Source organism: Nelumbo nucifera, chromosome 2 (assembly GCF_055504915.1).
Source record: "Nelumbo nucifera cultivar China Antique chromosome 2, China Antique-T2T, whole genome shotgun sequence".
Taxonomy (NCBI): Eukaryota; Viridiplantae; Streptophyta; class Magnoliopsida; order Proteales; family Nelumbonaceae; genus Nelumbo; species Nelumbo nucifera.
The window spans coordinates 74839627-74911715 of NC_142650.1; the positions used below are offsets into that span (position 1 = coordinate 74839627).

General features: G+C 38.7%; 1 protein-coding gene across 2 annotated transcripts; it reads left to right on the top strand.

The window, feature by feature from the left end:
- Positions 1-11790: 11790 nt before the first annotated feature.
- On the top strand, positions 11791-59450 carry LOC104604181 (uncharacterized). Of its 2 annotated transcripts, XM_019198891.2 has the most exons (10): positions 11791-11997; positions 12076-12186; positions 17411-17462; positions 17621-17672; positions 20576-20671; positions 39059-39112; positions 39187-39252; positions 58595-58673; positions 58786-58889; positions 59019-59450. In XM_019198891.2, exons 1-9 carry the CDS (start codon positions 11869-11871, stop codon positions 58861-58863), a joined length of 717 nt encoding a protein of 238 aa, XP_019054436.1. In that variant the 5' UTR covers positions 11791-11868; the 3' UTR covers positions 58864-58889; positions 59019-59450. The 2 variants fall into 2 exon arrangements, with proteins under 2 accessions (XP_019054436.1, XP_010266750.1); XM_010268448.3 differs by lacking the exon at positions 59019-59450 and having other exon boundaries at positions 11792-11997; positions 58786-59017.
- Positions 59451-72089: the final 12639 nt, after the last annotated feature.

Here is a 72089-nt window from a genome sequence, read left to right on the forward strand (position 1 = left end):
CTAAACTCGTCTCCTCCACCTCCAAGCGGAGGTTGCTGTAACTAGAAACACTCCCTAGCTCAAGAACCCATCTAAACTTTGTTCTGTCACATCCTTAGCTACTGGAAAACTCTCGTCAAGGAACATACGAAAGGTAAGTCTTCTTTAGTTTTTCTGGGTTGCTTGAGGTTTCAAAATGTTGGAGAACCATCATTTTCAATTTCTTCTTGACTAAGAGTAGAGGCCGAGAGGCGAGGGTCTTAGGGAAATCAGTACCTAAGATTCGATAACATCACCTCAAAATCAGTCTTAGGAGGAGTTGAAAGCATGTACCTCTAGATTTAAGAAATTCTTGCAACCATTTCTGTTTTTGTCCGAAAGAAACTGAGTCTGAATAACTCCCGTATTAGGCTGCTAAAGCAGCTTGGAGAGAGGGGTGCCTAATACCTTCCCTCACCTAATCCTTAGAACCCGAAATCTCTTGGTTGTGTGCCTTTCCCATAGAAAACAGAGTCATTATCAAAGACTTAAATCGAGCTTTTCAAACCTAAAAATGATGGCCCATTTCCTCTAAAAATGAGTGGCGACTCCAACTTTTTTTAGCCAGCCATGAGCTTCCTGGAGCTCACAGGCATCCTTTAACACGAAAGGAGATATCTTGAAATCTTAATTTCTCTCAGTTGGATAACACATTAACATTCAAAATGGTAAAAATCTTGTTAATGCACATAATAAGTGATAAACTATTATAGTCCCATTGGTTGTTGATCAAGAACAATATTAAAGAAAACATGTTTAAGGGACTAATTAAGTTAAATATTAACAAAGAAATCATAAATAGACTTAGCAAGTATATATCCAAGATTGATATAAATTTTGAAGATTGGATTGTGATTATAGACCAGTCAGCTGTATATCTAGATATAACTGGAATTTTTATGGTGAATATCTACATGTAAGCTTCTAAAAAAAGGGATATCAGTAATGTTTGTTTCTCCTTTTCTCTTGTCAGTAACCTTATTGATATATTTTGAATAAAACCATAAAAGTTGAAATGTATTTGCATTAAGCATATAAAACAAGAGATCTTGTGCTTTATCCATTTCAAGAACTTTGTAAAAAGAAAAACCTTGGAAGTGAAGTGATTGAAATCACAATCATAGTTTTTTTTTTCTCAAATACCATAAGTGTAAGCACTACTATGAGTGTTTGGAAACGGCTCACTTGGGTTGAAATGGAGTCACCACCCATCAGTTGAGAAAATGGAGGTGATGGGACCTTCGAGAATGGCATAAAAGAAAGCAATTTTATCAAACAGTGACTTCGATGGCCTAAGGCACTAGCTAAACCAATCTAAGTAAGACTCAAATGAGAGAGGAAAGGGGTTATTCTCCCAGGTCCAATAGGCAGGCCCCACATGGTATCTCAAACAAAACATAATCACATAATACACAATTAAGCAAGGAAGATAATAATAAAGATAGCAATCCCAAGAATAAACCAACATAGAAGAAAAACCATTTTTACTTACCAATTTTTTATTTTTTATTTTTTATATTTTGTCTATTTATTTATTTCATATTTTTAATAAATTAGATATTTTTTAGTTTTTTATTCTTTATTTATTTTTTTATTGTTACGTTTTTATATTTTATATTTCTCTCCTTTTGTTTTTATCAATTAATTTTTTTTATTGTTTTCTTATGAAATCCCATTTAATATATTTATTCGCCAATTATTTACTAGCCCACTCTCTTCTCTAACTTTTCCTAATTTGCCAACACTTCTTAAGTTCTATGCTAACTATTTGGATTCATAGGTTTTGTCATTATTTTTTATTGGTACCACAATTATACTATTTATTTGTTCCACCTCTTTATTTACATCTATGAAGGGGAGAATCTATGTTGATTGGGGAGTTCACATTGACACCTTTCTAATTTCCATGATATCAAATTGCCCTACAGATTTATTATTACCTTATTACAGTCTAAGAACCCAATTTGAACAGCCTCTTGGCTTTAACCATGTCACTCATCTTACAAGGGAAGCAAAATATACTATTTAAACTGAACTTCATACGCAAGTCAATCTCCACAAAACTACGATGTAGTAAGCCACAAATGCTATCAGATGAAGTGATTATAGATGTGCAAAGTCATATATTAGCTAAAATAAACAAAATAAAATGAAGAATTGATCAACATCTCCCATCAACGAATAACTTTTGTGGCATAGAGATATACTACTATAACAAACCTGGGTCATTTTTAAATCTCATGGAACCTATGTGGTAGAATCTCCATTATCAGCTTCGACAACCGCCCGAATATCATTTCATGGCAAGATATGTAAAGTTATGAATAGAAATAGAGAGATCATTGAATTGAATATATGCAAACAAAACTTACATGGGTTGAATGTCAGCCTAATCTGAAATGATGTAACGTGGGATGTGAACTTACTGGTTCAGACTGTTTAAAACCAAAATCTACAAGCTCTCAACCGAGAGCTAATGGGAGGAGTTATTCTAGTTCGACGTAAGAAAGATGGCAGAAATATTGAAGGGGAAACCATCAGATTTTATGTGGATGGCTTCGTGCGATGAGAGGCCACAAATAAGGACAGAGAATGTCAAAAATGTCACCGCTGCGAGGTTCCTGCCCTCTTCTTAGCCGTCATGTGAAATAGAGGTTAAAGGATGGGATAGGGAGGCTAAAACGGTGAACGGGATTACAACAGATAATTGAGAATGAGAAAGACATGAGAAAAACAATGAGAAACCATAAAAAAATAGAGAAACCCAAATGAGTATCACCGATGTGAAGTGTTTTTCCGGTGACTGAGAAACATAGATGAAGAGTGGGTGATGAGATGGAGAAAGGGAGGAAGAAGAAGAAGGAAAAAGAAATGAGAAGATAATGGAAGAAAGAAAAGAATGAGACAAAGGTAAAGAGAGATCGGAGGTGGAGTTGCCGCTGCTAAGGTTTCGTTGGAATGAAATAGACAATGAATAGTGTATTCTCTTCGAATTATTGGGTTTAAGGTGAACGAAAAACATTGGGTTTAATTTGTATGGGAAATCAGGGGCTTTTTCATGATTTTTAGGAAGTTTATGGGTATTTTTTAAATTTTTGGATATATGGGTCAAACCAGGGTTTTTGATGAATGGACGGGATTTTTGGTAAAAAAATAGAGGGTCGAGAAGGGTTTTGTGTGTACGAGCTAGTGGGATTGACTGAAACTTTTTTATGAAAGGGCAAACAAGGGTATTTTCATTTAAAATTTGGCAAGGTGGGGTTTATGGATGTTCCGAGTTGATTGGTAGGGTTGGATTGGCCCAATAGGGCTCGGATTGGGCAAATCTAGAAGGGTAGTGGTTTGATCAATTTGAGGCTTTAAAATGGAATCTTAGTGCGATTAAGGGGTAAATGAGGGCATTTTGGGCTGAAATTGTAGAGGTGGGCATTTTAGAGTATTGAAAATTTGGTGGTAATATCTAATTTGTTTAAGGATGTCAAGATCGTAGGAATTTGGGTTAACGAGTGGATTTGGAACGAAATTTTGTCTCGATAGAGGGGTAAATGGGGGAATCTCGAGTTTAAACTTTATGGGCATGTGTTTTGGTGTGTCTAAGGATCAATTGTATGGTATAATTAGCTCAGACGTGTTTAGATCAAGGGTATCTAGGTTATGGGTGTTTTGGGTTAACGAGAGGGGTTGAAATGGAACCTTTGCTTGGTAAAAGGGTAAACGGAGGAATCTTGAGTTGAAATTTCATGGGTAGGTATTTTGAGAGGTTTTGAGTCTGATCTAATGGTTGAGGTGTAAATGATGGGTTGATCGAGGCCGTCAGATTGGTATCGAATATGTTTAATGGTAAATTTGAGGGCTTTAGTCTAAAAGTTGTTTTTTTTTTTGGATTTTGGGCATTTTGGAGAGGTTTGATGGGTCTGATCGGGCATTCAAGGTGAATCAGGGGATCAAGCGGCAGACTAGCAAAAATCGGATGTTGACAACTACCAAAAGGTATAATCATAAATTGAAAAATGTCACTCTTGAATGACATCACCGTGCAAATTTTGTCAACATTGTGATATGACAACATACAAACCAATCTTAGGAACACATGCATTTGACTTAGTTGGTCAAAACTTGATTCTCTGCAATAAAGATATAGATATAGAACTGTCTTCCCCAGAGGTGATGGCTCATCAAACCCAATATCATCAACCACATTAGCTACTGAAGAGGATACGAGACCTCCTCCCCCACAAGAACCTTGCATGCACCCTTACTTGTGCACAAAATAGGGTGACAAAGAAAAAAATTAGTGTTTTCCCACTAACAAATGCACAAAAAACATGCAAGAAACCTAAAAGCCCACTTTGGTATCATTTCTGTGCATTTTTGTTTCTAAAAAATTTAAGAAAAGGAGAGTTTATTTGTTTTTAATTCTTAATTAAGCGTGGAGAATAAAGCAAATTTGTTAGAAGTGCTTGTCTGCATACTCGTGAACAAATTATATGATCATCCTCCAAAACTATAAAACAATTCAACAGCGGGCCATATCTCTTATGTTAACTTAGATCAATAGCACGTTAGAGCAACAAATAATTAAGAATACTACTACATAAAAGAAATGAGCAACAAATTATATAATCATCCTCCAAAACAATAAAACAATTCAACAGCAGGCCATATCTCTTATGTTAAAATAGATCAATAGCATGTTAGAGCAACAAATAAGAATACTACTACACAAATGAACTGAACTCACTACAAGTTGCAGGTTGGTGATCTCTCCAAACCCAAACAAGAAAATATACAATATATCGAACAATAATTCAAAGTAGGCTTTTGAACGTGATCAAAGGAAAAAAAATATATTGTTCACCTAGTAATTAAATAAGGCTTATCAATGATTTTGCTTGACATCATGCTCATTGGAATTGGGTATCATCATAATGGTTCTTACTAGTGCCTATCGTTAGAATAACTAACAACAATGATGCAGGTGGTCGAATGCAAACCAACAACAATGCGGTGAAAGTAGAATGAAGCCCAAGCAAACCCCTAAGTAGAGGTAGATTCGAGCCGAGCCGAGTCGAATAGTATGAGGCTTGAGCTCGGCTCGAGACTATTCTATACGGCTCGAGCTCGAGCTTGGTCTGAGCTTGAACTTGGCTCGGCTCGGCTCGAGCTCGATTTTGAATGAAAATATTTTATAAAAATAAAAATTATATATAAAAATATTTTTTATTTGATATTTAAAAAATTAAGAATTATAATAATTAATAATTATAATATTTTTATTATATATTATTTTCTATAGTTTTATATATATATATATATATATATATATTTGAGTCAGCTCACGAACCGAGCTCTAGTAGGCTCGAGCTTGGCTTGTTTCATAATCGAGCCAGTGAATTAGGCTCAAGCTCGAGCTCGGTCGAAACCAAGCTGAGCCGAGCTCGAGCAGCTCGTGAAAAGCTTGGCTCATTGCCACCCCTACCCCTAAGGTCATCCATGAAACCATGAAAAGAACACGAAGATTACTTGAAGCTGATAGGTATAACAAAAAGCTAGAGACATCTAGTTGGTCTTTCACTTTTGGGCAACATAACAACCGAGTATCCACATCCCTAGAAAGAACAGGTATTTCGTTTTGAATACCCAAGGATTTCCCTCGTATATGATTGAGATCCAAAAGGAATATGGAGTGCACACATTCAAGGAAGAAAGCACAAGGTGTTCTTAAAGATAAGTGGTGTAGGCAAGTGTCCAATGAAACTTTTCTCATTTCGGGCGATATTTCAAATAAGTCCTCCGCCTATATCTGTAGTGCTTGTATGTGCATATCTTTTGACTCTAAGATTGTATATGATGATTCCTAGGAGTAAGGTCTAGTTATATGATGTCAAAGAAAAATGCAAGTCAAATAAAAAGTTCTTTTATTTGACTGTCTGCATGTTTTTCTATTGTTTTAATTGTGATAATACTCATGTAGTTAATTGATTCTCATGCAATTTGATAGTTAGATATCTATCTGTTAGCACTCCTTTATATTGATTGCATAGTCATTGTGATCCTTACATCCTTATATCATCTTAGTGGTAATTCAAATTTTAGACCCTATAGTTTTTTATTTGGCTATAAGTATAATGATCCACCCCATCTTTGAGGGACATGTGGCGCATTTAGGGGTGCAACTTTGTCACTTTACAAGTGTCAACACCCGATTTTTGCTTGACCCTTCTCTTGAGCCTCAAATCTTCCCCAAACACATAATCGGACCGTTCAGGTCCCTCCAAAACACCAAAAAAACTAATGACCTTGAATCTCAACCCAAAATCCCCCATATCCACCATTGAATCTCAATATCAATTCGACAGACCTAATTGAATCCCATCCACCCCATGACCATTAAATCAGACACAACCATCTGACTTAGAACTTTAAGTTACTTGTTGATGTCAAGCTCTAAACCAAACTCTAGCCTTCCATCCACCATCAATTAAAGATTCAGTTCCAATTATTCTCGTTCACTAATAACATTCAAGCTTGAAAAATTGCTTAATCCCTTTTTATTGATTATAAAGAGAGAGACCCATTGATTATGCCATGAAAGGCTTCAAGTCTGTTTTCACCAAAAAGGCTTGGCGGCTATGGATTTTCTCAAATATAAAATCCTCTTAAGAGAGGTACCACTAACTCAAGTCTAGAAGAAATGATAAAAAAGAAATAAGAGATAGATATTTTACATAATACTAGCAATTGATTGCAATATTAACATGTAAGGCCCCTATGGTCAAGAAATTTTGATCAATCCACAAAATTTGTATGCTAAAATTTAATAAAAAAGTATTTAAATTTTTATAAAAGAGAAAAAAGGAAAATCACTACCTACATGGGACCCATTAACCTTGGCATTCTTGAGTACCATATATAGTCAACTTGTACTCATAATAGAATAGAAAGGGCAAAGAAAGCATTTAACCCATGATTCTTACTTAAAGAAATAGAATAGGAAATTAACATTTACCTCAAAGAGGGTAGAAAACTAAACTTTTACCTCAGATTTTCCACGGTCTTTATAATGAATTGGTCATCCTAAGAAATATAAAATAATCTTCCACTCTTCTCTAGCAAAGATGGCTGATTTTCTTTTTTTTTTTAAATTTCTCATTTTAAAATTAATCAAAATAATTCAAGTGGCCAATAATCTTTAAAACTTTTTATCTCTTTTCATTAACTCACCATTAACTTTCTATCCTCTTTCTCATTAATTATGTCATTAATTCTCTCATTCAACAACTCATTCTATAAATTCTCTCTCCTCTTCATTACTCCATTAAATTGCCTAAAATTCATTAACTTTATCTCTACCTATATCCATTTCAATTTAACTATAATTATATATATATTAGATATTTATATATATATATATATATATATTAAATTACAATTATCAATAAAAATAGTTACATTGAAATGGAGGAACTCAAATTGGTGCCCCACACAAGGCACCCCACATGTACATCTCAACGTGCATTGGCAACATCTCTCGTACTTATCATTAGGAGACGTTCCCAATACACGGTCGGGATGTGCTGTGGAGTGCCGATGTGAATTCAAAATGGCGATATTTAATGATATATTATTAGGCTAAATGATCTACTTCAATTTAAAAGATGATTAATCTATAGGATAATTAATTAAGTAGTTTATATTTTGAAATAAATACTAATTGTTTAATTCACTAAACAAATAAAACAGTGTTTTGAAATTGGACTTGGAGGCTTAATAGTTTTTTGCCGCTAAGTCACAGGTCGATGGTTCAATTGTTTGGGTTTGACAAATCAAACCATAACACATCGTCCATATGCAAATTACATTTTGTGTGTATTATTGTATGTTCAATTTATATATATTTTTTATTTTTCTATAAATAAAAGAGCTAGAAATTAAAAATTGAGGCCACAAAATTAGTATTATTTTGTATGATGGAGTTGCAAAGATCATAAAAAGTTGGCCAAAATAAAAAGGATCACCTCAATCAAACAACTAATCACAAAGTTAAGTCTTCTAGATGTTTTCAATAATTTGTAGATTGTAACCCATGACCCAATGACTAGATCAAAAGGGTTAACGGTTCAACTGCCTAAGTTGAACAAGTTTTGACCAAATCAATGATTTTTGACAAAATAGTAGGTTATAGGAAACCCATGATTAGAAATAAGGTCGAGTGATGGTTTAATTGTTTGAGTCAAAGATGAGTTGAAAACATTCAATAAAACATCACGAAAATTATAATCCATTTATATTCCATTTAAAATAATAAAAATTAATTAACTATATTAAAAATAATTTATTAAATTACTTAAATAAGATAAAAATATTAATTATTATTATTATTGATAAAAATTATTTTTATAAATATAATAAAAATTAAATAAGATAAGTTAAAAACTAATATCCATTTAAAATTAAGATAAAACTAATACAAAATTATCTATCAATTATTATAGTTTTATAATTAATTTTTACTAATAAACTTAAAATCCCTTAAAAATAAAAATATAATATAATTAATTAAATTTGATATCGATTATTAAAAAGAACAATTAATAAAAATTTATTAACCTTAAATATAGTTTAATTAATTTAAGATCAACTTAAGTTCTATTTAAAAATAGGGAAATTATAAAAAACCTCCTTGGGTTTTCTAAGAATCCTATGAACCTCCCCTATATATGTTTCGACCTTAACAAAACCTTCCATATTGTTTTGAAAAAAACATAGATACTTTCCTTCTATTAGCATTCAAAATAGAAATTGTTGATGTAATGCATTAATTTTCTTTAAATACCAAATTTACCCTTAACCAACTTTATTCTGAAATTACAAACCAAAAAAATGTTTTTACTTAAAAATAATTACAAACCATAAAATTTAAAAAAATAACAAAACAATTTAGCATTAAGATACAAAAAAACAATACAAACTTATCTAAACCATAGGGAATTAGCCAATCTCACTGGATGGGTACCGTTTAGATGAGAGGGAGTAAGGAAAGAGTTGGATGTGATTGAGTATTCTATAGGTTTATGTCTATTCATCTCTTTAGATGGGATAAAGGGTGGTATTTATAGAACTCTAGGGAAGTTTTTATATTTTGATCAATGGTTGGGGTTTGTTGGGTTTGGAAATGGATGGATGGGTACCGTTTAGATGAGAGGGAGTAAGGAAAGAGTTGGATGCGATTGAGTATTCTATAGGTTTATGTCTATTCATCTCTTTAGATGGGATAAAGGGTGGTATTTATAGAACTCTAGGGAAGTTTTTATATTTTGATCAATGGTTGGGGTTTGTTGGGTTTGGAAATGGAGGGTGAGGATTAAGGGTATTTTGAAGGAAAAATTGATGTGGGAGATGGGATGGAAGCGCTGGCTGAAGAAGGCAAGAGGATTTGTGAGATATTGGGGAAAATGGTGGAAAGTCTTAGTGTCTGTTTGCTTCGAATGGGATCGAATTTGAAATTAGAATCCTTGAGAATCAAAATAAAAAAATCACCTATTCTGATGTTTATTTGGTTCAATCAGGAATCAAAATTGGATTCCGACTGTTGCTATTTGATTCATTTGGGGTGGGAATCATAATCAACTAAAAATTTTGAATTTTGTATTAGTCCATTTTTTATTTCATTATTATTTTGTTAATGTTTTATGAATATATAATTATTATTTTATTAGTACTTTGTTATTATTATTGCATTGGTACTTAGTAATTAATATCTTAGTATTTATCAATAATTTATGAATATATTTAATATCTTAGTATTTTATGAATATATTTTATTAAAATATAATATAATTTATTTAATATAATCTATTAATTTATTGACATTAAGTTTGGAGGAATCTCGTTCTGCTAAGAATGGGAACTAGAATGCCATTCCAACCAAACAAACAATTGGAACCGGAATGGACCATTCCAATTATGATTTGAGGCACTTATTCTAGGGAACCAAATGGAGTGAAGTAAAATGAGACTTTCCATATGGAGGTGTTTGGCCTAATTGATTATTAATCTCGCCCCATATTTTAATTTTTTTTTACTCCATGGGGCTACACAACAGGGGGTAGCCCATTCCCTTTCCCTTAACCCTCCCCAACCCTTGGTGGCTGCGGGATTTGATCCCATGTCTCTACTCCAAAGAGTCAAAGAACCTACCAACCGAGCCACCATCAGTTGGCTCGCCCCATATTTTTATGCATATATTCAAATATTGCCGGCCTTTGACATTTAAAGTGGAAGGGAGGACTTGGCCATGTGGATCCCAAGTTTAATTTATTTTGAAGATTCCAAATGAAGGACTCTCATTTGTTGTGCAAATCAAGTTTTTTAGCGGGGTGATATGGGACTTTAAGAAATCTGATTTTAGTGCCCTAGGACTTGGATCAAAGCGGCCTTTATGATGGTGAGATTTGATTTGATGATCGGGACAAGGTCAACCATGTTGGATTCCAATTGGAGGGTTATAGATTGATTAGACTATATGGATAGTGGATTTTAGGTTTGATCGGATGTTTTGTAAGAGAGGTTCAAGGAGGTTGGTTTAGTTTAGGAATGCGACTAATGTTGAATTTGGTGTGGGTTGGGCCTTGGATTGAAAGAGATTCCAAATGAAAGATTATGATTATTTCTAAATTCAGATATTAAGATAAAGGGGTAAATAGTGTTGGATTTGGATGATTTTGATATTATTAGATACGAAATTTGAGGCTTTGCATATCTACGGGGTTTGATATCAGATTTAATGTAAAATTAAGTTTGTGATCAGAAAGATTTGAAATGGATGATAGAATCAATTTTGATTTTGGGTCTTAGACTGGAGGGATAAGAATGCTGGATTTGGATGGTATTGGTGCAACTTGATTCAGAACTTTGGATCTATATATCTGTGGATTTGGATTAGGTTAACTTGGAGGTTTAAATTTTGTAAAATTTCAGAAATGCCCCAAAATTGGTTGAGATGTTTCTCGAGGTACTGTAGAAAAACAAAATAATAAAATATGCAGAAAAGGGATATTTACACTATGGCCATGCGACCAAGACCCTTAGCATAAGTGCTAAAGGTCGGTTTAGTACCAGCCCATGGTCACCCATAAGTTGTACTTGTTCATTTTGGAGACTTGGGTTTGGGGGTGCAAATGGATCAAGCCCGATCTGAATCCGATAATATTTTTCTTGGATTTGAATAACCCTATATCAGATTTTTTGGATCTTATTGAGTTGAATAATAGGATTTGATTGAAAATACATTTATATATTTATAAACATGTTTATTTATAAAAATATATGTATATATTAATATATTTATTTATAAATATATTTATATTGCATTTTTGTAATTTTTTATAAAAATAATTAAGAAAAAGTACTTAGTTTTTGTTTTTCTTTTTATATAAACTATTACTTTTTCTTTTAATAATTTATTAACATTTTTCAGAATTTAAATCAGATAGAATCATATTCAGATATCCAGCATCATTAGCGCACTCGGATTCGAATCACCCATTATGAGATCCGACCGGATTTTTGGATTGAATCTCAGATTACGTACCATCGGATCGGTTTCGGATATACCATGGTTCGAAATCCTACCCGATCTGTTTGCATCCCAACCTGGGTTGGCCCAAATTATAAGAATGGTCTAAAGTTGGTGGACACGGCCACACGGGCATTGTAATCGGGTACGTGTATATCCGTAGGCCAATTGGATATCCATTGCCACCCGGCAGTCCGGCACTCATTACTGGCAAGTTTGAACTTTGAACCATGCAGACTCCAGACTTCTGATACAGTTGATAACTGATACCGATGGCATTCACGCCACTATTTTGTTTGTCCAGTAACCGCTTTCCTCTTCTCGTCTTCCGAGTTCCGGCCGCGCTAATGTCTTTCCCTCTAAGAATCTCCGGAAGGCAGATTCCGGCATCTCACCGAGAGGTAAGTCAATGCCACTTCTAGGTTTTTCGCCCTCTTACTCCACTCGTGTATCTGATTCTGACGAATCTGTTATCTCAGTGTCTCAAAATGTCTAGGGTTTTCACGCGCTTTTACTTTCTGCATCCGAGAAGTGCTTCAAAGAAGCAGTACATACCTCAACGTCTTTGCTCAACCACCGGCAATGGCGACGTGAGTTTACTGTTTTCATTGTAAAATTGCAAGTCTTGCTCTGTAGTTTTACTTTCATTGTTAGGAAATTCTTCATTTTCGTTTGCCTGTCAGTAATTCAATATTCGTTTCTTTTATAATGGCATAAGTTCTTATAAATTAAAAGGGATTTTTGTATGAAGAGTAGCACCTGAAGTCGTTTGCTCCAATCAATACTACGGCCTATCATGAGGTGATGGCATACAAGTTACAAAAAGTGAATTATTTTGTTTTTAAATATCTTCTCTTTCTACAATTTCTCTTTTTTTCTGAGAAGTTAAAGTTGAGGTTTCATCAATCAAAATGCTATCAAGGAAAACCCATTTCATTTTATTTTATTAAAAAAGATTATGATTACAATTCAGTGAACTCAGATATTGATCAAAAAAAAAAAAGCTTTTGCAGCCCATGGATTAATAGCGGAAAACCTTGCATTTCTTTTGCTTTCAACATAGAATTAATTCAGTAAAAGATGTCGAATACAACTAGGAGGGGAGGAAATCCATTCCCCTTCAAGACCTGAATGATAACACCAAGCAGCTAATTCATGTGATAATATATTAAACTGCCTACGAATAAAAGAAAATGAAATTGTCCCAATTTCCGAAACTAAAGCCTTTGCCACAGCCTATATTTTGCTGTATTTTTGTCTCTGTAATACCATATTTTCACACCATTCATTTAAAATAACAAGTAATCTTTCTTCATTGAAGTGCTATGCAGTCAAGACAAAGGGTTCTTACAAAAATTTCTTAAGTTAGGTAAATGGCTTTCTTGCTGACTCCATATGGTTGGGACAAAACTTATCTGGAACTGCACATGGGCTTTTGCTTTCACGAATCAACCCCTTTGCAATCAGGTCATCCCCTTCTCTTCACTTGATAACTCCCCAATTAACAAGCTCATCAAATTGTTCTAGTAATGGCTGCACTTCCTTAGGGATTTTTATCAACTCTTCCAGATGGTTAGCCATTAAACTCCTAACAACCAGCATATATATCACGCCTGACTTCTTGCATTCCTTCTCAATTTATAGGCTGAAAGGTAACTTGCAACCTTGCTGTCCTTAAAGGATTTGTAGCTTCCTCCTTCATAGGATGCAAAGTGATCTTCTTCCTCCTTCTGGTTGGTGTAATTATTGGCATCCGTAAGATGCACCATTTTGTGATCATATAACCAAGGTCTTCACAAAAGTAAATGACAAACATCCATAGGAGCCACGTTGCCATGCTTCATCATATATATATATATTTGATCAATAACAAATGGCTTTCCATTAATAGAATTAAGGATTTGGTACATGAAAGGGGAGATAAACTTTCTTAACTCTCCCATCCAAGAAGTCCACCCAACAGGTGGGAAAAACAATTACAATTGAGCCTAGAAAATGTTTCATCATCATATTTATCACCAAAAGTAAATCTTACAAGGCAATGTGAAGTAATGGGAAACTCCACACCTTTTTGGAACCAAGCAACCTTGTAAGGTTGTGGATGTTTCTCCATAGGCAGCTTTATTATTTTATTATTAATTTAATAACATTTTATTATTTTATTAATGTTAAGGTTCGGGGTTTTCTGTCATGAGTTCTTTACTTCTTGACAGACTTTGGAATGGAAATTCCATTCCCTAGGGGGGGCTGGAATGACAATTCCCCCATATGAGGGAATGTCGTTCCACCCAGAATGGGAATCAAAATCCCATTCCTGCCAAACAAACAATTGGAATTGGAACAGGCCATTCCGATTCTGGTTCCAGGCACCTATTCCAGGAAACAAATGGACTGTAAATCTATTTATTGTTTAATTTAAGTAAGTTGATCATGTTGATTTCGTGTTAATTCAGGTTATATGCATGGTTTAGTATAGAATTAAACAAGTTAATCATGCTAATTTGGATTATGCAAGTCATGTCATGTTATGTGTGTAATAAACAAGCCATGTTCATGTTTGAAAATTTGACATGATTAATTAATCGTGTTGTGTTGTATCAACCCCATATATTTGAATACCCCTATCTTGACACAATACGTACACAACACGGGAACACGAATTGCCCTAACAGTATGTAAGATAATTTTGGTTAAAAAAACTTGTCTTACCAACATATAAACAGTTTACCATTTACTTTAAGTTTTTATTAAGGTTATATTATAAAAAATGAAGTTCCAAGTTGTTATTATTGTAGGCAATCATAGTTGTCAAGCATTGTAGGGTCAAGCCTGATTATCCTGACTAATAATTGACTTTGTTTTTGGGTCTATATTATAGGACCGCTTAACAATTGGTTTGGGATTGGTCCACCCTGTCCCAAACCAGACTCGAGCCATTGGCAGCTATAAGTTGTAGGATCTGCATATAGAATACTTGCTTTTGTACATTCATTTGCATAGACATGGTGTTGCGAATGGTATTTCTCTAAAGGAGTGAGTCTTGCAGATGTCAGCTGACTGTAACTATGGAAACACTACAACAGTTGTTAAATTGAAGCAGCAAAATAACACTAATCTCTAGCTTTTGCAGTGCGTCAAGGTAGTGAATTATGTCTTTACTCAAGTAGACAATGTAGGATTTTGGGGTTCTTTGTGGCTCTAAAACAAGTCCACCAAGAGAGGGAGGGAAAGAGATCGAATGCTTGAAGGCAGATAAGCATATTTGGGCTCCTCACCTAAGGGTTTGTTTTCATGTGTTTTTTTTTTTTTTTTTTTTCAAATATCTTTGTAATTCTTTGCCCTATCCTTTGTTTCCCTTAGTTGTAGAAGACCCCTGTAATAATTCAGAAAAGAAAAGAAAAGAAAAAAAAAAGAAAAGAAAAGAAGTTTCAGCAGATGGTTGTGGAAGAAGATGAGCGAAGAAGAGAAGGGAAGAGAGTAGAGAAGAGAGAAGAGAAGAGAGAAGAGAGGAGAGAAGAAAAGAGAGAAGAGAAGAGTTCGATCCCTCTCTCCATCCCCCCCAAAGATATCTTTTATTTCTTTAATTCTAATCTGAGTACGATTCCATGAATACCCTTAATAGGGCGGCTGACACTAAAGAAATAATAAAAAAACAAAACAGTCCATAACTAAGGTCCACTACTTAAAAGAACCTAAGCATAAACATAACTGAAATAAAAGAAAGGAACTAAGGTCCATTCTGCCCATTCTTATTACACCCTTGAAAGAGCTCTGGTGCAAACCCATTCCCCCTAAATTAAGAGCCTTTTGTTGGGAAATAGTTTATGGGAAGATTAATACTTTGGAAATGCTACAAAAGAGGAGACCCAATTTATGTCTCTCTCCAAACTGGTGTGTTTTGTGCAGATCTGATAATGAGAGTTGCTTTCACATACTGGTATCTTGTGCCTTTGTTGCAAATATTTGGAATTGGTTTTTTTCCTTGTTTGGGTGCAGGTAGTCTTTACCAACAGAGGCTAACATGCTGTTTGATCTTTCTATGTTTACATGGCCAAAAAAGAGGGGAAGAATAATGTGGAGGTATGTAGAGCAGCCCTGGTTTGGACCATTTGGGAAGAGAGGAATGTCAGAATATTCTCTGAGAAGGAAAAAAGCAAGGAAGAGATGGGGGATTGTGTGTTGATTAGGGTGATTCACTAGATCAAATCTTTGGACCTGTTTTCAGTTTTTCCTTGATAATATTTGGAGGAATTGGGAAGTAGTTGCAAGAAGTTCTTCAAGAAAGGAAAGAGCAAGTGTTGTATGGCTACCTCCACTTGAAGGCTATGTGAAGTTGAATTATGATGGGAGTAGCAGGGGTAATCCAAGACCTGATGGTATAGGAGGGGTTTTGCGAGATATGGAAGGTAAACTGATAAAATTGTTTTCTCCAGTGGGGTTTGGGGACTCTCTGAAGGCAGAACTGCTTGCAGCTTTCCAAGGAGTACAAATTGTTAATGAATTGAATATAGCCCAATGTGGTGATTGAAGAGGACTAAGAATTGGTGGTGGGTTGGCTAAATGATCCAGTCTGTAATATGGTGCTATAGGGGTGAGAAAATAATTTAAATGGATCATCGAGAATATGAACTTGAGGATACAATGGGTGAGGAAATTGGCAAATGGGTTAGCGGATACTCTAGCTAAGCAAGGGGTGGATAGGCTGTCTTTGCTTTGGGCTCACTTGTAATGTTTTTGTTTTGGTTATAGAGAGGTAGCATCGTGTGCCTGTCTAAGGGATGCTTGTAATAGTTATATTTTTCAGCCTCAATAAAATTTAAAGTCATTTATAAAAATAGAATGCTTGAAGGAAAAACTCAAGCAGCTGTATTCAAGAGTGATAACTAACAAGTATTTGGGCAGCCTTTTATACTGCTGAGCTTGAAAAGGGTTGCAACTTTTGGCGCTAAAACATCATACAAAAATGGTTAAACAACAAGTAGATAAACTTGTGATCGGTAGGTAGGTTTGGTCGGCAGGATCTGCGCTGAGGACAGAAGACTATGATCAATGTTCACTGTGCATGCTGGGTTTCTGTCGAAGCTCTCATGCGGCAAGATTGCAAAATGGAGGGATGCGATCTCACAAGCAGGCTCTGGGTAATGTTGTGGTTGTCACGAGTTTGACATTGGTGAGATCAGGGTAGGTGGGACTGGGACCTGTGTTTGCAATCTCAGTAATGCGGGTCAACGGAGCAGCGAGTAGCGATAGGCATGCTTGTTTGATGGTTCCCGTAGCCTTATGGTGATCTAAAAGCTTCATGTGGTGGGTCCTTCTTCTTCACTGATTCTGGAGTCATGGTCTTGGATCGTGTGGGCTGCATCACATGGCAACCCCATAAATTGAGTGAAGGTGGTGGGGCATGGAATTTATACTAAAAATTGAAGTGCCCAACATGGAAATGACACCTATTTATGAAGGCATCATGCAATGCGTGTTTTAGACGCTTTGATGCTGGCATGATGAGTTAACTTACTATCATTTTGGTTTTCTTTGTACCATGCATATATAACATTATAATTTATCTTAAACATTTATTTGGGTTGGATCTGTTCTGTTTTACCACTGCATATCTTTCTGTGCATGTATGACCCGGCTTTTTATTTCAAAGTGATTTCTTGTTTTCTTTTGCTTTTAGTTTTCTTAGCTCTAAGAGTTTTTGTCATGGGAGCATTGAATTGATTTATCCATCTTATTATCCACATTAGTTTTCCTAGTTTCAAATTTATATGCTAACATCTCATGTTTATGTTCCGTCTTTTGTGTCAAGGTCAGACTTATGATATTTTAGAAGATGGTCATCGTGGCTCTTCTTCTGATCATGAGGGTAATATTAGCTTCTACAAGTTTTTCTTCACTGCATAAATAGGACATTGCTGAGTTGCAAGCTTAAGCTAAAATCCAAATGTCATGCTCTATCTTACTAATATTTACTTATTGTTTCAGATTTTTTACTCAGAACTGACATTCTTACTTTGTTTTCAGGCATGAAGGAGAAAAGCACAAGCCAGAAAGCTAAAACCTTTACATCCAATGAGTACTTACTATTTGCCTTACCATGTAATTTTTCCAAACTACAGGCTGCTGAATTTCATTTATAATTTGGTGATGGTGAGTCTAATTATTGTCCTTTCAAATGAAGGTAAATTTTGAAACGTAACTATAAGTCTATAACATATTAAGTAGGGTTGATTACTAATAAAGAAATTGTGCTAGAAAAAGAAGAAAATAGAATTCTTGGTTTAGGAATAACTAGATTCATTAATGCAATGGAACTCAAGATCATGAAGAATTGACCTTAAGTGGAAATAAATATTAAGGTCAGAATGTTTTTGAAGCTGCTATTACTAGCTGACTCCTTGTTGACAGCCAGAGGTTGCTGGGCTAGCTTTGCTTGCCTTTAGCCTAGTTGCCTTCTTTTTGTTCCTTTTTGCATCTTTGGCATAGAATGTGCAAATGGAATGTTGAGTGGTCTGTGTGTGGTGATCAAGAGTAGATGACAAAGAAGTAAGGTGAAGAAGAAGAAGAGGAAAGCAAGGGCTACTGAAAAACCTTGGGCCAGCCGCTTAGGTCTATAGCTCTTATAATATTACTGTACAAGTACAAGGACAAAGCTCCTCTCAGGTAAATATAAGTATACATAAACTCATGACTCTACATTTTTTTAACCCCTAAATTAACTACAGGCTACAGGTGGAGGGCCAAACCTCATTTTTCTAAAACAATCCTTGGAGGGGAATGTATTACCCCAAACCTATTTGCTGTCAAATCTCTCTATGTATGTTTTTGTTTAATATACACAATTTGTAAGTTTGGAACTCCCATCCTATCCAAACTGATCAAGTCTCTTGTATCATGTGGTAAGCTTCTCTCTTATATAAACCATCTCTGGCCTTGTTGAGCTTGAACTTGGTGGTTTCTTATGAAGTCCAATATCTTTTTTTCCCACTCTAAAACCAAGTTGTGAAACACACCTGCTGTAAATCAGAAAACTATAGAAAAAAGAAAAGAAAGAAAGAAGAGAAGATTTCAGCAAAAGCTTGTGGAAGAAGAAGAGGAAGGAAGAGAGAAGAGAAGATGTTTGATCCCTTCTCAATCCCCTCAAGATGTCTTTTATTTCTCAATCTAAAACTGAGTACAATTCCTTAGGTTCCCTTAATAGGGCAGCCAGCAATAAGAACTAATAAAACAAACAAAAAGAGGTCCATAACTAAAAGAACATAAGCTTAAAACATAAATTAAAAGAAATAAAACCACAAAGGCCCATTCGACCTATTCTTTCTACAGATAAGTTGCAAAATTTTGCCTCTTCCAAATCCTTCACTGTACCCCCAGTCTCTCCTTTGTCATACATTTTCCATATTTAGAACAATCCTGTAAAAAATCAATGGAGTTATCTTAGGTTTTATAAGTTAAGAAAACCGAATTGTGGTCTCCTGAGAACTGTTGGAAGTTGTAACTTAGGTTTTATCATGGCACATTTATGCCACTTTATAGTTTAATTAAGAAGTTAAGTTTGATTACACTACAGGTGGTGCTTGATCTTATCCCTAGAAATTCATCCATGTGGAGTCATAGTTGTCAAGGTGTCGCCTAGGCGCCCAGCCAAGGGCGCCTAGCCCAAAAGCCTTGACTTTTAGCAACTAGATGCCCTTCTAGGCGACTAGGCGCCCACCTAGGCGACAAAAATGACAAGGCGGGCACCTTTTATAATATCATTTATATTGCTGTATCTTATTGATGTATGTGTTAATACATTTTATTATATGCCATATATATATCAATTATACTTTGTTTTAATGTTTTACTATTGAAATTTAAAAGATCAAAGGGTTTTGAGAAGAGAAAAAGAAAGAAAGAAAGAAAGAAAGAAAAGAAAGAGGAAAGAAAGAATAGAATAATAAAGTTATTTTTTCTATTCTCTCTCTCTCTCTAATAAAATAAAACAGAAACTCCATCCTTGTTTTTTTCCTATTTTACTTTCCATCTTGAATATTTATCATATAAAGTTGATAACCATCTTTAGCTGCTAATTGATATGAATATTCTCTATTAAATACTTTATTACAGTAGTATTATTTTTGAAAATAATGAAATTAATATATGTAAAAGATTTTTATCTTTTAGATGTGATGATTTGCCACATTTTTAGAGGAAATTTAATGATCTTAATAAAGAGAATTGCTATTTTTTCAATTAACATACATGCTGAATGGTATATAAAACTAGGAAACTAGCCAAAAGTCAAATTTTTATATTTTAAAATTTTTATCGCCTAGGCGCCCCAGTGTCGCCCAGAATTGCCTAGACGCCTTGAAAACTATGATGTGGACTTTTTTCCTTTTCATAGTCCTTTTGCATTTCATATTATTCTATGGCTTTATTTTTAAAGGTGGAAAGTTCTGTAGAATAGGGACTTGATTGATGGTATTGGGTTGATCCATTTTCATTTACTTTACATTCAACTTTGAAACTTGACAGTTTTACCAGAATTTTACTTGTAAATACAATACTTTTATGTTATTGATAGAAAAATTGCTGGACATAATATCCTTTTGTGATGTCGGGTTAACCTAGATCTTGTAAATTTACCAAGTTATTTTTTTTTCTCACTTTTTTGTTCTGTATCATGTTTATTTATTTTTTATTTTTTTATTTTATTGTACTATCATTTATGAACCTTCCAAATGTAGTTCGTCAAAACCATTTGCTTTTATTTATCTCTTTTTCTTTCTTTCCTTTGTTTGAGAACCGGAAGTGAATGGCATCCATGCTTTATTGTTGACAAAGTAGTTGCTCTTAGACTTGGGCTTGTATTCTCATGTTTGTCATCCCATTGTTTTACTATTACACCAAGCAATAACCCCATGTTGGTGTGTTATTATTGTTTATTGGTAAAGTAACTATGCATTAGAATTACATTGAAAACGGTTTTCTCAGGACACTGAAGAAGCTGAGGAGATATGGCATTGCTGGTATTTTGTCATATGGGCTACTGAATACTGTTTATTATCTTACGACATTTCTCTCTGTCTGGTGAGTTGAAATTGATACCTTTATCTTAATAATTTGGTCCATTTCTTAGGCATAACAATTTGATCTTGTGATATTTGACAATGCAAAAGAATCTACTGATTTTAGGTTTTCAGCTATGATGCCCAGTTTTGGATACGGATACAGTCATGAATACGGGAAACTGGGAAAAAACTCTCCATCTCGTATATCATATGCCCATATTTCGAAGCACCCACTTTGTTCTTCTTACCCATGCCATTATAACCTTGGAATCTCTCTCCACCTGTAAATCTTTGATATTGGGAGAGTTGGCCAGCCTTAGACCCTGCTCCAATGCCTATATTTCTGCTCTCCCCAACCCCCTTTGGACCCGAGTAGATTGCTTGAATGTTTCCTCAAATTCCTTCCTCATTTCTGAAAACACCCTTATACCAGATGGCCCCTGGTTCTTCATTAATCAATATTCAGCTCAAGTCTTAATAGTGGGCAGTCACCATATCTGATTCTGCTTGGGGTTAGCTGATGAAGAGGAGGCCACAATCAACCAATTTCTACATGTATCATCCATCATGAAATGGTGAAAGCGTCTAAAGTTTTCAAAAATGCTTGTCTTCACCAAATTTTTTCCATAACAACTTCTTTGGTCTACTTCTCTCTGAAAATTCTTGAGTTTCTTTTGTCCCAAATGCACAAAGAGTGGTAGTTCTGACACATCACATTATTTTTCCTTTGCCTCTTTTTCTAGGAGGCAAGTAAAAGGAGGGTGCAAGAAACTCTGTAGGTCTGAAAGGGGGTATTCACCTGCATCCAAATAAAGAGAAGAAAAACTTCAAAGTGCTGTTAGCAAATTGATAGTTGATTAGTAAATGGAATGACTTTCACCACTTGCCTTGCGGAAAATGCAAAATGTGTGGGGAGAAAAGGCAATAGGATTTTCTCCTTAGGAGATTCTCATAGGTATTGAGCTTATCATGCAAGACTTCTCAGCAAAACCTTCTAGTTTTAGGGGGGGGGATGGGACCTCTCCAAATGGGGGAAATAGGGCAAGACAAAATGGGAGAGGGGTAAAAAGTTTGGAAGGCAGTCAGGGCAACAATTGTCTGGACAAATTGGGAAGAATGAAATGAAGGAATATTGAAGGAAAGGTACATGATCCTAGAAGATGTTGTAGACAGCATAAAGACAAAAACAACTCACTTTGTAAAAGGTTTGGAAGCATTTCAAATGTTGACAGTAGCTGATATCATGATGGCGTGGTTCGAAGTAGCAAGCTCTTCCACTGCGAAAGACAAAGTAATAATGGATTGGAAGTTCCCTCCAATTAAAATCAAACAGAACTTTGGTGGAAGAGTTTGTATGAAAATGCCATGGCGTTTTGGGCGAGGTGAGCCCGAAGAAGTTCCTAGACACCTAGGCACCTAGGCATTGCCTTGACAACTATGAGTCATTATAATATCATCTACATACACAATATGGAAAGTAATCAAGTCACCATTCTTCTTGATAAACAATTGTTGATCACAGTGTGATTGCTTAAAGCCAATCCTTTGTAATGTGTTCTCCTAAATCTATTAAACTAGGCACGAGGAGATTATTTTAGGGCATATGAAGCCTTTTTAAGTTTATGGACTATATACCATATCTCTCTTGATCATAAAACCTTGGAGGCAATATCATGTAGACCTCTTCATTAAGACCTCTATTTAATTATGCATTTTTGACATCAAACTATAGTTAGGGCCACTCAAAATGCCTAACCAAAGATGATAAAAACATACATATTAGGCATGTTAGCAACAGGTGAGAATGTCTTCTCATAATCTACCCTATAGGTCTGTGTGTACTCGTTTACTAGTAATCTTGCCTTGTACCTTTCTGTGCTCCCATCTGATCTTTACTTCACTGTAAAGACTTATTTATAGCCAACTCAGATCTTTCCTCTAGGTAACTCAACCAACTCCCATGTGTTGTTCTTTATTAATGCAACCATCTTGGTTTACATCATCCCTCCATTTAGGTTGGGCCTTGGCCTCTGTCAAAGGTTTGGGAATGGAAATAGAAGACAAAAAGGAAACATATGTTGGAGATACATGATTATATTAAAGGTGGGATGAGATATTATGGATAGTGGAAGAAAAAGACATATGACTTTTTGTACGTACTAAGTGTTATAGATGTCAGGAATGCAGGTTCAGTATATTTCTAAATCCAGCCATTGGGCTGACTGCTTTATCTCTTAAGGTGTGGTTGAGGTTGAGAAGTTTAGGGTTCAGATTGAGGTGAATCAGGTTGAAAATTTGAATGAGAAGTTGAAACTCTTAAATGCTTGTCTCATTGAATCAAGTTGAAGAAAGAGCTGTTTGAAGCATGGACGAAGCTTGAATGGGGTGAAGAAAGAGTCGTGGGTGTTAGAAATCGGGTTAGTGGTCTGCCTCTGTTTATGTTTCAGAGTAGGGAAGATGCAGAGTACGTGTTGGTTTCAAAATGGGAGAAAACAAGGGAGATTGACTTACGATTAGGTTGGTGGTTCCCAGCAGCAGGGTCGATTCTTAATTGAAGGAGAAAAAGGGTGGTGTGGATAGGTATTGTGGGAATTCCCTTGCATGCTTGGGGTCTGATGACCTTCACAATGATCAGAGAAAGATGTGAAATTTTCTAAGCTTTGATGACAAAAATAGAAGTTGGGAGACGATTGATTTTGCAGAATCTTAGTGGAATGTGAAGATTTGGACAAAATTCCAACTTCATTGGAGTTGTTCTTTGGAGGGGAAACTTGACTTGCATGTGTTCTTAGAAGGGGAAGACTAGACATTTTGGAGGGCAGCGAAGATCTCTGTCTTGTCCACATGCAGCTTGGAGACTAGGAAAGAGAAGATGGGGGAATGGAAGGATGTCGTCCTCTCTCCTATTGTGGTCTCTGTTGGAGAGGTGAAAAGTCAGCCAGAGGTTGAAGACAATGGTCTTGAAAGGTCAAGCATCAATAAGGTAATTTTGATAGGAGGGATGAGGTCATTTTATTTGATGATGGCCACGTGGTTGAAAATGTTGAGAGGGGAGAAGTCGAAGAGTCTAATGGGGGTCTTTTGATAGAGGGATGCGATCTTTTATTTCCTTATCTCAAAGGGATTAGAAGGCGGCAGGTGTGAATTCGGGGTAGCCTTGCTTCTCTTTTGTTTTTTTGTTAGGCAGCAAAAATAGATTAGGGATGGTTTTGTTGAGTCAAGTGGTGGTTGTTCTCAAGGGTTGGAGGAGGGAGGTGGCTGAATTCAGGGATGGGGTGGAGGGAGAAGAGAGGGGTAAGGTAGAAGGAGAAAAGGTGGAGGGCAGGTAGGAGTGTTTGGTGGTTTTTTTTTTTGAAGATAAATAAAAAAGAAAATCCATTAAATGAGAAGAAAGTACAGGGCATCACCCACAATTCAGCTAACTGGGATAAGACATAAAGAAGAACAAAAGAACAGACAGAAACATAAAGCCTTGCAACAATTAACAAAGACTCAAAAAGTTCCAGAAATCCAAGCCAAAGTTTTCTCTCCTTTCATCTCTGAATTCTGGGAGAGTTAACATCCATTCCAATAATTCAGCACAAAGTCGTTCCTTCTCTCTTGCGTTGTTGGAGAAAATTCTTCTATTTTTTTCTTTCCACACTCCCAGCACACTGCAAATGGAACACTACTCCACATGATTTAGCCTTCTTCCCCCTATTGATTCTTGGCCACTTTTCAAAGATTTCCTTAGGCGATTGAGGATCCCATTCGCCCTTGTTGAAGAGGCGAAAGTAGAATAACCAAATACAGCTCACATAGACACAGTTGACCAACAAGTGCATTACATCTTCTGAATCCATCTCACATATGAGCTCCTGTTAGCCAAAGACACCTCTATTTTTCAACTGATCTTGAGTAAGGATGCTGTTCATTGCCACCAGCCACACAAAAGCTTCAATTCTTGGGGGGATTGGGTTACCCCACACACCTCCAATGTGATGAATTTCCACCTGATTCCTGACTAAGGCTTTATAGAAAGAATTAACTGAAATCTGTCATTTTTTTTCTCTCAACTTTCTGGTTGGATGTTGGAGGCATTTTTTTAATCCAAATAATATTTAATAATTTAATAACCCAAATAAGTGGGTTGGCTAGTTTGCTAGCCAAATTATCAAAACTATAAGAAAGTATCCCGTGTGGGAGTTCCCTCTCTTTAAGTGGGAGGGACAGGTGTCCTTCACCTAGGAGGAGGAGGAGGTAGTTACATAACTACCCCACTCCCTATTTAAGCTCCTTAAGGGGAAGCTATAGACAGACTCTTCGGAGAAAAATCTCTCAAGAGATTTTAAAGAAAAACTAAGATAAAGAGAGAAGAAAAGAGAAGTGCTCAAGGGAAGGCAAGGAGGGAAAAGTCTCACTAATTACAGGTAGAAAAAGGAAAGTACTCTTTGTGAATACTTCCTATATATGTCTTCTACTATGTATCCTTCTTTCTCTCTCTTTTATTTTCTCTTTTGAGAAAGGAAATAGAGGGAAATAAACCATCTACAGCCAGGTGCCTCTACTTGGTTGATTATGGTCTCTCTTTCAAGACAATGTTAGGGATTAAACCATCTACAGTCTAATTCTCAAGGGCTGATTATGGTTCCCTAATGAAAATGGAGAACAGAGGGATAAAAACCGTCTAAATAAAATATTCAGTTTGATTTACTATGGTTCCTTTTTTATATGCAAAAATCCAAGGATTAAGGCTGTCTACAGTCAGAATTTCATCTGATTAACTATTATTGTGAAGAAAGGAGTTAGAATGAAATTTTCTTTGTATCAAAAAGAAAAGAGATAAATTTATTGTTGTATAGTTTCTCAGTTGTATTTTCTTTTTCTTTGTTCTCATTCTTGTACACTTGATGTAAAAGAAACGCAAATGAATATTTCTTTTAAGTACCCTATTGTTCCTTTCTTTTGTTCTATGCATTCATTTCTCCAAGTCAGAATCAAAAGGTGTTCTCTACTATTCTTGTGGAGATGTAATTAAGGGGAACAATCCGTATGATTCCCTGAATGGGCTTTACCCAAAATAATAAAAAAACTCAATCACTTGATTGAGTGAATTATGTTGCATGAGAATTTATTAAAATTTTCACACCAACACTGGATCTCTGTCTCTTGAAGTCTGGCCAGAAGCACTACACATTCTTCCACCTCTCTATCCAGCAGAGGCCTTCTAAAAAAGGGGCACCAGCACGCCTTACCCTGCCTCCATTCAAAAAAATTAGCAATTGTGATATTTTTCTGCTCAGCCTATATGATCTAAGGCAGACCTCACACAGCTTCCCCACATTTAACCACTCATCCTCCCAAATCTAATAGTAGACCCATCTCCCACCTTCCATGAAACACAAGCTTTTTCTGAAGCTTGGAATTTCATGATACCCTTCCAAACACTCACTCCATAAGAAGAAGATATCTCCCTCGTATCCCAACCAAAATTCACCATCCCATATTTGCTTGCAATTACCCTCCATAATGCCTTCCTCTCCCACCCAAACCTCTACACGCACTTCCCCAACAAGGCTTTATTAAAAGCTCTCATCCTTCTGATTCTCAAATCCCCTTCTTTCTTTGCCTTACAAACCCAAACCCACCTAACTAAATGAAACCTTTTTTTTGGTACTTTTATATTACACAGAAAATCTCTTTGCATCCTTTCAATTTTTTGGCTCACTACTGCTGGAGTTTTCAATAGAGATAAATAGTAGATGGGTATATTTGACAAGACACTTTTAATGATTGTGATCTTCCTCTCAAATGAGAGATACCTCCCCTTCCAACCTGCCAGTCTCTTAGGGCTGCAAACAGATTGGATCGGATTTGGTATAGGGTATATCTGATCCTATCTGATAAGAAATCTGACTGATCTGAATCCAATAATAACTTATTGGATTTTCAAGAGTATAATTCGAATTCAAATTCAAATATCTTATCAGATATCTGCTTTGAATCCGATTCAATTTTAATGGTAATTAAAAAAACTGGATGATAGGATATAGATAATATATCATAATATAATGATATATATTATAGTAACTAATGGATCGAATTTGATTGGGGTATATTCAAATTTAATCCGTTAGCTAAATGGATCAACTTTCTGGATCTGATCTGATTTGTTATGATCAAGGGAGGTATCCAAATCTGGCTTTTACCGGATCAAATTCGGATTTGAATTGGATCTGATCCATTTTATTTGCACCCCTAGAGTCTTTGGTGAATTCTATCTAACACTGGTTGCCAAGTAGAAAGTGCTGAAGCTTTCACACCAATAGGCAAGCCCAAATAAGTGAAAGGAAGCTCCCCTCTTTGGCAATCCAAGAGGCGTCACACTCTTCTATAACATCTTGCAGCACATTCCCTATTCCAATCATAATACTTTTGTTTAAATTAATCTTCAAACCTGAAAGCACTTCAAACCCTTTAAGGTTTCTCCTTAAATTCAGTACTTGCACTGATGATGCATAAAAAAAATCCAAGTGTCATCTGCATATTGAAGATGAGAAATCATCAAGATTTCTCTTCCCACCTTAAAGCCTCTAGCTCTAAGCAGTCCAGCCTCCACTCCCTTATCAATTAACTTGCTTAGCACCTCCACCATTAAGACAAAGAGCAAAGGAAATTAAGGGTCCCCCTGTCTAAACCCTCTTGAAGACTCAAAGAATTCAGTAGAGATCCCATTCACCAGCACCAAGAAAGACACTGATGAAATGCATGCAAACACTCTACTCCTCCACTTTTCTCCAAAATCCATTAGTCTCATCACCTCCTCTAGGAATCCCCACTCCACATGATCATAAGCTTTTTCCATGTCTATCTTACAAACCACCCCCAAAAAACCACTCCTTATTCTTGCATTCATACATTCACTTGCAATTACTACTCCATCCAATATATGTCTCCCTCTTATTGATGCCATTTGTGTTGGACCCAACACCAAATGTAGCACCATGTTTAATCTTATGGAAAATACCTTTGCTAAATTTTTATATGGGCTAGAAATAAGACTTACAGGTCTGAAATCTTTCACTCTCCCAGCTCCCTCCACCTTTGTTTTTTTTTTTCCCGATCAATAAAGAGAAATTTTATTGGAATAGGTGGTATGCTTATGCAGCAACATCCTATAGCTTTTCACAGTGAAAAGCTTAATGAAGCTAGACAAATATACTCCACATATGACAAGGAATTCTATGCTGTTGTGCAATGTCTTTGACATTGGCGTCATTATTTAATTTCCCAAGAATTTGTTTTGTATTCAGATCATGAGGCATTCAAATATCTCAAATCTCAGAAGCATCTTAGTAGTCAACATCAGAAATGGGCTGAATTTTTAGCAGAATATAGCTTTGTGATTAAGCATACAGCTGGTGCCGAGAACCAAGTAGTCGATGCATTGAGCCAAGTGGTGTATATACTTCATTCTATGTCTGTACAGGTTGTGGGGTTGAATCAGTTGAAGCAAGACTATGCTAGTTGCAAGGATTTCAGCATCATTTATGGTTCTTTACAGGCTGGACGATATGAATATCCTAGCTTTTCTATCCATGATGGTTATTTATTCAAGGGAACTTGTGTGTGTGTTCCTAACACTTCACTACGTGATTATGTTATTTGGGAGTGTTACATAGGTGGAATTGTTGGGTATTTTAGTTGAGACAAGACCATTGCTATGGTAGAAGATCACTTTTATTGGCCTAGCCTTAGGGCTGATGTTGATTGTGTGATCAAACAATGCAGAATTTGTCAATTGGCAAAAGGGAGAAAGAAAATTACAGGGTTGTACACCCCTTTACCAATTCCACATGAGCCTTGGCAAGACCTCTAACCTCTTTATGGATTTTGTCCTAGGTCTGCCCAAGACAGTAAGGGGTCATGATTCAATTTATGTTGTGGTAGGTAGGTTCTAAAAGATGGTCCACTTTATTCCTTGCAGCGGGACATCATATGCCTTAAATGTGGCAAACCTATTCTTTAGGGAAATTGTTCATTTACATGGTGTTCCTGTTACTATTGTTTCTGGTTGCAATGCTAAGTTTATGAGTTACTTTTGGAAGACACTTTAGAAACTCCTCAGTACAAAACTGAAGTTCTTATCTTTCCATCCTCGGACCAATGGTCAAACTAAGGTAGTTAATACGAGTCTCAGTGATTTGCTATGTTGCTTAGTTGGTGACCATAATTCCAGGTAGGATCTCATCCTATCTATGGCTGAATTTGCTTAAAACAGTTTAGTTAACAGGTCAAATGGAAGAAGTCCCTTTGAGATAGTTACTGGAATTCAGCCTATGAGGCTTATTGATTTAATGTCATTGCCACAAGACGTTAGGACCAAGGTTCAAAATATCAATACGCCCAATACGCTGGTAGGGGCGTATCGGGCGAATCGATACCCTTTTTTTTACTTTTTTTTTATATTTTTTCGAAATTGGTTCAGGGGGGCCGGTTTAGGTCTCTTCCACCCCCCTGAACCGGTGGAGGCGAATCGGAGGGGTCCCGGAACGATACGTATCGGCCGATATGGGCTGATACTTTGAACCTTGGTTAGGACAAGCATAGAGGCTGAAGGCTTTGCCCACCACATGAGAGAAACCCATGATGAAGTTCGACGCAAGATTGCTCTTAGCAATGATGCATACAAAGCCAAAGCTGATTTACTTAGGTGCCTAGCTGATTTTCAGGAGGGTGATATGGTTATGGTGCGTGTACACCCTGAGCACTTTCCTAAGGGCTTTTATAAGAAGCTTCACTCCAAGAGTGCAGGTCCCTACAAGATCACTAAGAAAATCAGTTCTCTTGCTTATGTCCTAAAGCTGCCAAGCGGCATGGGAATGAGCCCAATCTTCAATGTTGAAGACCTAAGTGCATATTGTGGCCATAGTGATTGTCCCATAGTTTCATTACCTAAGCTGCCATTGGTTCCATCTGCTAATGTGCCTGAAGACATCCTTGATGAGAAGTTGATTTCTACAGAAAGTGGAGGTTATCAAAAGTTTCTTGCAAAGTGGAAGAATCTACCTCTTGTAGCATGTTCATGGATTACAGCTGAAGACTTGTATGATCTTAATCCAGAACTTTATGAGCAATATCATGCCATTAACCCACCAGGGTCGAGTTCTTTCAAGCCGGGGAGAGATGATGGGGATCGGTCCAGGCATTATAAGACCTATTCTTGTAAAAAGAAGGCCAACAAACAGGTTCTGATTTGGCATGGGGAAGACTCTTGGGACTTGGAGTGGTCTGGTCAGGGGTATATTCGTCATTTTGACCAGTCCCATGTGGGCTTGGGCTATAGCATCTTGTTCCACTAGCTTAGTATTACTTCTCTTTCAAATTTCAGTTTATTTGCATTAGTAGGTAGAAAGTTATTATGTTTCTTGATGCACAAGACAAGGAGTGGATTTTTTGAAGCTATTGAAGATTTCTTTAGAACTCTCATGCAAGTTTTCTGTATGGAGTGATTCTAGGACCCCTTGGAGTGATTCCTTGGGATTTCTCTCTCTCTCTCTCTCTCTCTCTCTCCCTCTCTCTTTCTGCCTTGTGATAGTTTGTTCCAGCCCTACTGCATCACACCTCATGCATGTTCTCCAGCTCAATCCACAACCCCTCCCTTTCGCTATCCAGTTTGGTCCATATACAATAGACACTAACGCTCTTCCCCCCCGTTAACTCTCTCCAACACCATTGATAAAGAAAAGCTTCCCTTCAAAGTTCTCACCTTCGTCACCACCCCTGTTTCCCAAATTGACAACAAGCCTCCTGAAAGATACTCAGATTCCAAAGCCATCCAATCCCCTTATTTGAACCTCGTATCTCCCACACCAGCTGCTCATTCATCCCTTCTAATTTTGCTTGTTGCAGCAACAGCACCTCCGCTCTGTCGCACCTAACGAAATTCCTAACTGCTTCTCTTTTTCTCCTATCCCCTAAACCTCTTATATTCCAAGAACAGACTCTCATTGTCACCCTATTACCAGGGGAGCCCCAGAATATTCCTTTATCTATTTTCTTTTTTTCTTTCTTTTTTTTTCCCAATTACTTTTCTCTATATCTTCTGCCACTACTATCTGCCTTTCTTCTCTTCATCCTTCTTTCTGAACTGGGCAATTTTGTTCCCTCTTTCTTCCACTTCTCTTAAAGTTTTCATCGCAAACTCCTTGCCCCCAATGAAATAAATTCCCAAAGTTTTTACTAACCTGGACTTCCGTTTCCACCATCTTATCTAGATCAACCTTCCTTTCTACCTTGAATGTCTTGTACTCTTGTCCACTTACACCTCCTCAGAATCACTTTTTTCCCCCTCAATGTCCCCTTCCTCTCCTTCTCTCTATACTACCAAGAATTTTTCCACTGCAATTTTGACTTACCTGAGTCTTTTCCTCTATTTTTCTCACTTGTAAAAGTAGGTGTCTGCAGAACCTCTAAAGCTTCAATACCTTTGCTGGCTTCTTGATTAACTAGGGCTCACCTTCCTCTGTCAATCGGTTTTCTTCCCCCTCTTCACTTCTTATCTTTGCATCTGCCTCATTGTTGAGTCCCTCTATCGTTTCAATAGAAATGATGGATTCCACATCTCTTCCTAGTTCCTCCTTCCCTTTATTTGGTCCTTGTTTTGCCTTCCCTCAGATCCACAAACAACCTTCTTTCCTTCAGCTCCAAGTCTATCTGGTCTAGTACCCATTGTGCTTCCATTTTGTCCCTTGTACTTGTATCTTGTTATGCACCAGATGAATCCATCCTTGTCTTTTGTAGTCTCTTGCTAACTCCTGACCATTGAAACCTCCTTTTGATTTTTTTCTCGTGTCTTCTCCCTCATATCGTTGTTTGCCAGTCTTCTGCCGACTCTTCTCCTCCTTTCTTGAACTCCTTTCCTTTGGCCTTCTGTCTTTCAATCCGTCTAGGTTCCTGGGTTCCTTGCTCCCTTCTTTTGTTGAGACCCACCCCTAAAGTTTGATTGACTGGGCCCCATCCCCCCACGTGATGCTCTTAAATCTCCTCTTTTACTTTTTCCTCCCTATTATTTTCTAAATTTACACCCCTCACCTGATTCCGCCTCTTTGTCTTCCCAAACTCTATTGTTCACCTTCTTCCCCTCTCTCCTTCATGCCTTCTCCCCACTTTGGATCCTCCTCCAACCATTTTCCTTGCTGAATTCTTCTTCCTCCTCCTCCTTCCCCTTGTAATCTATTTCCTGCCACTGTCTTGTAACTCTTCTATCTCTACCGACTACCCTAGGTCTTCATCAAATCCAAAGTCACAATTAGTGTGTACTGACAGTCGGGTGTTCCCCTTCAATAACCAACCTTAATTCATATACTTCCCCTGCAAAGAAGAGATCCAGATTGTATGGAACCTGTTGAGTGGGTCGATTTATGTTTTAGTTTGTTTTCTTTTAAATTAAGAAGTTGTTGGGCCTTGGGCCCCTTAGTATTTTGTTTTTAAAAGAATTGTAAGTACTTAGTTTGAGTTGCCGCCCTACTAGGGGCATCTTTGTAATATCTCATATTTAAGTTAATTATAAATAGAATGAGGGGCTGACGGCTAGGGTTATGAATCACTATCCTAGTTGACCTTCTTCCCCTTTTCTTCTCTTTCCTCTGTCTATTGCTGAAACCCCAAACTTTCTCCTCTTCCTTTCACAAGAAGCTTGGCCGAATCAGCACATAAGGCTTTCTACTTGGTATTAGAGCAGGTTGAAGGTTCTTGAAGAGATTCACTCCTGCAGCCCTAGATCGGCTGACTACATGGAGATTTAAGAGGCTGATCGAAGCTCTCAGGTAAGCCCAGTTTTTGGATTTTCTTGATGGATCTGTATGCCTTGTAGCTGGTCTAGGGTTTCTCATCAGAATCAGGAAAAACTAGAGAAAGGGGAAGAGTCTTGATTTTGTTGGACTCTTCAATTTTGACCTAGGTAGTGGCACCCTAATTTTTTAGGGTTCCTCTGGGTTTTTTGTAAGGGGCGATTTAAGTTCCATGTGGTTTGGAGGCTTCTAGAGAGGGCATTGCTTTTTCTCTCTCTTCTCCCATCCCACAGAAAAGGAATCTTTCGTGGGAAGAAAGTCCAGGACACCAAAGGAGTGTCGTTGGTTCCAGAAGGTATTCTGTTTGTTCTTGCTACATTTTTTGGTTGCTTTTGGTACCTCTTTTGAGAAACATGGAGGGACACAGAGTTGAATATAAGCCCGGGAATGAAATGGGAACAGTGGGAGGAGGTGCTAGAGACCCCTTCGGAGCTGGGACCATTACTACAGTTAGGTTGGATGGTACAAATTACTTGGAATGGTCCCAATCTGCAAAGATGGCCATTGGGGCTCGTGGAAAATTGGGGTATATTACTGGTGAAGAGGTGAAACCCGAAACTGGCAACTCCCGGTGGGTGCAGGAAAATTATATGGTAATGACATGGTTGTGTAATTCTATGTTGCCACATATAAGTAAAGATTTTTTATGGGCAAACACTGCTAAGGAGATATGGGATGGGGTTGCAGAAACCTATTCACAAAGGGAGAATGTTGCTAGGGCTTATCAACTGAGAAATCAAATTATTGCCACAAGGCAGGGAGATAGATCTGTTGCAGCCTATTTTTCAGTCCTTAAGACCCTGTGGCAGGAGATCGACCATCTAGAGACCTTTGCTTGGGAAACCACCAAGGATGCAACTACCTATCAAAGACATTTAGAGAAGTATAGGGTGTTCGAATTCCTTGCTGGCCTTAACCCTGAGTATGACATTGCACGGCAACATCTTTCTAGGGATAGTGTCACTCTCTCCCAAGCATATGCCTTTGTGTAAGGAGAGGAGTGCAGGAGGGATGCAATGATGAAAAATCTCAGTTCTGATCAGTCTGCTATGGTAAGTGCTGTGAAATCTAAACAGAATGGCAATGAAAACAAAAAGGAAGACAAAAGGGACTTGGTCTGTGACTACTGTAAGAAGCCTAAGCATACAAGAGATACTTGTTGGAAGCTTCACCCACATCTTGTGCCGACCAGATTGAAGAATAAGAAAGGAAATGCGCACATGGCAGTTACAGGTGATACTCCGGCCCCCCTTACTACAGCTGCTTTGGAGTCCGTTGCAGCTTGAGAGGTTTGGGTTACTTCTGAATCAGAGGGATACAACTAGTTCCAGTTCAGCCGTAAGCGGACAACAAGGTACAAGTAGCACAGGTGGAGCTCACTCTACCTCCTTTGCCCACACAGGTAGTTCACATGTCACTGCAAACTATGTTTCTACTTCAGGTAAGGAGAGATCTCCTTGGATTATAGACTTTGGAGCCTCAGAGCATATGACCCATTGTTCCACTATTTTCTCCTCTTATCAGCTCTGTTCTGGCAGAGATAGGGTCTCCACAGCTGATGGATCCCATGTTCCTATTGCTGGGAAGGGATCTGTCAAGATTAATGATTCTATTTGTTTACCCTCTGTCCTCCATGTTCCTAGATTGAGCACTAATTTGTTATCTGTTAGTAGTTTGACTAAGAATCTGAACTGCTCAGTAATTTTTTCTCCTGGACGCTGTATTTTGTAGGATCTGGATTCAAAGAGGACGATTGGGAGTGGTCGTGAAGTGAATGGAATCTACCTCCTGGATGCTCCTCCTCTTCACCAAAGCCATCATGTTTGCAGAGACAGTGAGTCAAAATCTGTGGGTCAGATTATGCTTTGGCACAACCATCTGGGTCATTTATCCTTTTCTTCTTTGAGTTGTTTGTTTCCAAAACTGTTTGAGTCTGTGAGTCCATTTGGGTCATTTATCCTTTTATTCATTCGGATGTGTGGGGCCCTTATCATGTTCCCTTTATGGGCGGCTATCGCTATTTTCTCCTGTTTGTGGATGATTTCTCTCGATATTCCTGGATTTACCTGATGAAATCACGCGATGAAGTACCATCCTTGGTGAGGCAATTCCACCAGATGGTACTAACACAGTTTGGGACGAGAATAAAGATGTTCAGATCTGGCAATGCTAGGGAATATTTTGAGAGACATCTTGCCTCATATCTGTTGGAGTATGGTGTTGTTCATCAGAACAGTTGCTCCTGTAGTCCACAATAGAATGGTGTTGCAGAGAGGAAGAACAGACACATCGTTGAGACGACAAGAAGCATGATGATCACAGCCACAGTTCCGGTTCGTTTTTGGGGAGATGCAGTTCTCACGGAAGTTTATCTGATTAACAGGGTGCCCTCTCGTGTACTCGGATTCAGCACCCCATTCAGCCTTCTTTTTCCCAGGGGGAGATGTTTCATATTCCTCTAAGGGTGTTTGGATGTGTCTGCTTTACTCATATTCTTGGCCCTTACCGTTCGAAACTTGATCTCAAGGCAAAGAAATGTGTTTTCCTTGGATATGCAGAGAATCAGAAAGGGTACCGCTGCTATGATCCAGTCTCTGGGAACCGATATGTTACTATGGATGTTACCTTTTTTGAATCTACGTACTTCTTCTCAAAGGATCCTTCTCATGGGGAGTGTTTTGGGGAAGTAAGTCAGCAGTCTATCCCTCTCCTAGTTCCAGTCCCTATGTCTACTCCTATGCTTGATCACCACCCGATGTCCCCCACCTTGCCACCTCCTTTGCGTACCATTTCACAACATTACTCACGACAGAGACTCCATAAGGCGGTTGATTCCACTACAGTAGAACTCACACCACTTCCTGTCGATCCCTTGGAGACTCCAGATTCGGCTGATACGGATTCAGGTATTCCTCTTGATCCCACTATTATTTCAGTTCCCATTGATCCTACTAACACTGTTACAGATAACCTTGATCTCCCTATTGCTCTTAGAAAAGGGAAGAGAAAGTGCACTGCTCATTGTATCTCATAGTACTTATCTTACAATGGACTTTCTCCTTCCTACCGTGCTTTTCTCTCTTCTCTTGATTCAGTGTCTATACCCAAGGGTGTTAGTGAGGCTCTCTCCAAACTTGAGTGGAAGACAACTATGCAAGAAGAGATGGAGGCTTTGATTAAGAATCAGACATGGGAGATTGTGGACTTACCAGAAGGCAAGGAGACAGTTGGATGCAAAGATGACCTACTAGAAGTATAGAGAGGTACAAGGCAAGACTTGTTGCGAAAGGGTACACACAGACCTATGGCATTGATTATCTAGAGACATTTGCGCCAGTTGCAAAGATGACCTCTGTTCGGATACTCCTTTCTCTTGTTGCCTCATACTCTTGTCCCTTGTTTCAACTGGATGTAAAGAATGCTTTCCTAAATGGGAATCTACAAGAAGAGGTGTATATGGATCTTCCAACTGGTTTTTATGATAATGCTGAAAAGGGAAAGGTATGCAAGCTGAAGAAGTCACTATATGGCTTGAAACAATCTCCCAGAGCATGGTTTGACAGATTCAGAAAGACCCTGATTGTTTTTGGCTACACTCAAACTCAATCTGATCACACCTTGTTTGTGAAGCGCAGGGGATCTTTGGTGTCAATCCTAATTGTTTATGTGGATGACATTGTTGTCACTGGGAATGATCTGAGTGAGATTGATAGTTTGAAGAGGAACCTGCATAAGGAATTTGAGATTAAGGATCTTGGAGAACTAAGATACTTCTTAGGCATCGAAGTTGCAAGATCGAAACATGGAATTTTTATCTCTCAAAGGAAGTATGTCTTGGACCTTCTCCAAGAGACAAGGAAGCTTGGAACAAAGGCAGCTAGCACCCCCATTGATCAGAACCATAGAATCAGTGCATTAGAAGGTGAACCAGTGAAGGACCTTGGGAGATACCAAAGACTTGTGGGTTGGCTACTATACTTGTGTATGACAAGACCGGACATCTCCTATGCAGTAAGTGTAGTGAGTCGATACATGCATGCTCCATGAGACCAGCACTGGAAGGTAGTTGACAGGATCCTTGCTTATTTGAAGGGACATCCAGGCAGAGGCATATTGTTTACTGATCATGGACAGTTGAAGCTAGAGACCTATACAGATGCGGATTGGGAAGGATGCCTTGATGACAGAAGATCAACTTCAGGAGTGTGCACCCTAGTTGGGGGTAACCTAGTCTCATGGAAGAGTAAAAAACAAACAGTTGTGGCAAGATCAAGTGCAGAAGCGGAATATAGGGCCATGAAACATGGAGTTTCAGAACTTCTCTGGATCCGTTCTCTGTTAGAAGAAATCAGTGTACAGGTAGAAGAACCTATGATGCTATACTGCAATAACCAGGCAGCAATCAATATTGCCCATAATCCAGTCCAGCATGACCGGACTAAGCACATTGAAGTAGATAGACATTTTATCAGAGAAAGGGTAACTTCTGGAGAAGTTTGTCTTCCATACATTGCTTCTGATCTGCAGCTTGCTGATGTTCTCAGAAAAGGTGTTGCGAAGGATAAGCTGGAACATGATCTACGCAAGTTGGGAATGTGTTACATATATTCCCAACTTGAGGGGGAGTGTTGAGTGGGCCAATTTATGTTTAGTTTGTTTTCTTTTAAATTAAGAAGTTGTTGGGCCTTGGGCCCATTAGTATTTTGTTTTTAAAAGAATTGTAAGTACTTAGTTTGAGTTGCCGCCCTACTAGGGGCATCTTTGTAATATCTCATATTTAAGTTAATTATAAGTAGAATGAGGGGCTGGCGGCTAGGGTTATGAATCACTATCCTAGTTGACCTTCTTCCCCTTTTCTTCTCTTTCCTCTGTCTATTGCTGAAACCCCAAACTTTCTCCTCTTCCTTTCACAAGAAGCTTGGCTGAATCAGCACATAAGGCTTTCTACTGATCCAAACGAACCTCTTGAACTTCCTCCAGTATTCTTACAACTTGCAGTTTTTCCCAATGTCTATTTCTAAAGTCATAATGCATGAGTTTCCCAAATGCCTCTCCAACAGCCCTGAATGTCTGGATACACCAAGTGTGCAACGATATTGCCTAGATGTGAATCCAGATAAGGTACTGGCCAGGTGAGTTCCTTACCTGTCCAACCAGTGGTGTTCATGGCCTTAATGTTACTTCTGGGTAATGATACTTTGCTTTTGCTTCTTCCCTCAAAATCTCGTCCCTAATTTCACTACTCTTGAACATGAAGATGAACAAACCTGCATTGAGTTTCCTTGCTGCCTGAAAACCCCTCCCCTTCATTCATTCTCCACCCAGCATTCCACATCTCTTTCATTTGGATGTGTCCAAAAATCTTTCGACTAAACCTGCCTGTAATACATACCTCTAACCGATTCTTTAGTTTTCCAACATCCTTTACCACCACTCCTCAAACTGCTTGGGCCATCCTATAATGCCTCTTGGGATAAGTTTATCAACCTCTTTGTCTCCAAGTTCAAACCCAAGGAAGAATCAAATCTGGATTTTTCTGATTTTTTTTCAGATGAAAACCTCAAAAAATATGAACCCTCCCACAAATGAACATGAAATCACCACTAAAAAACATATTAGCTCAAACCCATTTAGAAACTAGTGTTTTCAACAATAGAATGATGCTCCAAGTGTATAGTCTACTAATGTCAACAATTGGCAGTGATGACATTAGTAGTCAACCATGGTTAATGTAGTTAAACCTTCTTTCGCAGGTTCATTTGGTGGTTTCTCTAGTGCTGATTGTGCCTACCCTGCTCTGGACATGATTGAGCCTTAAAAAAGAGGGGATGAGCTTTTAGTTGTTGAAGTGGTTGTGGGGAAGTTAGGTATTGATTTGGGTTGTAGGAGGAAGGACCCGAAGATGTGCGAGTCGGTGGCTTCAACGTCTGATTCGAAGAAGACAAGATTGTCGAACAAAACTTACAGAACCGAAAAATCAGTCGTCTTGAACCCTTAGTTTAGGGAACTTCCACTTGTCATATTGAGATGAAAATCTACAAAATTTTTTTGATGAATAAAAAAAATGTGCTCTCATTTTTTCAATGATGAGCTTAGTTTAGGGAACTATAAATGTGCTCTCATGCTGTCAAATTTCAGCTAAATTGACCAGGATTTAACTGGACAAACAGTCACTCTTTCTTTTCAATGATGCATTCTGCAGCTTTTATTATTCCACCCTTCAATTTTTTTTCCTTTCCTTTCAGACATACTCAGAGCCTTCTTTTAACAACTTGCATAATTGGACAAGCTTAGTTGGGTTGTGTGGGTCAATATGAAGTGGTCTAAGAAAGGAAAAAAAAATCTATGATTATCCTACTCCTACATATTTCTTTTCCTTGGTATTTGGTCATTGCAATTTGTTGGTCATATATAAGTAAGGTTTTTGGTTTTCAAGAAACAAAATAATATTTTATGCATTGGCAATTCCAAGCAGTTTCCACCTAAAAATTTCCTAACCATTATTGGAAGTTTCTTTGCATGCTTATAAATATCAAGGAATTCTCATCACTATAATGCTTTTGTTCTGTTCCTAGGCTCTTTGTTTTGCCGTCTAGTGGAAAGATGGGTTATGTTGCAGCTGTTGAAAGGTAATTTTTGCATTTTGTTGGGAGGCTGAAGCATCTAAAATATTTCCCTCATTTATTTATTTTTTGAACTGCAGATTTCTCAAAATAATGGCAATGGTGTGGGCAGGAAGCCAAGTTACTAAGGTTGTCAGAGCTGGCGGGTGCGTCATAATCCTTTTTTTTCGCATGCCTAGTTTAGTATTAATAAGTAGTAAAGGTTATAAATCTTCTACTTTTCTAATTTTAAAACTTCCCAAAATTGCTTCTTACTAGAACCTTATAGTCGACTATATATATATATATATATAGTCGATTACTTGCAACAAAGTACATTATTTCAACAAAGAATACATATATATATTCGATTACTTGCAACAAAGTACATTACATTATTTCAACAAAGAATATATATATATATATCTATATATATATACACACACACACTAAAATGCAATGTGCCAAGCTGGAACTTTCCTGCTCTATGGTTTACTATTTCGATTACTTGCAACAAAGTACATTACATTATTTCAACAAAGAATATATATATACATATATATATATATATATGTATATATATACACTAAAATGCAATGTGCCAAGCTGGCACTTTCCTGCTCTTTACTATTCGATTACTTGCAACAAAGTACATTACATTATTTCAACAAAGAATATATATATATATATATTTACACACACACAGTAAAATGCAATGTGCCAAGCTGGCACTTTCTTGCTCTATGGTTTATTCTAAAAGCCACTTATCTCTTTTCTGGTTTCTTCTTAAAGGTATCTATCTTTTTTCCGTTTTTTTTAAATTCTCTAATTTTAAAATTTACTAAAATAACTCAAGTGACCAATCACCTTTAAGAATTTTAACACTCTTCATTAAAACACCATTAACTATCTCTCTCTATCCCCTCTTTCCCATTAACTCTTTTAATAATCTCCCATTAATTACGCCATTAACTCTCTCCTTCAATAACTCATGCCTCTAATTCTCTCTCATCTCCATTACTTCATTAAATTGCATAAAATTCATTAACTTTATCTATATATCATTTCAAGTTAACTATATATAAATAGTTAAACTTTAACTATCAGTAAAGATTAATTATATTGAAATTGAGATATTCAAGGATATATTATTGCACTAAATAATGTACTTCTTTTAAAATTATAATTCATTTGAAAATAATAAAAATAAATTTTTAAGTTACTTAAAGAAAATAAAAATAATTATTAATTATTGTTAATAATGAAAATATCTTTATTAATATAATAAAAATAATTTAATTAATAAAAGGAATAAAATAAATTAAAAATGAAGATCAATTTAAAATTAATATAAAACTAATACAAAATTATCTAACAATTATTAGTTTTATAATTAAATTTTATTAATTTAAAACCAACTATTTTAAATTCCTTATGAAACTTAATTGAATATCTCAATTATTTAAATTTATTTAAATTTAAGTAAATTTATAATTGAATTTATTTAAATTCCTTTCGAAAAAAGTATATTATCTAACAATTATTGAATTTATTAAATTTATTAATTATCAGTAACTTTAATGTCTTTGTTATCGAAGAGACAAGGGAAAGGAGGTATTTGCACTCTTTTCCCAAAACTATAGGGGAGGCCTTTGTTAGGGTCAAAACACAAAGGTGAATTATAGAATTGTTACAAGATGTTTCTTTTTATAATTTTACCTAAAAATAATAATAAACCAATAAAAATAATAAAAAATCTTTTCCAAAAAATTAATAAAAATCAGCATTAAGATACAAATAACCCCAAAAAATAATATCTTAGATGGACACCATTTAATTGAAAATGTCATAAAATTCCATCTATATAGATATAGTCGACTACTTGCAATAAAGTACATTATTTCAACAATAACCAACAAAAATTAATAAAAATTTGCATTAAGATACCAAAAAAAATACAAATTTATCTAGAGAATAGGAAAATAATACTTGAATTGAACTTAGATGGACACCATTTAATTGGAAATGTCATATAGGCCCATCTTCAATTTTGTTTATAAATAAAGCTTGTGCGTTGCATGGGTCCTGACTAGTTAAAATTAATAAGAAAAGGTGACTTAACCAAATTGGTTGTTATAATGTCGTTGCAAGCACTTTGTTCTTTGAAATCGATTGCTAAGGCTTAATGGTTGACTCTCACGCACATCCAATCCTTTTCTCTGGTAGTCAACTATGAGATTCTAGTAATCTGGCTACTTAGTGCTACTAGGTCGGCCGTATGACAACTATCTTTCTAGTAATCAACTACTAAAGGACAGTCTTACCTGGATTGCTTTAGTAGTCACTCCTTAGGTTCCGAAACATGATTTTTCTTTTTTTGTTCAATCACTTAAATGTGATTGGCCACAGTTATTTGTTCAATTTTAAAACTAGAAAAATTCACATGCACACGCACACACACACACACACACACACACACACACACACACACATATATATATATATAGTAAAGAAAAAGAGAATAAAGCAACTATTTGTGGAGATATATAATTGGTCCAAATTTTAGGATTGAAAATAGGTGTGATCTAGACTTGTTACTGTCAATCCATGGACAGGAAAATAATAATAAGGAAATAAAGGAGAAACAACCAGTTTTAATGTGGTTTGACCCAATTTCCAATCACAGAGTTTATAAGAAAAAGTAAGTATGTTTTAGAAAATCTTATTAAATAAAAAAGATAGGAATAGAGAAGGCTTTGCAGCCAAAGTAAAAGCACATAGCATGCAAAAGAATGATGTACAAACATACAAATCACAGATATTGCCAACCATCAAAAAATTTTGCAACATTCACAATGCAGCTCCGTTTTAATTTTTAACATCAGGGTCAATCAACATTGTAAAAGATAATGTGTCGATTGAACCCCAAAAGTAGCTAAAAAAAGACTCATCCTCTAACAAAATCCACCTACCTTACTCATCTTGCCTTTTTTATTGTACCTTCCTTCCCCAACCTTTGATTCTCTTGAAAGACCCTTTTTTTTTTTTCTTTTTACTTTTTCCCACTTCTTTTAGTCACTATATGGATCTTTGACTTTTTTTTTTTTGATCAGAAAAAGCGACTCATTAAATTAAGATCTGAAGTTAAAGTTAAGTACGAATATTGGAACATTCAAACCAACCTCGAATAAAAGTTTACACTTTTGCTCAAAACAAGTGATGTCTATCTCCTTGAAGGTGGTATTGAGTTCCATTGATGGGTGACATCTCCTTGTAGGCATGCCTGTAACTCTAAGGTGCTGAATTAATTTGCTTTTTTCAATAAATGACTAAATTGTGAGTCTCCTTCCACTTCCAATTCTCAGAAACAAAGCTGTTATGCTAACCTCAGTCCTTGCAACAATGTCAGTATTTCAGCCCAAACCGAATTATGAATGCCAATTGGCCCTGAATACATAGCCACCACCATTCCTAAATGGTTCTTGAACACCCCCCTATTCCTGCCTACCCCAGATTGCACAGAGAGCTACCATCAATGTTCAGCTTCATTTTTGTTTTCATCCAGAGATTCAAATCCAATCTCAGATTATCTTTACTTCTATCTATTTGTACCACTTCTGACCATTTTCTATCTCATTTATTGAGAATATTCAAAAGAGTTCCAATGTTTTTACCCAATGTATGGCCCTGACTTGTATGCCTTCTATGACCTCCTCCATTGACCTACTATTGTCATTGAAAATTCTTTGGTTTCTTTCTTCCTAAATAGTCCACGCTTTTGCTGCCCTTACTGCCCTCCACATAATTCTCCCTCTTTTTTGGCTGCCTTAGGAAGATGGGATTGAATAGGCTTACCACATCTTGAGGGGGAACCCACCTGCTGTGGGGACTTTGAGGCTTAATGTACTTTATTAGGATAGTCCCTTTTGTACAGTTCACTTTTTATGTTTATATGTATTCCTTTTATTTCTTTCTTTCTGCCCCACATGGGCATTCTTGTAATTATACATTCTCTTTAATATATAAGTGACTCTTTGGAGTGGGGATTGACAACATTGATACTCCTAATTCTATTCTCTCTCTTTTCTGTTCGACCAAGAAGGTTTACATGGTATTAGAGCAGGTTATCTGTACCAGCTCTCAACATCTGGTTTCTACTCAAGATTGAAGGATTGTCTCAAGTCACTTTGCCTCCTTATTCAGTTCTGGTTTGAAGTTTTCTGTAGGCTGTTTTGATCAGTCGATATCAGACTCTGTCCTGGACCTCTGCGCCTACAGCTTTGGGGTTTTCTTTGGTATTGGGTGTACCTTTACTGCAATAATATGAATGACTCGCTATTCACTCAGTTTCTGGGTCATAATGATAAGATTATGTAGGAGAGATGGTTGAGTGGTTCTAGGCGTAGCATTGGAACTGCTATGTAGGCTTTTGTTTACTGAGGGTTCGAATCCCTCTCTTTCTGTACCTTCACCTATGAAGCACCAGACCTGCATAAAATATCGGATTTGGTGTTGCCCAAAGGAGTATTACTAATATCCCATTGCCTGGTCTGGTTCGAATCAGTCTGGAAAGGGTTTTGAGTTCTTCTCCTGGTGTCTCTTCTGGAAAAGTCGCCTGACACTGACAGACTGAAGTGAGCTACTGTTGAATCTATTTTTTCTTGGCTATTAGTGTGTTTGGACTGTTATTTCTTGCTGAAATGGCCTCTGATAGAGTAGATGTCATTCCGGTGGAGCTTAATGGAGCAAACTATGGAATGTGGAAATTTCATTTTGATTTTTTATGTTGAAGGAAAAGGCTTGGAAGTAGTGGTGTTGTAACCAGCTGAAACTGATACTAAAGCTTTCCAACAATGGAAGTTGGATAATGGAAAATTGTTTCTTGGATTCTAAGCTCTATAGAATCCCATATTTCTGTACCTATGAGGAGGATGAACATTGCTTATGAAATGTATTCCTATCTGAAGAAAGCATATCATCAATCTAATATGTGAAGGCAATATCAAATTGAATAAGAAATATTTGTATACTCTCAGGGAGATAGGAAGATTCAAGAATATTACTCGGGTTTTCTTGACGTGTGGGCTGATATGAGCTTGTTAATATTGAACTTTTAACCCGATATAATGTGTGAAGTATCTTCAACAACATTTTGAGAAAAGTAATCAGTTCCTAATGAGGCTTAGATCTGAATATGAGATAATCAACTCAAATATCTTGAGTAGGGTGTGCCCTTCTAGATTTAGATTTTGTATTGGGAAAGCTATGTAGGGAGACTTCTTACTGCTACTGTACTTAAAGGGAAAATGGTAGAAGAATGTTTGTACCACTTATGGTGGTAAGAAATCATCTTCCATAGACTTCTCCAAGACCCAATGCTATGAATGTAAGGGTTTGGCCATATTGCTTCTCACTATAAGAAGAATGTTTGTACCTATTGCAAACAACATGGTGACATCATTCCGGATTGTCCTGTTCGTCCTTTCAAGGGTGTTCACAAAAAGACTTAGCCCCGTGCTTATGAAGTAGCATAGAAGGCAACTGGCACTTTGTCCACTAAGGGGGACTAGTAAACGTGTACGTGCATTTGCACGTAGTAGTATTTCTAAGACAAAACTATTTATAATTCATGGGCAGTTTCTAAAGTGAGAGTAAAGGGTATATATGCCCTCTTTATGCTTGCTGTATGCTTAGACAAGGGGGGTGCAAAACGTTTAATGAAAATTCCAGAAAGAAGGGTCATTCGCTCTTTTATAGGTAGTATAGATTCATCAGATAAAGGTGACACTACAGTTTCTATGAGTGAGGAGAGGATTCGGAAATTGGTATCATATGCTATCTCTTTTGCTTTCTCTATTACTGACTTGTCTGGTAAGTTATTTGGTTATTGTTCTTCCCCCTCACATGTTTGGATTTTTTATTCTAGTGCCAAAAACCACATGACAAGAGCCTATGCCAATCAACCAAGTCATCTCACTAAAATTCCTAATAAACACATTGTAATTGTTAATGGTGAAAAACTAAGCATCATCTACTTGTCCCTAAAACTTTCACCTGCCATGCCCCTCTCTTGCTATGACATTTTTTGTTCCTAATTTGACTACCAATCTCATTTCTGTTGGCTAACTTGTTGAAGGAAATATTCACACATTTTCTCATGATGGTTGTTTGATTCAAGACTGACACGCTGGGACGGTGAAAGAAAAGGGGTGTAGGTTGGGCCATTTGTTTGTGTTGGAGTTGGAGAAATCTCAAACAAGAGCATCTTCAGCCTATATTAGGCCCCGTTTGGCGCATCTTTCCACATGGTCTTTTGGCTGTTTGCAAGTCGGGTAGATCACTCTGCGGTCTTTTTCTGTTTGGTTCGTAACAGATCTAGCTGCCAAAAGTCGGTGTGCCGAAAAGACGCGAGAAGCCCATTTTGGGCTGATTTCGGGAAGCTCCAAATGGAGCTTTTCACGTCTTTCTAGCTTTATTTTCGCACGGAAAGACACGAAAAGATGCACAGAAAGACGTGCGGTAACCAAACTAGCTTCGATCTACTTAGATTTTCATGAAAAGCTCAATGCGTCTTTTGATTGTCAGAGCTACCAGAAGATCTTTCCAAAAAGACTTGCCAAATGGCCCCTTATTTCTTCCACATCTATTTTTTTTTGAGTTAAAGAAATAATGTTTGGGATTTGTGGCATAAAGGATTGGGCCATCCATGTTTTGATAAATTGAAGTTTTTGATTGATTTTGGTTTAATTATGAACAAAACTCCTATTCGTACTCTTGATGCTTCATGTACTGTATGTTGTTTAAGAGTTGTACTTTACCTTTCTCTCACAAATCCAAGCATGCTACTCACCATTTGAGATTATAAACAGTGATGTTTGGTTTGCTTCTGTTATCTCAAGGTTAGGATGCAAATACTTTGTATTGTTCATTAATGATTGTACCAAATTCACATGAATTTACTTTCTACGACACAAATTGGAAGCTTTTTCAATGTTTATGCTATTTCATGCTATGGTACAAGCTTAGTTCAAGGCAAACATCGACATTCTTAGCTCGGACTTGGGGGGGGGAGAATATACTGGTGCAGATTTTCAGGCATATTTGAGGAGTTATGGAATCCAATATTAACATAGTTGCCTAGGTACTCCTCAGCAAAATGGTGTAGCAAAATGCAAGAATGGGCATTTCCTTAGTGTTGTATGGGTACTTCTTTAGGAATCCCATGCTCCACCTTCCTTTTGGGTAGAAGCAACCAATACAGCTATGTGTTTAATCAACTACCTACATTCTTCTGTTCTTGCTAACATCTCACCCTTTGAGAAATTTTTTGGTTGTTCTCTTGATTTATCTAATCTCCATGTCTTTAGTTGTGTATGTTTTGTGCATCTTCCTTCTTGTGAATGTTCTAAACTCACTGCTCAGTTTGGCATGTGTGCCTTTGTGGAATATAGTTATGATCACAAAGGATTCTTGTGTTATGATCTTGTTGTTCGTCGTATTAGAATTTCATAGAATGTTGTGTTTCTTGAACATATATCCTTCTTTGTTGGAGTTGCTAGATTGTCTGCACCCTCTGTCTCTGTTTTGCAGAATTTTGATTCGGAGGATGTTCCTCCATCTGCTGTGAAAAATCTTCTTGTCTTCACTTGTAAGTGGTTACATGCTCTAGAACCTATACCTGCCCCCCCCCCCCCTCCCTTCAATATGCTCCAGAACATCATTCTTCAAATCCTCCTGTAAGTGGTACTCTTCCCTTAGATACTACTTCTTCCAATGCTAATTCTTCCCAATGTTTTAAAATGCGGAGGCGTTCCACTATCTAGAGGCGTGAGGCATAGTTTAGAATGCAACCTTAAGAGGAGGGGGGTTAGGAGGAGGAAGGGGGGGGGGGGTCTTGTCGAAGCGGAGAAAGACCCCCCTAACTAAAAAAAAACAAATTGGGCTGCATCGAAAAGGGGGTGGGGGGGTCTGGGGGGTGAAGCCCCCCAGCCGAAGGGGAAAAAGGCAAACCACTTTCTTTCCCCTTATCTTTTCTTCCCTTCCCTTTCCTTTTCTCTTTTTTTCTTCTCTTTCTTTTTCTTTCCCTACCCCTTTCTTTTCCTTTCCTTTCCTTTCCTTTCCTTTTTTTTTTCTTTTTTTTTTCTATCTTTTTATATAAGATGTGCATGAGGCGTACGCCTCTAGCATGCCTCACGAAAAAAGCGCATGAGGTGTACGCCTCTTGCACCTGAGGTGTATGCCTCAGAGGTGTTAGCGCCTCTGGCATACACCTTAGGGCGTTTTTGGGAGCGCCTCCCCTGGAGGCGCGCCTCCAGGTGTACGCCTCCCATGCCTTTTAAAACACTAATTCTTCCATTCCTCTTTCTCTCCCATGCCATTAGGAGTTCTCACTAGAGAGAAGCCATGGATGCCAAGATTAGGGCCTTAAATGAAAATGATCTTGTGTGCTTCTTCCTACTCCTTCAGATGCCCCCATTGTTGGGAGCCATTGGGTTTACACCATCAAACTAAAATCAGATGGCTCTCTTGATTGGTACAAAGCCCGACTAGTTGCTCAGGGTTATAGTCAAGAGTATGGCATTGACTATGAAGAAACCTTTGCAGCAGCTGCCAAGATCACAATAGTTCGTGCTCTTCTAGCTTTATCTGCTATCCAATCCTAGATCATCTGTTAGTTAGATGTGAAGAATGCGTTCCTTCATGGACAATTGAAGGAAAAAGTCTACATGAAGCCTCCTCCTGGCTATTGCAGTGATCCTTCTTTGGTATGTCGTCTGAAGAAATCTCTATATGGTTTGAAACAAGCTCCCAGGCTTGATTTGAGCATTTTCGAGATGTTGTAGTAAACGCTAGATATAGTCAGAGCTCCTCTGATCCCTCCCTCCTTGTTAGGAGATGGCCTTAGGATATCACTATTCTCTTGTTATATGTTGATGATATGTTGTTGATTGGTAATGATAATGAAAACATTCAAGAATTGAAGTCCTTACTTAATGATTCCTTTCACAAAGTACTCGGGGGTACTTTGTTTGCTAGCAGAAATGTGCTTCCAATCTTGTCAAACTTGTTAGTCTCAATGATGAGAAGCAAGTTGATACACCTCCGGAGCTGAATGTTAAATTATCTAAATCTGATGGCTAGTTGCTTCCTGATGCTACTCTATAATTCTAACTTGTAGGGTCTCTCATCTATCTCAACATGACTCGTCCAGATATTTCACATGCTATTTAGGTTGTTAGTCAGTTTGTCTCCGCTCCTCGTTAGCCTCATATGATTGTTGAATATTGCATTATTTGCTATGTTAAAGGCACAATTTCTCAAGGGCTGTTCTTCTCTTCCTTCTCTCCCATTCAGTTGTGAGCATATAATGCAGATTTGGCTGGTTGCCCTGACACTCGTAGATCTACTTCTGGATGGTGTGTTTTTATGGGTGATTCTCTTATCTCTTAGAAGTGTAAGAAGCAACAAACTGTCTCCAAGTCTTCAGTTGAGCTTGAGTATAGAGCTATGTCCTCAGTTTGTAATAAAATTGTTTGGTTGCAGTCTCTCTTTGTGGATCTTGATAGTCCACTTCCTACAACTATTCCTCTCTATGCAGACAACACTAATGCTATCAAGGTTGCATCTAATCTTGTCTTCCATGAGAGGGCTAAGCACATCGAGGTGGATTGTCATTTCATTAGAGATCTCTTCACCGTGGATATTGAGTGGCAATTGTTAAGTTGACTGTTTTTTATGTATTGTTGGTTCGGCTGATAAGTGTACATGTTAGTTTGTATTGGGTTTTAAGCTGTTAGGTACTGGGCCTTTGTTATTGGGCCTAAGTCTGTTTAGTGTTTTAAGCAGTCTGGGTGTCCCATCACTAATCAGGGGCATTCCAAACATTTCATGTAACACTGTATTGTAATCTACTATAAATAATAGTACTGTCGACTGGGTTACTAAGTTCGACATTCTCAGCACTTGTTTGCGTTCACCTCTCTTCTACTACTTCAGTTACAATCTTTCAGCAAACATGGTATCAGAGCATTGAGTGATCTTCTGGTTACAGCCGACGCCATCTCTTCTCTCTTGCTTGCTTTCTCTCCTTTTTCTTTCTTGGTTGCTGCAGAAAAAACCCTAGGGTTGCCGTAGAACAAAACAGGGTTCGAACCTAGGGCTTCTCTTGGTTGTAGGGCACAAGGGAAGTAAGACCCAGAAGTTGATGCCCTACTAGACTGCTTCTAGTAGTTAGTTGCCATTCGGCTGCTAAGAGAGGTCTGTATAGGACAGACCTAGGTTGAGGACTGATTTCAGCAGTCCTAGTATTGGTTGTAGGGGTGAGTACTCTCTACAGTTGCAGAAGTCGAAGCCCAAGTGAAGTCTGCATAGTGCAGTGGTGGAGAGCTCTCAGTTTCAGGTCGGTTACTTGCTCACAGAATTCTTCTTGGTGCTGTAACTAGTCCACTTCAGGACTGTGACCACTTCGGCTAGTCTGAAACAGTGTTATCTACACAAAGTCTGCATCCAAGATGTCTTCAATTTCCGGAGAGGTCTCTTCTAGGGATAACAGACCTGGTGGGAGGTCTTCAAATCTGGAGAACCCGAATCTGCACAGCTTGTAGATTACAAGTGTGTTGTTGGATGGATACAACTTCAGGGAGTGGTCCGTTTCTGCAATGCTTTTTATTACTTCCCGTGAACTCACAAGGTATTTAGATGGGAAGAAGAAGGAACCAGAAGTTGGCAGTGTGGAGTATGCAATGTGGCGCAAGGAGAATTCCACAGTTATGTCCTGGCTGCTTGCTTCTACGACTCCTCGAGTTGCCAGGACTGTTCAACACTTTCCCACAACAGCTAAGATTTGGGAAAAAGTGTCAAAAAACTATGGACAAAAGAAAAACAATGCTAGAATTTACAGGTTGAACCAAGACATTGCTGCTTTAAGGCAAGGGGATATGACAGTTGCAACATATTTTGCAACTCTGGAAGGACTGCGGGAAGAGCTTGATCACCACTTGATTCTGGATTGGGAGAATGCGAAGGACAAGGAGAGACATGATAATTAGATTGAAGAGAGCAAAGCCTTTAAGTTCTTGGCTGGCCTGGACCCAGTGTATGAGGGCATAAGGTCACAAATTCTTGGAAGAGATGAAATGCTCGAGTTACATCATGTTTATTATCTGGTAAGGAATGAAGAGGTTAGGAGAAAGGAGATGCAAGTTGACACTTAGAAGCAACCAATTGAAAAATCTATAGAACATTCAGCCCTGATTTCTACAAATCAAAAGGGGAACAAATATCTAGACAAAAGGCATCTTAAGTGCACTCATTGTGGAGGTGAAAGACATGTAAAAGAAAAGTGTTGGGTCCTGTATCCTCACCTGAAGCCAGCTGCATTGAGAAAAGACAAGAAGGGACAGAAGGGTCAAGCGGCAAGTGGGAACCATTGTCACTAGTAACAATGGTGATAACTCACAGAGTATACCAACAGTGGCTTCTTCTTCCATGGGGCAGGTTGCTAATTCCTCCGGAGCCGGTACCTTGGGCTTCACTGCTGATGAGGTAGAGGTCCTTAGCCAGGCTTTAACCCGTCTAATGAGTAACTCTTTTGCTTCCTCCTCTCTTGCAGATCAGGTATAGTCTCTGCCTTTAGTGCAACTAGTCCTATTGACTCTACGTCTTGGGTTATTGATTCCGGTGCAACTGACCACATGACACATATGTCCTCCTTATTCTCTTCATATCACTTGTTGTTTGGTCAGGATAAGATGAGAGTTGCTAACGGGTCTTTCTCCACCATCTCTGGCAAAGGGGTGGTTGACCTAAGCAAGGACCTCTCCCTTAAATTAGTTTTGCATGTTCCTAGTCTTACCTCAAACCTTTTGTCTGTTTCAAAACTTACCAAAAATTTGAACTGTAGCATAACCTTCTTTCCTACTCATTGTGTCTTTCAAGACAGATTGACGAGGAGAACGATTGGGAGCGGTCATGAGTATGGAGGCCTCTACTATTTTGATGCAGACATCGGTTCAGCTTTACAAGCATCTGCTTCTAGTGGTCCGGAGAATGTGGAGTCAATAGCTAGGTTGCATCTGTGGCATGCTAGGCTAGGTCATTTACCTTTTTCTTCATTGCAAGTGTTGTTTCCCGAATTGTTTAAGGGCATTTCAAGTCAGAGTTTAGTCTGTGAAGTGTGTCAACTGTCAAAACAATGTAGAACTGTTTATCCAGTTTCCAATAATGAAATTCAAGCTCCTTTTGATTTGGTTCATTCTGATGTTTGGGGCCCTTCACCTATTGTTTCTATTGATGGCTTTCGTTACTTTATCAGTTTTATTGACCACTACTCTCGATGCACATGGATCTACCTGTTAAAAGGACGAGATGAAGTGCCACGGATAACCATGGCATTTTGCAAAATTATTGAAACACAATTTGACAAGAAGATTAAGCAATTCCGGTCAGATAATGCTGCTAAATATTTTGAAAAATCCTTGAACTTGTTCATGGAAGATGCTGGCATGCTACATCAATCATCTTGTGCTAATACCCCACAACAGAATGGGGTTGCTGAGCGCAAGAATAGGCATCTATTGGAGACAGCTTGAGCCTTACTATTCTAGCACAAGGTTCCCAAGCACTACTGGTCTCAAGCAGTACTTATTGCATCATATCTGATAAATCGGATGCCATCTAAGGTGTTGGGTATGAAAACCCCTTTCTCTGTTCTGTGTCCTACCCTTCCAGACTTTCCTCTTCCTCCTAGGGTCTTTGGTTGTGTATGTTTTATACATGTACAGGATCCAAAGAAGACCAAGCTGGATCCTAGGGCTACGAAAGGAATCTTTTTGGGGTATTCTCCTACACAAAAGGGTTACAAGTGTTATGTTCCTATCACCAAGAGAAAGTATGTCACCAGAGATGTGGTCTTTTTTGAGTCTCAATCCTACTTTCAGTCTTCCCAGAATCCTCTTCAGGGGGAGACTAGTGGGATGGAAGAGGATTCTTATTCTCCCTTCTTTTTTGTTCCTCTATCTGCCTTGGGCCTTCCATCCTCTCCTTCTACTCCTCCTAGTTGTGGCATCCCTGGTGAACCTAGTGAGGCTCCCACTGTGCCTGCTACCTTTCCTGATACTGCAGATGTTCCTGAGGGCTCTAGTAGGCAACAGAAAGATATAAGAATCACCTACAACAGAAGAAAAAAGGGCCCTCAAACTCATGACAGCAACCAGTTGGACTCGGATCAATCTATCTCCACAATCCAAGGTAATCCCAACACACATACTTTTGATTTGGATCTTCCTATTGCTCTTCGTAAGCCTATCCGTTCTTGTACTGGTACTCCTTTGTGTCTGCTCTTTCTTTTGTACATGTTCCTTCTAGGTACTCAGAGGCTGTGTCTGACCCAAGGTGGAAAGAAGCTATGAATGAAGAGATGAAAGCTTTAATGAAAGCAAGGACTTGGGAATTAGTGGATCTGCCAGAAGGGAAGAGCACTGTCGGGTGCAAGTGGGTGTTCACTATAAAGCATAGGGAGGACGGGTCCATTGAAAGGTACAAGGCCCGACTTGTGGAAAAGGGGTTTACTCAAAAAGAAGGGATTGACTACAAAGAAACCTTTGCTCCAGTAGCGAAGCTTAACACAATTTGGGTTTTACTGTCATTAGCAGCAAATTTTTCATGGGAACTCCATCAGTTGGATGTGAAGAATGCCTTCCTAAATGGTGATCTTCATGAAGAGGTATTTATGGACCCTCCACCAGGCTACGACTTTGATAGAAAGGTGTGTAAACTGAGGAAAGCATTATATGTCCTAAAGCAGTCTCCTCGTGCATGGTTTGAGAGGCTTTGTGGGGCCATGAAGAAAGTGGGGTACACTCAGAGTGGTGCAGACTATACCTTGTTCATAAGGAGACAGGATAGCAAGCTTACAACACTTATTGTTTATGTGGATGATATGGTGATTACTGGGAATGACCTGGAAGAGATCAAAAGACCAAAGGATTTTTTAGCCTCTGAATTTGAGATCAAAGACTTGGGCCATTTGAGATACTTTCTTGGGATTGAAGTTGCTAGATCAAGAGAGGGGATCTATATATGTCAGCGGAAGTATGTACTTGACCTCCTAGAAGAGACAGGCATGATAGGGTGTAGACCAGCAGATACCCCAATAGAACAGAACCATGGTCTACAGGAATCAGTAGGGGAGGACTACTGTGATAAAGAGAGATAACAAAAATTGGTAGGGAAGCTGATATATCTATCTCTCACCCGACCAGATATTGCTTATGCTGTGCATGTTGTCAGTTAGTTCATGCACTCTCCAAAGATCCCTCATATGAGAGCAGTTGAAAGGATTCTCAGGTACTTGAAGACTTGCCCAGGAAAGGGAATTTTGTTTAGAAAACACAAAAAAATTGAAATTGAAGCTTATGCTGATGCAGATTGGGCCGGTTCTGCTGGGGACTAAAAATCAACTTCAGGATATTGTACATTTGTTGGAGGGAACCTGGTTACTTGGCGGAGTAAGAAGCGGAATGTGGTTGCTAGATCAAGTGCGGAGGCTGAATATTGAACTATGGCTCATGGTGTTGCTGAACTTCTGTGACTTAGGACCCTTCTTGGTGAGCTTGGCATAAAAGCTGTGACAACAAGGCTGCCATCAACATTGCAAATAACCCAGTGCAACATGACAGGACAAAACATATTGAGATTGATCGACATTTTGTTAGAGAGAGAATAGTCTCGGGAGAACTCTGCATTCCTTGTACTCCATCCGAGATGCAGATTGCAGATGTGCTGACTAAAGGGTTGGCTGTAACAAAAATCTTGGACCTTCTTGGCAAGCTAAACATGACTGACATCCATGCTTAGTTTGAGGGAGAGTGTTAAGTTGACTGTTTTTATGTATTGTTGGTTCGGCTGATAAGTGTACATGTTAGTTTGTATTGGGTTTTAAGCTGTTAGGTACTGGGCCTTTGTTATTGGGCCTAAGTCTGTTTAGTGTTTTAAGCAGTCTGGGTGTCCCATCACTAATCAGGGGCATTCCAGACATTTCATGTAACACTGTATTGTAATCTACTATAAATAATAGTACTGTCGACTGGGTTACTAAGTTCGACATTCTCAGCACTTGTTTGCGTTCACCTCTCTTCTACTACTTCAGCTACAATCTTTCAGAAAACAGTAATAAAGGTAACAAGACAATGTTGGGTTTTGGTAATTTTTGAGACAGAGTAAATTAGTGGTGAAATCTAGAAGATGTAAGGCAGATTTGAGGGGGATCCCCTTTCCTAGCTGAATGTCTCCCTTTCCAGAAACAATGGGAAGAGATCCATCATCAATTTTTACCGTATCATGCCTTGATGAGAGATGGTAAGAAGTGAATAATGAGGATGAATTTGTCATGTGTTCAAAAGCTCCTGAACTAATAACCCAAATGTTTGATGAAGAAGAATGAATAGCACTAAGGGTAGATGTTATATCTGTTTTTACAAATAAGAATGAAGCAATGGATGATTGTTTCAACCAAGCCATAGCCCAGTTGAGGATTTCTACCTCTTCGGTTGTAAATTCTGGGAAGTTTTTCCCACATTAGAAGAGCTAGTACTGTTACCCTTAGAAACACTATCTGCAACATTTACATTGGCTACATAACCTGACCTGAACTGTAGTTGGGATCCTTGTTTGTCTTCTTGTCCTTCCTCAAGGCTGCTGGTTTCAAGTGTGGATGAAGACTCCAGCAAGTATCCTTAGTATGCTTCTCTCCTCCACAGTGAGAACATTTCAAGTTCTTCTTATCCACCCCTTTTCCACCCTTAGAGCTGCTGGAAAAGAGAAGACTGCTCAATAGGCTAGAGAGAGACATCAATTCCCATTTCTTTCCTCATCTCCTCATTCTTAATTAGATAAAACACATGATGCAGATCTGGAAGTTCATCTCTCTCTAATATTTGTGCTCTAATTCTTTCATATGAGTGGTCTTAACTAGCAAGAAACTTGAAAAATTTTCCTTCTATTTGCTTGTCATGCCTTTCTATATCTTTGGTGCTATCCCACTCAAGGACTAAGTGGATATCAAGTTCTTCCCACAAACTTTCTAGTGTAACAAAATAAGTTGCAACAGTCGTGTCTCCTTGAGTCAAACTAAAAATGTCTTCATTTATCTTGTAGATTCTTGCTATGTTTTTCGTTTGATCACAAGTGTTGTACAGTTTCTCCCAAACCTTATGGGCTGTGGTACAGTGCTAAACAATCCTTGCAATTTTAGGAGTCATAGAGGTTAGCAACCATGACATCACAGTTGCATTTTCCTTGCACCACTTCTGTAACTAGGATCGTTTTCCTTGTGCTCCTTAATCTTCCCATCAATGTAACCTTGCAGCCCATGGCTCACCATGGACCATCTTGTTGAAATGACCCATTCCCTATAGTTGTATTCATTTAGTTTCACATTATTAATCTGTACCATGGGATTTCCAAGATGAATAATATTGTCTGTAGTCCTTGAACCTCCAGATGAGACTTCACTTGTGTTGGAAGACATCCCGAACTCACAAAAAACTGTTATTTGAATAGTAGAACAGGTCAAACAACACTTCCCTTTGCTAAAACTCCAGAAAAACTGGGCTAGAGAGCACACAAATCTCTTGGACTGATGCTACTTATAGTTTAGTGGCTAGAGCACGAACCTCCTGGACCAATACCCCTTACAGTCCAACGGCTAGACCTGTTAACCAGGTTTCTCTAGAAGTCCATATGACTACTTCAAAGTTTCTTGCCTTACCTGGGCATACCAGCAACTATTCTGGGCCTCCTTGGAGATTTTTTCCAGGAAAAAACCCTAGAAAAAACTTCAGTTCACCACAGCCAGCAGCAACTCTCTCTTGTTGTTCCAGCAATAAAAGAAGTTTAAGAAGAAAGAGGAGGTGAAGAAGAGGGTAGACGAGCAGAATAAGAGGAGATTACAGCTCTAACACCATATTTGTATTCAGATTCTTGATCAAGAGAGGAAGAAAGAAGAAGAAGAACAGAAATGGAGAATAGGGTGGCACCCTCTGTCCAACCCATCAAATTGTTATTTATACTAGGGCAACAATAATACATGAGTTGACAATATTACCCTCTATTAGTAAGAGGTAATGTAATTCAAAATAAAAGAAGGCCTAGGCCCATTCTTAATAACAGTACAGAACAATACAGCCTAACAAGAAATAAACAAAACATAACATAAATGGGCTGAAGCCCATACTGTTAAGTCCCACAACATGCCTTATGAGAAGGAACCAATGGAATGTAAGTAGGTGTTCACCATCAAGTATCATGCTGATGGCACCATGAGAGGTGTGAGGCTTAGCTAGTAGCCAAGGGTTATACTCAGGTGTATGGAGTTGATTATACGGAGACCTTCTAACTAGTTGCTAAAATGACCTCAATGAGAGTTCTATTTTCCTTGGTAGTGAGTTATGATTGGCCATTATATTAGTTTGTTGTTGTCCTTCTTAAATGGGGACTTGATTGAAGAGGTTTATATGTCACTTTCTCTAGGCATATATGGTATGGAAATGAAGAGCAAGGTGTGCAAGTTGAAGAAATACCTTTATGGCCTCAAGCAATTCCCACGAGCTTGGTTTGACAAATTCAGAGCTGCACTTGTTGAGTTTGGCTATACTTCGGTTACCTTCCTTGCTATTTATGTTGATATTATTGTGGTTATAGGGAGTGATACAGAGGAAGTTCAAGCACCCAAAAATCTACCTCAGAATTTGAAGTTAAGGACTTAGGGGAGTTGGGATATTTCTTGGGAATTGAAGTTGTTAAGTCTAAAGATGGCATCTTTATCTCCCAACAAAAGTATGTATTAGATCTTCTTATGAAGACTCAGAAACTTGGTGCCAAACTTGCTTTTGCACCTATTGATGCCAACCATAAGCTTTCAACTAATGATGGTGAGCTCTTGGCGGGCAGGGGAGTGTTCCAAGGACTTTTGGGGAAGTTACTATACCTTTTGCATGACACGGCTAGATATCTCATATGCTGTCAGTGTGATTAGCCAATTTATGCATGCCCCTAAAGACACACATATGGCTGTTGCAGAATGGGTTGTTTGTTACTTGAAGGGAATTGTGAGAAAGAGTATTCTCTTCTCTAGGCATGGGTATTGTATATGATAATCCCTTAATGTTGTACTGTGATAACCAGGCTACAATTAACATAACTCACAATCCAGTTCAACATGATAGGACAAAACATATCGAGGTAGACCCGGCATTTTATAAGAGAAAGAGTGGCTTCCAGAGAAGTTTGTCTTCCTTTCAGTGCCTCAGATCAACAGTTAGTAGATGTTTGACCAAGGGTGTCCCTAAGGAAAAGTTACAGCACTATGTAAGCAAGCTGTGCATGATTGATATCCATGCTCAGCTTGAGGGGGGGGAGTGGAGAGATGATGGCAGAATGAGCCATAGGACATTATTATTTTATTTATTTTGGTCCATGTATTTCTTAGTTAGTGGGCCTGTTTTCTTTCTGTTATTACTGTTTTTAGTGCTGGCTGGTAGACCTGTTCACGGGCCGGGCTTCGGGCTGAGCCCCATTCAAATTTTGGCAAAAGCCAAGCCCGTGCCCGGCCCATGAACAGATCTACTTGCCGCCCTATTAAGGGTATACATATAATTGTGCCTCTTCCTCCTTTCCTTTTCTTCCATCTTCTTTCTCCATTGTTTCTCACTCTTCCATCTTCTTCTTCTTCTTTCCTTCTATTTTCTATTTTATTTCAGATTATTTTAGGTGGGATCTACGTCTGCCTATAATCCAATTCAACATAGAATGAAGCATATTGAAGTTGACAAACACTAAAAGAGAGTAATTTTTAGTGAAGTGTACCTTCCATTCATTGCTTTTTTATTAGTAGATATACTCAAAAGGAGTCCCTAAATCTTGGTTGTGGCATTATGTAATGCAAACTGGGCAGAATTAATATCTATGCTCAGTTGGAGGGGGAATGTTATGAAGTTCTTTCTATGTTTATTTCTTTGTTTATTTGTTTATACTGATGTGTCATACTAGTGTTTTTCTTTTTTATGTCTCACTTGTACACTCATTAGTAGTTGGTAGGGGTGTTTTTGTCATTGTGTATAATAAAGAATGGGGCTGCACACACACATCGTTAAGAGGATTCTCTTCTCATTCTTTCTTCTGTCTTGGTACTGGTATTCATCAACCATTTACAGGTTCTCTTTAGATTAAAAACCCTAATCTGATCAAGTTTTCCAAGTATTCTGCATTCCAAAAATCAATCTGTATTGGAAATGACAAGTAGGATCTTTTTATAGGCCAGGCCTCAGGCTTGGCTTTACACAATTCTGGGCTTGGGCTTCAGGTTAGGCCCATTCATATTTTGTCAAAAGCTGAGCCCGCCCGGTCCATGAACAAGTCTAATGACAAGTTTACATGTCTTGTTTGCAATTGATGGTGTATGTCTATATAATGCCTTCTGTCCACTTATTTTAAGACATGCTTCTTGTGCAGGGCCCTTGCTCTTGCTCCTTTTGTCGATAAAGGATTGTCATGGTTCACCGTAACGTTCAAGTTTGAATCTCAAGGAAAGGTAATCTGAATCCCAAATCTCCCCATTTATATATAAAAGAAATACCTACATTTGTCTTATCAACTGTAGGTTTAAAACTACCTTACTTTTCTCCTTTCTGTTTCCACTCCAGGCATTTATGGCAATCGTGAGTCTCTGTTTTATTCTGGCTCTTCTACTTTTCTTTGTGGTTACACTGCTTTGGGCATGATTCTTTTGCCTTTTTAGTGGTTTCTTGTAAGTCTTCTTGGCAGCTTATTTTCTCTTGACGCCAAACTTATAGGCAATATTGACATAGATAAAGTTTTAGTTTTGCAGTGAAGTAATTTTCCCTTCCAGTTTAATTTTAGTTCATTTTGCTTCCAGTTCACATTTGGCTCTTCGATGATTCGATCATTTCCATTTTGGTACCAAGTTGAAGGCCCTCCTTTACAACATGGCTTTCTGTTTTTTGAGCATTCTTTTAAACTCTTTTGTTACTTTATTCTGGGAGTAGGTTCTCTATGATTTTTTTTTTTGGCGGGCGGGGGGTTGCCAAGAGAAAGTTTGTGGCTGTCTAGAGGATATTGGTGAGGTTTTGAAAGTTTCAATGGAAGTAGACAGTATTTCTATTGAGGTGATGAAGTCAGAAGTCAGGTTAAAACTAGGGCTTAGTGGGCTGAAAGAGTTTATGGTTAGTATTCTTATTGGAGTTTTAGTGTTTAGTTGTTATCGTAATAAATAGTTTGAGATATGGAGTTTTAAGAATTTCATCTTTTTGTGTTTGTAGTTAATTAAATAATGTTTAAATCTATTAATTCAAAACAGTATTTTAGGAACTTCATGAAAAAGTTACTTTGCCAAATTTAAGCTTACAGATGTTTTGGACGATTCAAGAGCTTAGGGCGATTGATCTAGGAGCCAAGGATAAGGGCTGTGACACATGTAGCCTAGCTTTTAATAAGGTTCAATTTGAATGTGAACACTGTAGAAAGTTTCTGCACTTAAGCTAGAGTTTAACAGGTATCGCTAGTTTCAGCTGAGCAGAAAGCTCTTGATTTCCTAGATGATATTGGTGGGGGTTTTGAAAGTTTCAATGGAAGTCTTTCTATTGAAGTGATGAAGTCACAGGTCAGGTCAAAACTAGGGCTTTACTAGGCTGAATGAGTTGACGGTTAGTATTCTTATAGGAGTTTGAGGGTTTAGTTTTTATCATAACAAATAGTTTGAGATATGTAGTTTTATGAATTTCATCTTTTTGTATTTTCATAGAGTACACGTATTTTGATCAGTTATTTGAAGTTTCAAGAGCTTAGGGCAATTGATCTAGGAGCCAAAGATAAGGGTTCTGACACCTATAGCCTAGCTTTAAATAAGGTTCAATTGGACAGGTATGAAAGTTTCTGCACTTGTGGAAGCTAGAGTTTCACCTGATTAATTGAACAAATTATTTAGGGTTCTTTGTGGGAATCATTCTTGAGCAAGGGGGTTGTCTCTTATGAAGAGCATATCAAATTAGGTAGATAGAATTTTAAGAAAATTCAAATCTGTCGTATTGTTCCCTAAATAGGGGTCTGTGCTTGGTGTAATGGTAAAATCTCAGGCTGGCAAGCGTGAGAACACAGGTAAAAGTCTGAAAGTGGCCACTTTGTGCAAAATCTATCTAGTCTACCCCTCCCAAGACCCCAGATCAAGGTTCAAAATATTGGTACAGGCCAATGTGCCGGTAGGGGCATATCGGCCTGTGTCGAGGCTCACTTCTCCATTTTTTTTCTAGTTTTTTTTTTTTTCAATCTGGTTCAGAGGGGTCGGTTTAAGGCCCGTCTACCCCTTGAACCATGGTCTGACCTGAAACACCTACTGTAGGGGCATATCGAGAAGCCCCCGATTTGATACGTATCGGTCGATACGGCTAGATACGTATTATAACTTTGAACCCTGCCCTAGATAATTTGGACCAACATTGGGTAAGGGTAAAATGTTAACCCAAGAAGTATGTGCACATACAATCCTGTGAGTGTCCTGTTTGTGTACAAATAAAATAATAAAAAAGTAAAACGACAAAGGCACAAAGGTTTGTTTTGTGTCCAGTCCACCCCTCCTAGGATCCCAGATAGTTGCGACTAAGATTGGATAATGACCTTTTGTTATTACTTATGGTAAGTTACTCTCATAAACCTTATAGTGATTCTAGGTTCCCCATTGAATAACATCTTCTTTCTAATTTTATTAGAAGCCACTATGACTGTCAATAATTTACAATTCTTCGTCAAAAGAGTTCATTCAACAACTCTGAAGAATTGAAACTGATTTTTCTTTTACATACTAAGAATCAAAATTGATAAAAGGTATGCTTTCTTTAGTTTATATCAAAGTTTTGAATTTCTTCATTTTAGTCATTTTCATCCTTTTGTACCCAAATAGTCTCTACTTGCTTTTATATTTGGGTTCCCACATAGTTCTTAATCATCCTTCATCCTACAAATTATAATTCAACACCTTAGTTTTGGGAATTTTGGCTATTTCTTTCATGAGAGCAAGGTTCAAAATATCGATACAGGTTGATATGTCGATAGGGGCATATCGGCCTGTATCAAGGATTGCTTCTCCATTTTCTTTCTAGTTTTTTTTTTTTCTCAATCTGGTTCAGAGGGGTCAATTTAAGGTCCCGTCTACCCCTTGAACCATGGTCTGACCCGAAACACCCACTGTAGGGGCATATCGGAAAGCCCCTGATATGATACATATCAGCCGATACGGTCCAATACATATCAAAACTTTGAACCTTGCATCAGAGGATTTTTGTCCTTTTATAGAAAAGCTACTTAGAAGGCTTTAAAATTAAATCACCCTATGGAATCCATCATTCTAAACATTTTTATGATGTTTCATTAAAATTTTATTTCTACACCTAGTTTATTTATTCTCATTTTCCACCATCCTATAGAGAATCTATAATTCTTAGAAGGCTAGAACCTTCTATATCCCTTTTTGTGTCTGGGTCCTTGAATCTTTCCTAAAACCTATTCTAACTGATCAATATCTTCCTATTTTTACACTATGGTCATTGCCATCTTAGATTATTTGGTATTGGAGTTATTTGGTTCTACATCATTTGGTGTTAGAGTTGTTGGTCTCACATCACAGAATTAGTGTGTGATTTAGTTAAGTAGAGATCACTAATTGAAGATTTAGTCGAGTTTCTTGTGAAGGAAAGAGGGGGAAGATGAAGATTTCAGCAATAGAGAAGAAAGGAGAAGAAGAGAGTAGGAAGTCAACCAGGATTGTGAAATCCACCATAGCCGCCCCCCTCTCATTATATTTATACTTAACTTAAAAAGATGAGATATTACAAGGATTCCCTTAGTAGGGCGACTACTAAAAGCTAAACAGTCACAACTTAAAAAAAGATAAACTAATGGGCCTAAAGCCCAACAACTTCCTAACTAAATAAAAACAAATCGGACCAACTCAACACTCCCCCTCAAGTTGGGAGTAAATGTCACACATTCCCAACTTACGTAGATCATGCTCCAGCTTGTTCTTTGCAACACCTTTCGTGAGAACATTAGCGAGCTGCAGATCAGAAGCAATGTATGGAAGACAAACTTTTCCAGAAGTTACCCTTTCTCTGATAAAATGTCTATCCACTTCAATGTGCTTAGTTCGGTCATGCTGGACTGGGTTAGAAGTTACCCTTTCTCTGATAAAATGTCTATCCACTTCAATGTGCTTAGTTCGGTCATGCTGGACTGGGTTATGGGCAATGTTAATTGCTGCCTGGTTATCACAGTATAGCATCATAGGTTCTTTTGCCTGTACACCAATTTCTTCTAATAGGGAACGGATCTTGAGAAGTTCTGAAACTCCATGTGCCATGGCCCTGTATTTGGCTTCAGCACTTGATCTTGCCACCACTGTTTGTTTCTTACTCTTCCATGAGACAAGGTTACCCCCAACTAGGGTGCACACTCCTGAGGTTGATCTCCTGTCATCAAGGCATCTTGCCCAATTTGCATTTATATAAGCCTCTAGTTTCAACTGTCCATGATCAGTAAACAATATGCCTTTGCCTGGGTGTCCCTTCAGATAAGCAAGAATCCTGTCAACTGCCTCCCAATGTTGGACTCGTGGAGCATGCATGTATTGACTTACTATACTTACTGCATGGGAGATGTCTGGTCTTGTCATACACAAGTATAGCAGCCGACCCACAAGTCTCTGATATCACCCAATGTCCTTTACTGGTTCACCTTCTGATGCATTGATTTTATGGTTCTGATCAATAGGGGTGCTGATTGCTTTTGTTCCAAGCTTCCATGTTTCTTGAAGAAGATCCAAGACATACTTCATTTGTGAGATAAAAATTCCATGTTTTGATCTTGCAACTTCAATGCCTAAGAAGTATTTTAGTTCTCCAAGATCCTTAATTTCAAATTCTTTATGTAGGTTCTTTTTTAGACCATCAATCTCACTCAGATCAATCCCGGTGACAACAATACCATCCACATAAGCAATTAGGACTGACACCAAAGATCCCCTTCGCTTCACAAACAAGGTGTGATTGGATTGAGTCTGAGTGTAGCCAAAAGCAATCAAGGCCTATCTGAATCTGTCAAACCATGCTCTAGGAGATTGTTTCAAGCCATAAAGTGACTTCTTAAGCCTGCATACATTTCCATTTTCAGTATCATTGTAAAACCAGCAGGAAGATCCATATACACTTCTTGCAGATCCCCATTTAGGAAAGCATTCTTCACATCAAGTTGAAACAAAGGCCAAGAGTATGAGGCAACAAGAGAAAGAAGTATCCGAACGGATGTCATCTTTGCAACTGGCGCAAAGGTCTCTAAGTAATCAATGCCATAGGTCTGTGTGTATCCTTTTGCAATAAGTTTTGCCTTGTACTTTTCTATACTTCCGTCTGCCTTATATTTTACTATGTAAACCCATCTGCATCCAACTGTCTCCTTGCCTTCTGGTAGATCCACAATGTCCCATGTCTGATTCTTAATCAAAGTTGTCATATCTTCCTGCATAGCTGTTTTTCACTCAGGTTTGGAGAGAGCCTCACTAACACCCTTGGGTATAGACACTGAATCAAGAGAGGAGAGAAAAGCACGGTAGGAAGGAGAAAGTCCACTGCAGGATAAGTACTGTGAAATACAATGAGCAATACACTTTCTCTTCCCTTTTCTGAGAACAATAGGGAGATCAAGGTTATCTGTAACAGAGTCAATATGATCAATGAGAATTGAAACAGTAGCGGGACCAAGAGGAATACCTGAATCCATGGCAGCCGAATCTGGAGTCTCCAAGGAATCGACAGGAAGTGGTGTGAGTTCTGCCGTAGTGGAATCAACCCCCTTGTGAAGTCTTTGTTGTAAGTAATGCTGAGAAGCAGAACGCAAAGGAGGTGGCAAGGTAGGTGCCACAAGGTGGTGGTCAAGCACAGGAGTAGACACAGGGACTGGAACTGGGAGAGGAATAGATTGCTGACTCACTTCCCCAAAACACTCCTCCTGAGAAGGATTTTTTGAGAAGAAGTACGTGGATTCAAAAAAGGTGACATCCATGGTAAGTTGAAACATGGGATCCATCAGCTGTAGAGACCTTATCTTTGCCAGAACAGAGCTGGTAAGTTGAAAAAATAGTAGAGCTCTGTGTCATGTGCTCTGATGCTCTAGAATCTATAATCCAAGGAGGTCTCTCCTTACTTGAAGTGGAAACATAATTTGCAGTGACGTGTGAACTACCTGTGTGAGCAAAGGAGGTAGAGTGGACTCCACCAGTGCCACCTGTACCTTGCTGTCCGATTGCGGCTGAACTGGAACTGGCTGTATCCCGCTGGTTTAAAAGTAGCCCATACTTCTCAAGTTCAGCCCTTACTACAACAGCTGCAACAGACTCCAGAGCAACTGTAGTAGGAGGGGCCGGAATGTCACCAGTAACTGCCATGTGCGCATTTCCCTTCTTATTTTTCAATCTAGTCGGCACGAGATGTGGGTGAAGCTTCCATCAAGTATCTCTTGTATGTTTATGCTTCTTACAGTAGTCACAGATCAGATCTCTTTTATCTTCCTTCTTGATGTCACTGCCACTTTGTTTAGGTTTCACAACACTTACCATGACAGATTGATCAGAAATAAGGTTTTTCATCATCACACCTCTCCTGCACTCCTCCCCTGACACAAAGGCATATGCTTGGGAGAGAGTAACACTGTCCCTGGAAAGAAGGTGCTGTCGTGCAATATCATACTTAGGATTAAGGCCAACAAGGAATTCAAACACCCTATAATTCTCTGGATGTTTCTGATAGGTAGCTACATCCTTAGTGGTTTTCCAAGCAAATGTCTCTAAATGGTCAATCTCTTGCCACAGGGTTTTAAGGACTGAAAAATAGGCTGCAACAGATCTATCTCCCTGCCTTGTAGCAATAATCTAATTTCTCAATTGATAAGTCTTTGCAACATTCTCCCTCTATGAATAGATTTCTGCAACCCCATCCCATATTTCCTTAGCTGTATTTGCCCATAAAAAAATTTTACTTGTATGTGGCAACATGGAATTACACAACCAAGTCATCACTATATAATTCTTCTGTACCCATTAGGAGTTGCTAGTTTCGGGTTTCACCTCTTCACCAGTGATATACCCTAATTTTCCATGAGCACCAATGGCCATCTTTGCAGATTGTGACCATTCTAAGTAATTTGCACCATCCAACCTAACTGTAGTAATGGTCCCAGCCCCGAAAGGGTCTTTAACACCTCCCACTGGTCCCATTTCACTCTTGGGCTTATTTTCAACTCCGTGGCCTTCCGTGCTTCTCAAAAGATGTAAAGAAAATAACTGAAATTTACAGCAAGATCAAACAAAACACCTTTTGGAACCAACACCTTTCTGGTGTCCTAGACTTTCTTCCCATGAAAGATTCCTTTTTTGTGGGACGAGAGAAGAGAGAGAAGAGGCAGCCACCCTCTCTAGAAGCCTCCAAATCAGGTAGGACTTGAATTGCCCCTTACAAAAAACTCCAAGGAACCCTAAAAAATTAGGGCGCCACTTCCTAGGTCAAAATTGAAGAGTCCAATAGAAATATGACTCTTCCCCTTTCTCTAGTTTTTCCTGATTTTGATGAGAAACCCTAGACCAGCTACAAGGCACATAGATCCACTAAAAAAATCCAAAAATTGGGCTTACCTGAGAGCTTTGATCAACCTCTTAAATCACCATGCAGTCGGCTGATTTAGGGCTGCATGAGAGAACAACTTCAAGGAACCTTCGGCCTGCTCTGATACCAAGTAGAGATCACTAATTGCAGATTTAGTCGAGTTTCTTGTGAAGGAAAGAGGGGGAAGATGAAAATTTCAGCAGTAGAGAAGAAAGGAGAAGAGAGTAGGAAGTCAACCAAGATTGTGAAATCCACCTTAGTCGCCCCCTCTCATTATATTTATACTTAACTTAAAAATATGAGATATTACAAGGATGCCCTTAGTATGGCGGCTACTAAAAGCTGAACAGTTACAACTTAAAAAAAACATAAACTAATGGGCCTAAAGCCCAACAACTTCCTAACTAAATAAAAACAAACCGGACCAACTCAAGAAATTAAAAAAAAAAAAAAAACTTAATTGGAGCTTTGTAAGGCCACAATGAGGAATTTCCAGGTTCTTTGGTGAGGGGCATCGGCATTTTTGTTTTGGAACACATGATCTTGAAAGGACAATGGCTGGCTGTTAGTAAATTGTCTCATTTTTTTCTACCCACAAGTGCTCCGGTTTAAATTAAAATGCAAAAAAGTACCAAAAAAGACCACGCAAGCTTGGTAAAAGTTGAGTATAATACAGCAATAACGGGAGGATGTTCTTAGGCGCCCCACAGCCGGGGGGAAAATTTTGGCTGTTGGGGCCCAACAACCTACTGTTGAGAGCGTTTTTGGGAATGCCACGTTACCATGAGAGTGGGTAAATTAGTAATTTCCGCATGCCATGTTACCATGGGCGTGAATAGGTGAATGTGCCCAGCCCAAAAACGCTTTCAACGTCATAGGCTGTTGGGGACCAATAACCAAAGTTATCCCATAGTCGGGTGCCCTAGGCACCCCAAACAATTGCATGCGGCCATCTGTCTTGCACGAATTTGCACCCCTAACGTGTGTGGAGCTAACCGGATGGACATTAGCTCTACCCAACTAAACATTGTCAAGAAGTCCACTCACTATTTTGTTGTTTTAATTCTTAATAAACCGGTTTCATTTCCCTGGTATTTGGTTTGTATGTATGGGCACCCCAATATGAACCAAAGAAAGAGAGTTTGGGATGAAATGTTTGAATTATGCTCCCAGTTATAGCACGAGTGGTGCATAGTTGGTGACCTGAATGATCTTGTTGAAGGGAACAAAAAAGGAGGGCGACAGCTATTGGTTAACAATACAAATGGTCTGCAAAATTTCATTACCAGGCTTCAGCTTTGCGGTCTGAGCTTTCAGGGGCCTCGTTTCACAGGGAGTAATGGAAGGGTGGATAACGGTCTGATTAAAGAGATTGGATTTTGTTATTTGCACTAGGGGCTGGTTTGATTTCTTTCGGAATGCATGGGTGTGTCATCTCCCAATCATTGGGAGTAACCACGGGCCGCTTGTCCTATCAACCACAAAAAAAATAGAAAGAGAAGACAGAAACCCACTAATTTTGAAGCAAATTGGACTATGGAGTGTGGGTATCATGAGGAGTTGAAAGAGGATCTTCAAAGATGTCTCGAACATGAAGAAATTTAATGGCGGCAAAGAGCAAGATGCAATTAGTTGGATGGTGGTGGCCAAAACACAAATTTTTTCACCAGTTTGCATCTAACAAGAAAAGAAAAAAATCCATCAGATGGCTTAAAAACAGTAATGGAGTATGGACCTCAGATCCAAAGGAAATTGAAGATATTCTTGTAATTATTTTAAATCTCTCTTTTCTTCATCGAACCTTAAGAAGTTTAGTCCTTGTGAGGTGACCCACGAAGACAGACTTATGCTTGATCAATTACCAACCGATGAGGAAGTAAGGAATGCCCTCTTTGACATTGGCCCATTAAAGGCCCTAGGCCCAGATGGGTTACATGCATTATTGTACCAGAAATTATACTGCTTTTCCCTTCCTTTCCCTACTTTTCCTTCAAACCAATGACAACCTAAAGGATGAATTTGTTGCTTTTGTTCAATCTCTTTGGCAGCACCCTGAAGACTTTGCGCATATCAACTCTACCAATATTGTTCTCATACCCAAAAAGCTGGGCATGGAATCTGCAGCTGATTTTCGTCCTATCGGGTGCAACAACATTCCGTACAAGGAGATTGCTAAAATTATCTCTAAAAGATTAAGAAATTTACTACCTCATATTCTTTTTCCTCTCCAAAATGCTTCCGTGCCAGGACGACAGATCTTGGACAATAGGATAATTGCTAACTAGATCATTAACTCTATGAAGAAGAAAAAATACTGAAATTGGATCTTTCTAAGCATATGACCGTATGGAATGGAATTTCATTTTGCATGTGCTTCCTCTGGGAGGTTTCTCCGACAACTTTTCTGAGAGTGTCAAACACTGCATTTCTTCAGTATCTCTTCGTGGTCTGATCAATGGCTACCCATCTAAGCCCTTCTTGCTTGAGAGTGCCTTCGTCAAGGTTGTCCTTTATCCCCCATCTATTTATAATTGCCATGGATGTGTTATTTCAAATGCTCCAAGCAAAATTACATAATAATACTCTCCATGGAATTAAATTTGGTAATCAAGGATGCAAACTTAACCATTTGATGTTTGCTGATGACATCCTCCTTGTTGGTCGTTCAGCAGGTGGTTGGGTCAGCAGGTGAACTATGATAAATCATCCATCCTTTTCAGTCCAAATACTCATCGTAGAATAAGGAAAAGAATTTTAAACAAATTGGGGGGGTGAGAACTATGGACGACAAAGAGAAGTATTTGGGTGGTTTCCTTTTCTCAGATCATTATGGGAAGAAAGAACAAAACCTGATTATTGAGAAACTGAGATCTAGACTCCAAGGCTGGAAAGCACATTACCTTTCTCATGCGGGGAAGACCATTCTTTTGAAGAGTTACAGCTGCTGCTATTCCATCATATCATATGGCTACTTTCCGTTCTCCAAAAAGTTATTGTGGTGTTGTAAGTCAGAGTTTAGAAAGCGACTTTTGGCGGGGTGACAAAGTAGATAAGAAGTCCATTCACCGCAGCGATCAAAATTTGATGGGGGTTTGAACATTTGTAACCCTTACCAGAAAAATAAAGGGGTTTCTTCGGTCAGCTCGCCCTCAGAAATTTCGATTGGGGACGTACGGAAATCGAAACCCATGCCAGCCCCAGCCAACAAATTCGAAATTTGTCTCGTCTCCTCCCCGTCAGTTAACCGTTGAAAGCACACTCAAAACTGGTTTTAGTGGCCGTTGGAAGGTTTATCAGGCCTTTGCATTCAACCGCCGTGGAGGTGGTTCCCCCGTGTTTCTATAACGGCCCGTGTTTTCGGTTAATTCCGGTGGTTTAATATTCTATTGGCCACTCGCGCATTTGTTGATGCTGCTCGACCATAGGAAATTTACTTTGTTACATTTTTTTCCCATAAGGACCTCTGTAAATAATATTTGAATGTTGCTTAGTTCAATGCTAATGAAAATGAAGTGTTTAATGTTGATTAAGATATGAATATCCTTACTGTGGGTTATTGAACAGTTGTATGTATGAATAGCCAACAGAGTGTCAGGAATCAATCTCTGAGTAGTTTGTAGTATGATACTAAGTATTGCTATTGCAAACGGAAAAGCATCTTTCGAATTTTAACAACTCGGAATAACTGTAGTTGTTTTATAGTTGTTGATTAAAATCAGAGGTAATATTTTTAGTGGGATGATATTATTTGTTAACATTGATATAAGGCATGTATATTGCAAGTGACATGTGTTGTACTTGTAGGAGTAGGTGCTAGATAGTCCAACAACTAAAAGCGATTCTATTGGTGGTTGCAAATTTTTTGAATGGGCGATTCATCGAGGTTGGTTGGATGAGGTTACATCGGGAAATAGTCATAGTGATGTTTAGGAAAGCCTTGGAAATGTGGAGAGAGTATTTGATGTTTGCATAAGGTAGATTGAGTCCATGAAATCAGTCCATGAGATAGGTATTGAAGGGATGACTACAGTTTGGTGACTTGTTTTTCTTCTTTTTGTTATTATTCTCCTTGCTTAAAAGATATTTTTTTGTTGACTAAGAAAAATTCGTAAATCCATTGAAGATACATTCCAACAGGAGGCAGAGAAGCCTAGGCTCACGGGGAAGGTCGACGGAGCGTCCTTCGGGTGATTCTGCCATTTTTGAGAAGCAGTCCCAAAGGGGCGAGGGCATGGGGACCTTCATGGGGTAGGTAGAGGTCTCTTGGACATCCCCAGACGAGGTGGAGATGCCCCGAGCCAATGGGGAAGACCGACGGTGGGAAACCGTATCCCCCTCTGGGACTGCTTCTCGGAAATGGCAAAATTATCCAAAGGCCGCTCTGGCTAGTGTGGAGGGGTTCAATGGCCACCAAACCCACTCCCTTCTACAAAAGAACCGTTTCCCATTGTCGGCCTTCCTCGTTGGCCAGGGGCATCTTTGCCTCCTCTGGGGACGTCTAGGAGACCTCTCCCTACCCCATGGAGGTGGTTTCATTGTCCGTCTACCCCCGTACCCCCTCCTGGACCGCTTCTCGGAAATGGCAGAATCACTTGCAGGCTACTCTGGCTGGTACGACAAGGTTCGATGGCCACCAAACCGACTCCCTCCTCCTACCACTCACCCACCAAGCATCCCAACACCTTTTGATCGCCCATCAGCCCAACGATGGGTCAACAGTTGGCCTTCCCCGTTGGCCCGGGGCATCTTCGCCAACTTTGGGGACGTTCAAGAGACCTCTCCCCACCCAGTGGAAGTGGTCTTGTCGCCTATTTACCCCCCTTACCCCCCTCCGGGACCACTTCTCGGAAATGGCTGAATCACCCGAAGGTCGCTTCGGCGGGTGTGGAGGGGTTCGATGGCACCAAACCCACTCCCTCCTACTGCCACTCACCCACCGATCATCCAGACACTTTCACATCGTCCATTGGTCCAACCGTGGGAAATGGTGGTTCTGCAAAAGCACCGTTTCTCATCGCCAGCCTTCCCCATTGGCCAAGGGCATCTTCGCCTCCTTTGGGGACGTCCAAGAGACCACTCCCCACCCCATGGCGGTGGTTCCGCCGCCCGTCTAGCCCCCATACCGTCCTCTAGGACCACTTCTTGGAAATGACAAAATCACTCGGAGGCCGCTCCAGCGGTGCAGAGAGGTTCGATGGCCACCAAACCCACTTCCTCCTACTGCCACTCACCCATAGAGCATCCCGACAATTTCGGATCGCCCATCAGCCCGACTACCCGGGCAGATAGTGGGAAATGGTGGTTTTCCAAAAGCATTGTTTCCCACTGTCGGCCTTCCCCGTTGGCCCGGGACATCTCTGCCTCCTCTAGGGACGTCCAAGAGACCTCTCTACACCCCGTGGAGGTGGTTCCACGGCCCGTATACCCCGTATACCCCACTCCTGGACTACTTCTTAGAAATGGTGGAATCACCCGAAGGCCGCTCCGGCGGGTGCGATGGGGTTCGATGGCACCAGGCCCACTCCCTCCTACTACCACTTACCTACCGAGCATCTTGACAATTTCGGATCACCCATTGGCCCCGCTACACGGGCCAACAATGGGAAATAATGGTTTTGAAAAAGCATCGTTTCCAACTGTAGGCCTTCCCCATTGGCCCGGGACATCTCCACCTCCTTTGGTGACGTCCAAGAGACCACTTCCCACCCTGTGGAGGTGGTTCCAGTGCTCGTATACCCCTAGTACCCCCCCCCCCCCGAGACTGCTTTTCCGAAATGGCAGAATCACCCAGAGGGGTTCGATGGCTACCAAACCCACTCCCTCCTACTGCCACTCACCCACCGAACATACCGACAACTTCCGATCGCCCATTTTCCCAACGGCTTGAGTCGACGGTGGGAAATAGTGGTTTTGCAAAAGCACCATTTCCCACCGTCGGCTTTCCCCGTTGGCCCGTGTCATCTCCACTTCCTTTGGGGATGTTCAGGAGACCTCTCCCCACCCCGTGGAGGTGGTTCCACCGCTCGTTTACCCCCTGTATCCCCCTCCGGGACCACTTCTCGGAAATTACAGAATTACCCGGAGGTCGCTCCAGTGGGTGCAGAGGGGTTCGATGGCCACCAAACCTACTCCCTCCTACTGCCACTCACCTACCAAGCATCCTGACACCTTGCGATCTTCCATCGGCTAGACGGCCCGAGATGACGATGGGAAACACTGGTTCTTCAAAAGCATTGTTTCCCACTGTTGGCCTTCCTCGTTGGCTTGGGTCATCTCCGCCTCCTCTG

Coding starts and splice junctions, on each gene's coding strand:
- LOC104604181 (XM_019198891.2), top strand. CDS start 11,869: ATGGCATTCACGCCACTATTTTGTTTGTCCAGTAACCGCTTTCCTCTT. Junction 12,187..17,410: donor CAACCACCGGCAATGGCGAC/GTGAGTTTACTG, acceptor TGTCAAGGTCAG/ACTTATGATATTTTAGAAGA. Junction 39,253..58,594: donor AAGGTTGTCAGAGCTGGCGG/GTGCGTCATAAT, acceptor CTTCTTGTGCAG/GGCCCTTGCTCTTGCTCCTT.